Source organism: Bidens hawaiensis, unplaced genomic scaffold, assembly GCF_021521415.1.
Source record: "Bidens hawaiensis isolate Kalapana, Puna unplaced genomic scaffold, B.hawaiensis_p1.1 tig00014824_1, whole genome shotgun sequence".
NCBI classification, from domain to species: domain Eukaryota; kingdom Viridiplantae; phylum Streptophyta; class Magnoliopsida; order Asterales; family Asteraceae; genus Bidens; species Bidens hawaiensis.
Window position 1 is genome coordinate 225,051 of NW_027492307.1, and position 72,089 is coordinate 297,139.

General features: G+C 34.2%; 3 protein-coding genes, 2 long non-coding RNA genes, 3 other non-coding genes and 1 pseudogene across 9 annotated transcripts; 4 read left to right on the forward strand and 5 right to left on the reverse strand.

Moving 5' to 3' along the window:
• Window positions 1–8,530: 8,530 nt before the first annotated feature.
• Window positions 8,531–11,284, reverse strand: LOC143547727 (uncharacterized). 2 transcript variants are annotated; one of them, XM_077039084.1, is made up of 4 exons: window positions 11,157–11,284; window positions 10,757–10,860; window positions 10,291–10,649; window positions 8,531–9,209 (listed from the first exon to the last, which is right to left on the reverse strand). In XM_077039084.1, exons 3-4 carry the CDS (start codon window positions 10,477–10,479, stop codon window positions 8,568–8,570), a joined length of 831 nt encoding a protein of 276 aa, XP_076895199.1. In that variant the 5' UTR covers window positions 10,480–10,649; window positions 10,757–10,860; window positions 11,157–11,284; the 3' UTR covers window positions 8,531–8,567. The 2 variants fall into 2 exon arrangements, with proteins under 2 accessions (XP_076895199.1, XP_076895198.1); XM_077039083.1 differs by lacking the exon at window positions 11,157–11,284 and having other exon boundaries at window positions 10,291–10,882.
• A 2,751-nt stretch (window positions 11,285–14,035) lies between these two features.
• Window positions 14,036–14,116, forward strand: TRNAS-CGA (transfer RNA serine (anticodon CGA)). Its single transcript has one exon. It is a non-coding gene; the product is annotated as a tRNA-Ser (tRNA).
• A 3,257-nt stretch (window positions 14,117–17,373) lies between these two features.
• LOC143547728 (pentatricopeptide repeat-containing protein At4g21065 pseudogene) lies at window positions 17,374–19,378 on the forward strand (annotated as a pseudogene).
• Window positions 19,379–19,510: 132 nt separating this feature from the next.
• Window positions 19,511–22,642, forward strand: LOC143547729 (uncharacterized). The gene is made up of 4 exons (XR_013137827.1): window positions 19,511–20,150; window positions 21,190–21,286; window positions 21,877–21,983; window positions 22,360–22,642. It is a non-coding gene; the product is annotated as an uncharacterized LOC143547729 (long non-coding RNA).
• A 2,743-nt stretch (window positions 22,643–25,385) lies between these two features.
• Window positions 25,386–29,709, forward strand: LOC143547741 (uncharacterized). Its single transcript, XR_013137830.1, has 6 exons — window positions 25,386–25,529; window positions 26,605–26,684; window positions 27,985–28,089; window positions 28,494–28,550; window positions 28,870–28,926; window positions 29,296–29,709. It is a non-coding gene; the product is annotated as an uncharacterized LOC143547741 (long non-coding RNA).
• TRNAS-GCU (transfer RNA serine (anticodon GCU)) lies at window positions 26,940–27,027 on the reverse strand. Its single transcript has one exon. It is a non-coding gene; the product is annotated as a tRNA-Ser (tRNA).
• Window positions 29,710–31,402: 1,693 nt separating the features above from the next.
• LOC143547740 (protein NRT1/ PTR FAMILY 1.2-like) lies at window positions 31,403–36,181 on the reverse strand. Its single transcript, XM_077039092.1, has 4 exons — window positions 36,074–36,181; window positions 35,621–35,838; window positions 32,399–32,949; window positions 31,403–32,288 (listed from the first exon to the last, which is right to left on the reverse strand). Exons 1-4 carry the CDS (start codon window positions 36,156–36,158, stop codon window positions 31,403–31,405), a joined length of 1,740 nt encoding a protein of 579 aa, XP_076895207.1. The 5' UTR covers window positions 36,159–36,181.
• A 1,076-nt stretch (window positions 36,182–37,257) lies between these two features.
• TRNAS-CGA (transfer RNA serine (anticodon CGA)) lies at window positions 37,258–37,339 on the reverse strand. Its single transcript has one exon. It is a non-coding gene; the product is annotated as a tRNA-Ser (tRNA).
• Window positions 37,340–37,838: 499 nt separating this feature from the next.
• LOC143547730 (uncharacterized) lies at window positions 37,839–41,376 on the reverse strand. Its single transcript, XM_077039085.1, has 4 exons — window positions 41,364–41,376; window positions 40,019–40,463; window positions 39,400–39,515; window positions 37,839–38,460 (listed from the first exon to the last, which is right to left on the reverse strand). Exons 2-4 carry the CDS (start codon window positions 40,357–40,359, stop codon window positions 38,039–38,041), a joined length of 879 nt encoding a protein of 292 aa, XP_076895200.1. The 5' UTR covers window positions 40,360–40,463; window positions 41,364–41,376; the 3' UTR covers window positions 37,839–38,038.
• Between the last annotated feature and the right edge of the window lie 30,713 nt (window positions 41,377–72,089).

Sequence of the window (72,089 nt, forward strand, 5' to 3'; positions counted from 1 at the left end):
TTTCGTTTTTAACACGCAACTCTGATTTATTTACAAATGTGGTACCAACTGTTGGTCGCACTCCCAGGCCTAAGATGGGGGTGTGACATGTCAGCTCTCCTTTTTACATTAAATCTTTGGTTCTTGGTCTTATCTGACTCTTTCTTCTTGAAATCATATTTTAAAGAGGAACTACCTTGCTCATACTTTCCCCATCTCTTATTCTTTCCTTTTGAATCCCTTTTCTTGTCCTGCCACTCCGCATATGTCATCGATAACTGATCTTCTTTAGCTATTGACTGCTTCTGTTTCAATCTCACCCGCTCATCAAATGCCTTTAAACGCCCAATTTCCTCTTGAAACATCATTGAATCAAGATCAACGAATTGTGTAATCGAAGCTACTGCCGTCATCTTTCTGGAAAATTCATCAATACTGTCTCCATCCTTCATCACCAGGCATTAATTTATTCTTCACTATTACGAGTCTTGCTCTCTTTACACTATCAATACCGATAAACCGTGATTTCAAAGATGCCCAAATCTCTCTAGCCGATGAGAGATGAGCCACTTGCATCACCATCTCCTCCAGCATCTCCTAAAACAAATAGTCGATAGTGGCGGATTTCTTCTTAACATCAACCACAACCCCAGCAGCCGTTCCAGTCACTGGTGTCTCTATCACCTCCCACAAACCATGGACATTGAAAATTGCCTTCAATTTAATGAACCAGATAGTGTAATTCGTTTCCGAGAGAAGGGGACATAGAAGAGGGATGTTGCTATGAGTTTCACGATTTTGATTCGCTGGTGGAGTCGAATCGTTCGCCATTGTTGGCCTTTGTCGAGTATACTTTCTTGCAAATCGAGAATCAGAATCCAGTCCGAAGGATTACTAATTAGAAATCAGAACATGAGCGATTAGATTCAATTGAGTAAAGAGAATTAATCAAGAAGAAGAAGATATTTATTAAGAACTGATGAATTGTTTTTACAGAACATAAAATTTGAATTACAAGAAATCCCCAAATCTGGCTCTTATAAGCCCTAGCTAATGTCTAACAAACATTTTGCACATTATACCCTAAAGTTTGGAATTAGTACAAGCTAGTCCTCTAACTATCTAACAACCCGATCCTAGTTGCAATTAGAACTACGTGGTGGCATAATTGTAGTTAAAACAAATAAATACTTCTCGCACAACAGATCGTCATTTGCATCAAGCCTTCTAACATAATCAAATCATCCACAAAACTAAAACAAAATCAAAATCGAGAACCCATTATCGCTATAGTAATAATCTTCAATTTGATAAAAATTGATGATTTAATAATGTGTAAGAAGCTTTAGAATCATCAATCGATTATGAAAATTGCAGAATAATACACTTAATTGAGCTATGATTAAGGTTCAAATGTTAAATCTTTAAACGTTCAGCTTTAAAAGTTTAAATCAAGCAAGAATCTCAACCTTTTAGAAGTTCTAAACATTAGAAGTTTTAAACAAAAAGTTTAGAAGTTCAGAACTTTTAAACTTTTAGCACTGAAGTTCTTAGTTTGGAACACCCAGAATCACAAACCTTTAAACGTTCAAGCCAAAATCTTTAAACGCTCAACACAATTAAACGAACAGAGTCATCAATCAAAACCAGAAAATGCCACTAAATTAATATGTTCAAAAATTAGAAGTTCTAGGTGTTTAAAAAGTTTAGAAGTTCTGAACTTCCAAACTTTTTGTAATAAACAAACCTTTGAACGTTTAAACATTCAATGGCTCAAATATGTTAAAATTAGGTTTTAGATGAATTACTCTAAAATAAAATTGAACCTTCATTATTGTTCGTTATGTTTAATTTCTCGATTAGTCCAATTCTCAATCTTCAATTAGTCCGACTCCATGAACTAGAACAAGGATGGAGAACACCATTCCATTTTCAATTTAAATTTGATTATGTTTTTGATCTTGGTATGCAATTTATGAGTCGATGTATGATCATGGTTGATGAGCGAGGGATTTAATTAGGGACGAAATCAGATTTGAATAAATTTACAATCTTGCCACCGCGTGTTTCCACAAATCGACGTTCCGGACACTCGCGTACCTATTATACGATAAGGGAGTATTGTATTGGATCCTTTATCAAATATATATATATATATATATAAAGATTAAAATAAAAATACATAGTTTTGTAGAAAGGACAAAAATTTTATGGTTAGGAAACTATGTTAGCCTATTTAGGGAACTAGGTAGCATAAATCCTATATCCTAGGAAACTATTTGTTATTTTGAAAACTATCAATCTCAACCACTAGATCATGGATCCAATGTCTTAGATTTATTCTTATTTTTCTAAAAAACTATTTCTTTTTACTATAACCCACCCCAATATATATATATATATAGGCTTTGGATCAAATACAAATGAAATTAGCGTGCTAAATATGAGAATCGAGTAGAGTAATTATATATACAAGTAGAGTAGTTATGTAATAACTCTATGATGTAATTACATAATTACTCTACTTGATTCTCACGTTTAGCATGTTAATTTCATTTGTACGTTAACTTTCCCCTATATATATACTACTTTGATTCTCCCGTGTTACGAGGTTTATTTAAGTTTTTTGTTTTTAATCGTTTAGCTATTTAATAATGGTTTATTTTATTTTTTAACGTAGTTTTGTTTTAACCCATGTTACAGGGGTTTATTTAAGTTTTTATATTTAATCGTTTAACTATTTTATGATAATTTATTTTATTTTTTAACGTAGTTTGTTTTGATTTAATGCGTATATATTTGTTTGTTATGTTCATTATATTTTTTAGCAGTTGGGGTTTTTCAGTTGAGATGTGTAGGTTTTTTAGATTTTTAACGAACAAGCATAGACGAACACAATGTTGATTTTTTTAAATGAAAAAAACATGAACACAATATTTGTCTAATGAAAAAGGGGCGGTTGATGTAGTTGACGATAATGGGTGGTATAGGAAATTAACCGGCAATATAGATGATACACCAGCAACGGAGAACATGTAAAAGAGATGAATTAAATTAGGGTTTGATGATGGAAGTGTTTACCAATAAATGAGATGGTATAACCCATTTGAGGGCTATTAGGGTTTGGTAAGACACATAACCCGCGGAAATTATTATTTGATGATTAAGGGGTTATTTCACAAATAAAAGAGATGTTATAACCCGTTTTAGGGTTATCCGGGTTTTGTGAGACTCATGACCCGCGAAAATTATTGTTTGATTATGAAAGACTTTCACAAATAAATGAGATGTTATAACCCATTTAAAGACTATCCGGGTTTGGTGAGACTCATACTCGCGAATTCGGGTCAAATGCATGAGAAACTTCCATTTAGAAATCAAGCAATCTGGTTGCTCAAGAGAATGGGGAACAACCTCAGAGTGACACGTAGGATTTTATGGTAGACAATTATATGGATAGTTATATATATATACATACATATATATGTATGGGGTGGGTCATTGTACAACAATAGCTTATCGTACATTACGGAAGCGACCTTCCAGAGCGTTAGATTACAAATACGCGGTGACAGTTTCGTAAATAACCCAAAACTAGATGGTGATCAAATTCATCGATTATAAATAGCGTCTGATAAAAAATCTGAACTCCTCGCTCTATCTAATCCAATTTCCAAACACTAATCAGAGCTTAAAGTATGAAATCACAAAAATTAAAAACAAAATAAAAGTATGAACATCAAGAATCTTCACATTGATGAAAAATTAATTATTTAATTAATAGGATTGATATGTAGGAGGCTTTAGAATCATCAATCGATTATGAAATACAGAATAACACACTCAATTGAGCTATGATTATGGTTCAAAATATTATGCTTAAACGTTCTGAACAAAACTGAAATGTTCAGTTCAAAACTTAAAGCGTTCAAAGCAGAAATCTAAGAAGTTCACTACAAAAATTTAAGCAGTTTAGAACAAAAAAGGTTTAGAAGAAAAGCTAAAAAGTTCATAACAAAAAAAGTTAGAAGAAAAAACTAAGAAGTTCAGAACAAAAGATGCTTCAACTACTTATATTTGAGTTCGTTTATTCGTTATTTAGTTTGGTCGGTCAAATCGTCATGTAACGCTCATGGGCCGACAAACTCAATTGATTCGTTGATTTTGTTAATTAAGTTGGGTCATTCAAATTACCATATAATGCTCATGGGAGGCCAACTCACACATTTGTTTTGATTTTGGTATGCTAATAAGTTGGAGAAACAAAATGCCATGGAAAGCTCATAGGAAACCCAACACATCAAAGAGCATTCGCTATTTATTTAGTTGTTTGTTTATTTGATTTTATACGAAACGTTTTATGATTTAATTATTTAATTATCTAATTATTATAATATTCAATTATTTAATTACTTATTTACTAAATCACATTTGAATCAAGATCTATTGATTCGATTTAATCATACACTTAAAACATTTTTATTCTCCTGATCGGATACAAATTCTTTCTTCATCAAGACTAGGTTATCACAAGCCAATCAAAACAATTCACATTCTATTACTGAATTAGTTTTCACCTACTCATATTATCACGTTATTATAATATTGCACAATTTAATAATCGCAATGTTTTCTTATACTTATGGTATCATATACATAAACTATTAAACATATTCCATGTATTCAACTTCAAATTTGAATTTGTTAAAACATATCAAACTTCGATAAAACTCATTCACTCATCAAATTAACTCATTGATTTTCAATTTAGATTCTAACTTATCCTTAATTTATGAAAACATCAGCATAACATATCTAAGTTTTGTTTTACACAATAACTCATATGAAACCTACACAACTATCGAATCTTCTCATTAAATCATATCTTTATTAATCATAGAATATTTTCACAACATCAATCATTTATTTCCTATAACCGTCTCATGACCACATACTTAGTCAATGAGATAGCTCATGCGATCTCTAAAATATAAACTCAAATTCCAAAACATAAATACAATCAACTAAATCTTGTTCATTAAACCAATTGTTGGTAATTTTGACTCATTTACCCCTAATTATTCTCGTAACAAAAAAAAGAAAAAAAACCGCAAGTCTAAACATCAAATACATGCTGTAAACCAAATTAACAATCAATCGCAACAAAATCATAGCATCTCAAACAAGAAACTCTACGTCAAAATTCACTCGTGAGGCTTCACTTGCCATTGTCGCTATTCAATTCAATTCTCATATCATTTTGTACCCCAAGTAATCGTTCGGTTTTCTTGTTAATACTTGCCATGTACCACAAGACGTTCCATAACTGTCTATGTCGTCAAATTCTAAAACCCATGCTACGACGTTTTCTCAAATTTTATACCCTGCTTCCTGTAATTGCTACAACTATGAAGATCTTAATCACCTACGCCATGTGTGTTCTCGATTCAAACAACTTCAATTATTCAAATTTTTGTGGATATAGTTAATCAAATTATTTAAAATCAAATAAATCAAATCAGTCATAACTAAGTTTATCAAAGAAGATGTTTTTGTCATTTTTTTTATTTAAACATATTTTATCTTTCTTAATCATACATTATAACAAATCTTTATTCGATTTTTGGATTTAAACAATTTAAATCCTAATAATTTATTAATTTCAAGTAATTATGCTCATACAATAAAATCTATCTTTTCAAAATACAACTTCCTATAATACTCTACTCCTAGTTTATCTATTGACCTCATTCATTCCATTTCGTTTCACTCACAACCCTAAGGAATCCTTTTTCAAACTTCAAAGAATTTATAGCTTTTACCAAGAGGCGCTTTAGAAACTTTTATATTTTATTAACTCAAAAGTTCATTTTATTTTTAATAATATTTTACACAACTACGATCTTCTAGTTTACAACCAAAACGGATTAAGATTCTGGTTTTCTTTAAAAATCATGTCTTTGAAATGTTTTGTAACCCACATGATGTGACGAGTTATGCGGACCATCCGACGATCTAAGTAATTATGGAGGCCTACAAAATTATCGAAGTCCTCGCATGGAAATCATAAAACGTGCAATTGTGTGTTAAAAATGTAGAGATGTAGAGATGTAGAAATGTAGCTGGGATAACGGTACAAATGTAGAGATGATAAGGACATGGTGGATACGCCGCCGGTACATCCTATATATAAGTGCCCTTATCGGATTTTAATTTGAAGCGCTGATTTGACTATTCAAAGCTCTGTATTACGATTAAAAAAAATTATTTACAATTTTCCTTTCCTCAAAATGTAATGGTTTTGTTTTTATAGTATCCTTTAATTTCGGAACGAAATTTCCTAAAGTAGGGGAGACTATAACAACTCAGATTTTTTTTCCATTTTAGATTACTCAACCCGTTATCTTCGTGAAATTTTATCAATAAAAATATATCAGGTTTATCGAGTAAATTAACTATTATTATATTATTATTTTTTTATTATATTTATTTAATATATTACAATAACTTTGAACTATGTACATTTTTAGCCCTAAACAATACTTTAACCCACTTTTGTTTCCATACCAAATCTAGGGGGAATAAAATGCAAATACTATTACTATTACCTCCTATATCCGTGTTAACCCAAGATTCAACCCAAACCCATACCCCTATTACATACCCGTTTATGCAAAACGAAGCCTTGGACCTTAATTCTCGTAGTTTTAGAGAAATTTAATCAATATGTGTTTTATACCTTCCAAAATCGGCCACACCGACGTGTTGAATTAGGAAAACATGATCCATTAATATACAAATTCCTTATATTGCGATCGGACTAAATCGGGTAAAAAAATACATTATTTTGATCACTATAATTCAATTAATGACGGCTGCACAATCCTTATAACCTCAAGATCAGTAACCCTAAACTTAATTTTACATTACAAGCTCTCGGATAGGGTTTTGGATCGTATTCAGGCTGACGGGTCTCCGTTCATCCATATACAATTAATCAGTCACCAAAACTCAATTAAACCTGCAAAAAGAAACCTCTACCCATCGTGAATCTAACCCCTATACTTAATTGTATATTACGATCCTGCACATACGAGATTTAGGATTATGTTTGGCCGGCGACTTGGTTCACAATTCATCATCAATCAATCATCGTTTCAAGTAATTAAAGCATGTATCAGGAATCCTTGTCGGTGTATCCCGAATGGTTCATCTTTCTCACATCATCACTTGTTTTTCGTCACCCGATCAGATGAGTATCTCACTCCCCCTTTTAACTCATTTTTAACTGTTTTGGGGACATGTGCGTTCTATTTATTTTAATACTATATATTACTCAACTTGCAACTGTTGTCACTTGTGCTTAACAATTTATATCTTACTTGTTTATGTGCTTACTTGCTTTATATGCTTCCACATTCGGAGAGCTCCAACATAATATCAGTCTAGTATGATCATACGACCGTCGTAGTGGCCGGCGTCCGACGCATTGACAATGGTTTCACCGACACCTCATTTTTGGTAACCAATGTCCATTCGCATGGCAGTGGTTTAGCCCTTTCTTTATGGTTGATTGATTGTTTATATGCTTGGTTAAATTGCTTACCTCACTTGACACAGTCTGCTCTTTATTTATTATTATATAATCATGAAAATCTGGTGTTTTTACTCACTCAACATTGTGTTAACAAAACTATTTTATTTTCAACACATATGCAGGTTATCGTGTGATGTAGTTGAAGTTAGAAGACCGTTTAAGGACTTATGCTAGAAGAAATTCAATGAGACAATTAATTTTATGATTTTGATTTGTGTTTGTTTTGAGATATTGTAATGAATAATTATTTTATTTGAAATTATTAAATAGATATTGAAACTTTTAATGTTGCATGATAGTAACCTTGTGAGCTGTGACAATCAGTTCGCGCCCCGACATTTCAGCCGTAGGCTGGGGGTGTGACAGCAGGCCTCACCACGCTTCCCTTTTTGGGCGGTATCCCAACACAACCCCAACTCAAAAATCCCCTCCCCCATGTTGCCCCTCGAGGGTGTTTGGGGCTTTGTTACCACCTATGTTGCTTCTTTTTTCGTCCATAAAGGATTGTCTTAAAGAGTTGTTTCTGTTAATAACCGGCTAACCACCAACTCCATCGGTTCAATGTTGTTTGGTAGACCCTTTTTCTCTCTCACGTTTTTTTAATGAAATCATATTTTTATAACCTAAAGTCTAAACTATATTTTATTAATAATAATAATTTATAGTAATAACTTAACTTCAGTAACATTGAGGCTAAGTTAGAAAAACAAAGTTTCTTAAACACTTAAAAGGTTATCAGTTTAAGTCAAGATAACTAAAAAGAAGTTGTCTTTTAAAAAAATATATAATTTGAATAATGTTATTAAAATTATAATTTATAATAACATTTTTAACTTTCAAGAGTCATTAAGAAAAAAAACACTAGTTAAAATTCTAGTTGCCCTGTATTTGTTATATATAATAATACAATACAATAAAATACAATATAAAATGTACACCATATATGTATTTAACAAGAGTGCTAACTTTAATCCAACATGAATCATTAGCATTAAGATTTTGTTCTAAAAGCCATAAACCAAGCTTTAATTTCATCATAATCCGGTAGTTTAGGATGAACATGTCTCATTCGAGGTTTCACCGTTAAATTTGACGGTTCCTCAACCGCTACTGAGCTCACACGTGGCAAAGCACCATTCTTTCTCCGTCGTATGTTCTTAACCCGTTCTGCCACTACAACCTTTTCATCGTCCCGCTTTTCAACATTTGGATGAACCAAAACATCCTTGTTCTCTTTGTTGCCATCATGTTTTTGTTTATTATTGGTTGGGGAATCATAAACAACGTTGGAGTTTGTTTCCTTTTTGTTGGGATCGTTTCTCACGTAAGGCGGCCAAAAGTTGAAGAATGACCTTGATTTGGTTGAATCGTCTAAAGAAGTTGAACTTCCATCGGAACTGGTGCTTGTTTCTCGGCTACTCGTCGAGTGTAGACTTGTGGTTCTTGACAGGTAATTCCAAAGTCGATGACGCATACTTTCTGCTTGCTTTTGGAGATCAGCATCCAATTCATCTTTTTTACGAGCATTGTTGTCATCGTTTATTGTTTCTTGGATGTTGATCATCCACTCGTTTTCATGTTCAGGTCCGCGAGAGTCTTTGTCTTGATCGTCACCGGCTCTTATGGACCAGTCCTACCGGGAAAAAACATCAAATGTTAAAAACTAGATAAATTAAGTTCGTCAGAGTCCAAAATCATATTATCTTTGATTTAGTGTATACTCAGCACTTCTTAGCTCCTAACATAAAATCTAATGTAATATCTTTTTGTCTTATGCAGCTTTGTATTATCTATAATGATTTAATTACTTTATAATTACCATTAATGTTTATCAATATCTAAAATGATTTAAATATACTAAAATCATCATCACAATTGATATACGAGTTGAGGTAGGTTGAGGCATTTGTTTTAAATTACGTTCTAAGACTATCCACATTGCTAGAGCCTTTCCCATTGGCCCTTCTCATATGTCCTATCAACTCTTCTCCCCCTTCTTTGTAGCATGCATCTAACATATGGGTCCCCCGTCTCCCATCAACGACTTCTTCCATCTCATTTTCTATGCCTTTAACTAAGGGCTTCTTTTTCTCTTAATCTAAATGTGTTTTAATAATGAATAATTTAATAATCGTTTTATTTAAGAAATTAGTGTATTGCTAAAAAAAGATTGTGGTATTACGACTCTAAAAATGTTTTGTAGTGTGAAGAATCAGAAACACAAGGTACACAACCCCTTTAATTATGTTTAAATAAGTTCCATTATTGAAATAATACAATTTCTAATTGAAATTTAAAGCAACTAGAAAAGCATGTTAGATGAATACATAACAACAGAAATCATATTTTTCATGTTAATGAGTGAGTATCTCTAGAAAAAGCGTTTTTCTATTTAACTTCAGTTATTTATATTTATTTACTTATCAATGCTAATTCACACACCTCTAGACATACTTGTAAATTTACACCATTTTACCGATAACAGGATTTGAACCCCTCACAACTTTAAATGGGACGACAATTCAACAACTTGGTGCTGTTGGGCCACATGCCCCTTTGATAATTTTTTTATTAATAACCTAGTCTCACCAATTTACAAGTTAAATACAATGTTTTCGTAATCAAAAGAGTAATTGCACCATATGATCTACCGATCTAACTGATTCGTCTTGTCTAGGTTCGAAAACCATGGCAAAAAAACAATTAGAACTTACACGATGAGATGAAAACGGTTTGTATAATCTAGTATCTAATGACTCGGGGTCCCATTCTACACCATGTTCTTGAGCTATCTCTTCCATCAGCCGAATTTTCATATCCTCTGTCGGACGACCAGGATTCAACATATCGATAAACTGAAAGACATGAAGCATTTTTGTTTTTAGATTAACCCTATAAGCCATGTTTTAAATCTTAACCAGAATCGACCTCTTTGTTGACGTGATATTCAAACGATTTCTCATATCTCTCCGAAAATAAGGTTCTAAGTGTAGGTAGTTCTGGCAAATCACCAAATCTTGCAGCCGCATATATCAAAGACGAAACCGCTTCCTTGCAATCTTCCGGACATTCACTGTGTATGAAAAGAATTGGGTTTGCGGTTTTAAAGTGAAAATAAGAGCCAAACTGCCAACAACGTCAATAACCGAGTAATTGATTAACGAATGTGTTTTTTCTTACCTTTGGTCGTTTATTGTTGTTAGTTGGTCTAAGATGAGTGTGCAATATCGCCCAACAAAATCATAGCATAGTGTTCTATTCTGGTCAAGATATAGCCTCCCAGCCTGTTTTCATCAAATGCTAAGGGTTACCAAAGGATACATGGCTAACCATGTTTAGAGTCAAGATTTGCTAATTGCTATAACCGGTCTTTGTCTTGGAGAACAAAAGAAAAGTATTGTATGTAACTAGTCTCGGACTGGACCGGGACCATGTCGCGGTCTACTCCAATTTGATTCACTTTTATTATATGTTTAAATAATTTAGATCGCAGTTTTGATAAACAGTGGTGTTTTTCTAATAAAATATTTAAATTAGAACATATAAATAGAAAAAAGAATATCATTCAAGAAATAAGTACCCTTCTATATGCTTCAGAATCGTGACCAATTCTCAAAAGCTCGGCAATATCACTCCTCAAAAACTTTTGCATTGCATTTCGCCTTCTCTTGATGATCTCGATTCGCATCAACGTATGATCAATGTTTAGTTTGCTAATGTTTAACACAATAAAAATATTCAAAAGAAAAAAATATGTATTATGTTCATGACCTACTTTTGTTATTTTTAATACAAACTAACAATTTTGAACAAAAAAAATTGATTTAAACAATATAAATCAGTCTGGCTGGTTTGGTTTGGTTTGTCATTTCCCGAAACCAAAATCAATTAAACCGGACCGTAAAAATCAAAATCCATCACATAAATATATACTTGCCATTTCGTGTCGAACTTGCGTTTGAACCATGCCTCAAACATGTTTGCGAAGAACTTCATGAGTCTTTAAATCGATGACTTCCAGGTGGGAATGATAGTTTCCGGTGAGAAGGAAAGTTGAAGTTGTTTGAATCGGACTCAAGTTAAAGAAACAAAGGATGTACCATTGCACACGGAGAAGAAAGGAAGCTTTGCAATGAGCGACAAATATCAAATGAAGCAAAGAATATATATATATATATATATATATATATATATATATGTGTGTGTGTGTGTGTGTTACTATAATCGGTAAATTATATGGAATTCCTTAACACATTCGCATATTGCGTCAATATATAATATGGTTTTGTAGAAGTATTTCTTTGTGATAATGAATGAAAAATTAAAATAACGGGAACAAAAGTTATGGCAAACGTAAGTTTGTTTATAAAAATATTTTATGTAAAAAATATCACAAATACTGGCTTATTGAGAATTGTTTTGGTTTAAATCCGTTTTGATCTTAATCAAACATAGAGTTTTTTATAGACCTTTCAGTCCAAATTCATTTTGTCCGGAACCTATTTTAATCCGATCCAAAGTAGGGATCTAAATGAGTAAAGCCGCTCGAGATAAACACGCTAAACATTTGAATCGAGTTGAGTTTTAACGAGCTTGAGCCTCCATTAATGGAGCTTACTTTATAAATGAGTTTGAGTCTAAATTTCACTTATCGAGTTTGATTAGGCTTGCGGGTCTAAACAAACCTGCTATTTATATATATTTTTATATATTTTATATAATAGTTATTATTATATATATAATTATGCTAAAACTAAGTTAATCATAATATATATTATGTTATATATAAAACCTAATAATTATTATAAATCATAAAAACAAATCAATAATTTAACAAAATAATCAAGCTTAATCGAAAAGTTGCTCATAAGCCAAATCAAGTTTTTAAAATTTAAATAATCGACTCATTGAGTCAAGTTCGAGTATAGAAGAGCTCGGAGCTCGTTCATAAAATAGCTTGCCCTTTTTTAGAGCATTATAGAGCTAAAATTTTGTTTTGTCTGGGAGAGTATGAATCTCACAAATATGATGATGAAAAATGTAATCGATATTATTATTTGGTGTTTTGCAATAAGTATAATATTATCATGGTATGCGCTAGCGCTATAAATATGGTCGAAGTGGTAACCATTTCAAGGATAAAAAAGCCAAAATATATTTTATTTTTTTACCGTTAAAGTAACAACTTTTCACATAAAAAATTAACATATTTTCTGTGTTTTTTTTAATCTCTTAACATTATTTTGCATATTAAAAAACAACACATTTTTTTATTTTTGTCATAAAAGTCCCTTAACATGTAAAAAAAACCCTCGGTCGGATGAAATAATGAAAACAATATTTTACAAATTATGATAATAACAATAACAAAAGACATTTGTTTATAACTTCTTAAGGAGCCGAGCATATGTCAAACTCGAGTTTAAAAAAACAAGTGCACTACTCATGAGCCAAGTTCGAGCTTCAAAAAGAAAAGCTTTAAATGAGCCGAGTTTGAGCATTAGAAAAAAAAAGGCGAAACGAGCTATGCTCTAGTTTTAGAAAAAAAAAACTTGAAACAAGTCAAGCTCGAGCTTTAAAAAATAGCTTGAAACAAGCCAAACTCGAGCTCTAGAAAAATTGCTTAAAAGAAGCCTGGTCGAACTCAAGCTCGGCTCATTTACACCCACCTATATGAATAAATAAGATTCATAATTTGTTTGAAATTTAACACGTGGAGGAAATTTAATATGCAAAATACTTTAATGGACTTTTACAAGAGTACAACATCTAAATTATGATTATACCCATCAAACTTGTGAACAATAAGAATTGTAACCCAATGAACCTAAGGGTGTTGAAACTCAGATATCCGGATTTTTGGATATCGGAACTTCGTCTATCAGGACCTTTTGGATAGTGGATTTCACTAACCGAATCCGAAATTCGGATATCCAATCGAATAATGAACCGGATATCCTAAATATGGGGAAAAAATAACAATTATAAAAATATATCCGGAAATTTTCAAAATCACTATCCGAATCCGAATTTCTGGATAATTCAGATTCGGATTTTCGATTATTTCATATACGAATTCGGAATTTTTGAACACCCCTAAATGAACCTAATTTGTAGCTCGCATTAACAAAATAAAAATAAAAAATGCATTGACCAAAAGGAGACAAATAAAAAATTCTCAAGATTAGTTCAAAATTTAATCTTCTTCTTTTATTCAAGCCGGGATCTTTCACTATGGGAAACATCATTCTCTAGCAAAAAAGTCTCTTTATTTTTAATTTGTAGCTGGGCTTGTAATTTTATTTTGTATACGGGTTGATCCTCATTTTGCCTGTTCTTATCATCAATCAACTCAAGTTGAGTGAGAGTATAAAAATGAGCTCCAAATACATAAGCAACTGACTATGTGCAAATGTTACTAGTGATATTAAGGCTTCAGAATGGAGCAAATTGCAACTTGTCGATATGTCCGAGTGGTTAAGGAGACAGACTCGAAATCTGTTGGGCTTTGCCTGCGCGTTTCGAATCCTGCTGTCGACAATAACGCTTTTATTTATATTCATTTTTGTCAATAATGATAATAATATCAACATAATTCCCTTGTATATTAAAATAATAAAGGTCAAATTGAAGTTTACATTGGATATGTTACGTATGCACATACAATTTGGCAAGCCTACTTTAAAGTACCGTATTAAAGATTGATTGTGAAATTTTATACGACAATATGAAAATGATGATATTTTAATACAAAGTAATTGTTTGATTTAGGCAAGTTTATGAAAAATATGTAGCAATTCGGTTCAGATTTGTTGATTGGGGTTCTTTTTTGAGCTAGTAACAAAGTCCGACCACCTGGGTACACCAATTGTTAAAAGGCCGCCCACCCGCAATCTCATAAAGCACTAGACACTAGTGATCCGGTCCGCCATCAACTCCAGGGAAAACGACCGCACGAAGGCCCATCATGACAAAGCATATGGCTCGCGCACGATACGATATTTTGTAATGAACCGATGATCTCTCCCGGAAAAAGGTAACATTGCATATAATAAAGAAAATATAAGTAAGACAATGTAACATCGTAAAAAAGTATAGTAATAATAATTTTATGTTTTAATTTCTGTTTGTAACATGCACCCCACGTTCCCTCCATTCCTCTTCCAACAACCATTTTTTTCAATCTTTCCAAAACACACAAACCAAACCATCATATTATCAATTCCCATTTCACCTTTTTCTCAGTTTTCTTCCATTTTCATACGTTTCATCGTCTTCATTCTGTCAATCTCTCTGCTCGAATTCCAAAACAGTTCGAGCAATTGAATATTAAAAATGGCCGAGGATCATTTAGACGCCAATGCTGAGCTAGACCCTGAATTAGAGTCTATATATGCGGGTGCATTACAATGTTCTTCGACTTCATTTTGATTTCAACGTATTGATATCTATTTATTTATTTATTTATTTATTTATTTTTTTATGAATGTTTGTAGATATGGAAATGATGAAGGAGAGATTTGCAAAGTTGTTATTAGGTGAGGATATGTCAGGTGGAGGAAAAGGTGTTTCCTCCGCTTTAGCATTATCGAATGCCATCACCAATCTTGTCGGTAAGCGGGGGTTTGTTTCGTATTCCTTGGTTTTGTTAGAAATGAGAGCCTTTTAGGTTTTTGTTGTGTAAGAAGTTGGAAGAATAATATGTCCATGTCATGTTTTTTGGTTTTTGTTTTTGGATTTTTGTTTCTCGGTTTTCTTGGAGTCGAGTAAATTGAGCCATGTTTGTTATATAACTAGTCTGGTTGAGTCTATTTGAACCGCCTCCATTTGAATTGATGGGTTTAGCATTTGAATCAGGCTCCATTTAATTGCTTGAGACTCTCTATTTTGTTTATTGCATGCTTTAATTTTGTTAATAGTGCAAATCTATATAAAACAGCTCAATCTGTTTTATTAAATTACTTATATATAAGTCATAATCATCATTTGGTTTTTTCGAATATTTTATACACATGTAACCATCGCCAAATTACAAAACTCGGTTAAAAATAATCTATAATCAAACCATTAGCTTCTCATTTGATTCGTTAATTCCATTTGTTCAACAGCTTCTGTATTTGGAGAACTCTTGCGTTTAGAACCGTTGCCAGCTGAGAGTAAAGCAAGGTGGCAAAAAGAAATTGATTGGATGGTGGCAGTGACCGATCACATTGTTGAATTTGTGCCTTCAAAGCAAAATACGAATGGCGTGATAATGGAGGTCACGATTAATATCTTAATTTTCCTGCATCTGTTATATTTCATAATTTTAATTCAAAACTACAAGTCTAACCATGTAATTCAAAGCTACATTGTTTCATTTCATTGTTAAAAGTTGTGATGACTTTTATAAATGCATTTGTTCATACCTCTCAACATATATGTATTATCATTGGTCTAACCTAATATGCAATACAAAAATTAAATATAATATATGTAACTCACAAAATTACATATACATCTTTCATACGAGGTATATATATATATATATATATATATATATATATATATATATATATATATATTATAGCTTATACGTTAAGTAGATGTAACTTCATAAGCTACGTATTTATTTTATTATTAATTTGTCTATGTTCTTTTTTTTTTCTATTTCTAAGCTCATAATAATTTTTTTTAAAGAAATTGATTGATTAGTCGTAATTTTATCCGGTTTCTCAAATCTATTTAGTTTTCTCATGATTCATTCACTATAATAGTATTTATATAAATATAGATATAACTACTTACACTCATGATAAAAACTCAATATAAATGTTATATTATATATGTAACTATAAAAAGATAAAATACCCAATCAACATAGGCATATCTAATAAGATTTGCCTACAAACGCTCATTGGACACCAAATGAGCCCAACATGTCTTCCTTTAAAATGACCTCACACATCTATAATGATACATGTGCCTCAACTAGGGTAACTGATTGCCTATACTATAATAAGTAGGCTACATAGTTATCTTGATTGACAAAGCTACAGAGCCTGATTGGGTATGGCGAAACACCTTCTTGAGCCTGACAGACTCTAGGCTAGGAAGGTGCCTTGTCATGGCCCGTCGAGTTCCATTATAGCCCTGTTAGTCGAGACATTTGTCTAGCCTACTTATCTAAGTTAAGGTAACCGGTCAGCCTAACTATGACACATATCATCAACATGTGCAAAGTCAATTTTGAAAGGAAGATATGTTTTGGTGTCTAAGGAGCTGATGTCAGCAAATGCTATTTGATATGCCTATATTGATTAGATAATTTTTTCAATGTCTTATTTATAAAATTTTGGTTAAAGTTGTCTGTTTTGGTAATTTTTGCATATAAAACCTCGAATATGCATTAATCAGATTTGGAGCTAGGGTGAGCAATATATAAACCGTTAATCACACTGAACCAAAAACTAATGAAAACGAATCAAAATTAACAAAAAAAAATCGAACCGAACCATTATTTGAACCAAACCATTCATATTTTCATATACTTCAAACTTTTATACCTTCATTTTATGTATTTCACGTTTTTCATCTATTTATATCTTCATTTCATGTACTTTTAAATAAAATTTTTAGTCCAAATTTGATTTTGGTTATCAACCGAACAAAACTAAACCGAATGAAAATCATTAACCGATTAAAACGAACCAACTAACCGACCGATTAATTTGATTGAGACCAATAAACAAAACAAACCGAACAGAACCGAAGTATACACACCCCTGCTTAAATCAGTCCGCTAGGTTACACCTGTATTCAAATGCTGTTTCGAATTCATGCCACACCAAAACTAATCACCACCACCATCATTAATTTGATTTCTCATATCCAATGTCGATTATTACATCACTCACGCCTCCACCTCACCAATCGCTCACCATTAGACTACCAATCAATCCTCAAAACCTTCATTGCCCGAAGAGCTATTCAACCAGGCAGACAGCTTCACGCACATCTTTTCATTACTGGGTTAGCTTACAACACCATTTTAGCCACTAAACTCGTTGATTTATACTGCTCGTGTAATTATTTATCCAATGCCCACCAACTGTTTGATAAAATTCCCAAACGAAATGTCTTTCTTTGGAACGTCTTAATCCGCGCGTATGCGTGGAATGGCCCATATAATGCTGCCGTTTCGTTGTATTATAGTATGATTGATCATGGGATTGTGCCGGATAATTTTACTTTCCCGTTTGTTCTCAAAGCGTGTTCGAATTTGAGCGCGATTGATGTCGGTAGGGATGTTCATGAACATGTGGTGAGGACCGGGTGGGAGAGGGATGTGTTTGTGGGGGCTGCGTTGATTGATATGTATGCGAAATGTGGTGATGTCGGTAGTGCACGCCAGGTGTTTGATAAAATACCTGAACGAGATGTTGTTATGTGGAACTCTATGTTGGCTGCATACGCGCAAAATGGGCATCCGGAGGATTGCTTGCGTTTATGTGGTGAGATGGCTAAATGCTTGGTGAGACCGACTGTTGCGACTCTTGTTACTGCTATCTCATCGGCTGCTGACATGGCGGCACCGTTTCAAGGCAGGGAGCTTCATGGGTATAGCTGGAGACAAGGGTTTGTGGTTCAAGATAAAGTCAAAACCGCGTTAGTTGACATGTATGCAAAAAGTGGGTCGGTCAAAGTAGCAAGGAGCCTTTTCGACATGTTATTGGAAAAGCGGGTGGTTTCTTGGAATGCTATGATCACGGGTTATGCAATGCACGGGTATGCGATGGAAGCACTCGAGTTGTTTGATAAGATGACTTGTGAAACACACCCGGATCATATAACTTTTGTGGGTGTTCTCTCGGCTTGTAATCATGGTGGTTTACTTAATAAAGGGAAGGAATTGTTTAACTTAATGATACATGAATACAAGATAACACCTACTGTTCAACATTATTCATCTATGGTTGATCTAATTGGACATTATGGTCGTTTAGAAGAAGCTTATAATATGATAAAAAGCATGACCATTAAACCCGATTCTGGCATATGGGGTGCATTGTTAAACTCATGTAAAATACATGGAAATGTGGAGTTAGGGGAACTTGCATTAGAGAAACTTATAGAACTTGAACCCGGTGAAGCTGGAAATTATGTGATTATGTCGAATATTTATGCTCAAGCAGGAAAATGGGAGGGGGTCGCAAAGATTCGCGAATTAATGACTAATAAAAAACTTAAAAAAGAAGTTGCGTGTAGTTGGATTGAGGTGAACAACAAAGTGCACGCCTTTCTTTCGAGTGACACGTCTCATCCGATGTGTGATGAGATAGACGACGAGTTGAAACGAATTGAAAAGTTGATGATTGAAGCGGGATATGTCCCGAATGTTACACCTGTGTTTCATGATGTTGATGATGATGAAAAGATGAAAATGGTGTGTAGACATAGTGAACGATTGGCGATTGCGTTTGGGCTTATTACTACACGCCCGAAGAGTAAACTTTTGATAACGAAGAATCTTCGGGTTTGTGAGGATTGTCACGTGGCGATAAAGTTTATATCGAAGATTACTGAGAGGGAGATTGTGTTTAGAGATGTTAATCGGTACCATCATTTTAAAGATGGTTTCTGTTCTTGTGGGGATTATTGGTAAGTAATTATTTTTACCATTATTATTAGTTTCTTTTTTTGCATTTTTGATATATACATTTGGAACCAAGTGGTAAGTACTTGTTTTGCTAGATCATTTTTGAAGACGAATGTAACGTATAATTCGACAGTTATTTAATTAAAGAAGATGTTTGATTGTTAGTTGGTGCCTCCTTTCTATAAAGGTAAATACAAGAACATTTTATGAGAAATTTTTGCAACAGCATCTTATAATTATTTTTACCATTATTATTAGTTTCTTTTTTTGCATTTTTGATATATACATTTGGAACCAAGTGGTAAGTACTTGTTTTGCTAGATCATTTTTGAAGACGAATGTAACGTATAATTCGACAGTTATTTAATTAAAGAAGATGTTTGATTGTTAGTTGGTGCCTCCTTTCTATAAAGGTAAATACAAGAACATTTTATGAGAAATTTTTGCAACAGCATCTTACTTATATCTATGTTTGAGATGACACTTACAAAGGTAAATATACAAGTCGAGCCCGAGCAGAGCTTGAGCGCAAAACTCTATTAATGGGTTGTGCTCGAGTTTTAGACATAGAACTTGAAACAAGCTTGAGCTCAAACTCTTGTAATGAAACGGGCCGGACTCAGAGTATAGGTTGGCTCATTTAAACCCCTATGTTTGAGATGACATTTACAAAGGTAAGTATACTAGGATTTGGGACGATATTTTCAATGAATATATATTTGTAAAATAAGCAAATTATTGCCCTGCAACAACCATCCCTGAACTTTAACAGGGGTTTTGGCACATCTCAAGTTCCATTCCAATGGAGGTTTCCCTCACTACAATTACACAATTTCTCAATTTGGCCCAGAAAATTCAAAAATCTGAGCAAATTCATCAAGGTTATTTGCATTGCTTTTCGACCCTCATGAGCCTCAACCAAAATCCAACATATGGGTGAGTTTTCCTCTTTCATCTCTTTTTATTGCATATAACTATGATGAACTAAAGCATATATTTTGTATGATTGTATCGACTGGAAGCTGAATTCATGTGCATAAATGGTTAATTATGTAAGATAGATATGATCATGTGTTTTGTGAGTGGTGAATCTTATTGATTTGTGCAAATGTAACTAATTGGCTGCTATAAATAGTTATTTAGCTTTGGCAAATGTTAGGGTTTGTTTGGGATTTTACCAATTTAAACAACTTGATGAGCCAAATGTTTGAAGATCGAGTCTACATGGAAATGCATAAACACGCGGGTTCATTATATGCGTAAACATGTAACTTATTTCACCTAATTAAACATAAGCACTTTTGCTTGTCTAAACACTCAAAGTGTTGCTAGTTGATATTTAGGTTTTGCATTTTTCACTGTTTCTTTTGTCTTTCATTTGCAAAAGTTGAATGCCCTTGTTTGTAAGCGGTATACGAGCTAAGACTTATGCAAACATGATACCCTTTATCAGATACACCCCCCTCGTGTATGTGTGTGTTGGTGGGTGGGTGGGGGGGGGGGGGTTGTGTGTGACTAGAGGTCTTTTAACAAATATTGTGAAGGTAAAAGAGAAATTACTGATATTGATTATATAAGTACACGTATGCAGACTATTAACCAAGGACCCTAACAGGCTTAGTTAACAGGCCTAGCGGCTAACCCTAGTTAACATTTGTGCATATATATGTTTCGCCATTTACATTGGTGATACCTAAATCTTCAGTTCCTCTTGTGAGAAAAGGTAAATTTAGATCTCTCCGATCTGGTCATCGTTTAGTGATCTTTAGTTTAATTAAGGTACTTATCATTAATTAATCGATCTGGTCATCGTTTAGTGATCTTTAGTTTAATTAAGGTACTTATCGTTAATTAATCGATTAAGTTGATCAAGAATGGAAGGTTGATCAATGAAGTCCTTTGTATAAAGAATTATGCGCGCAGGAATCGATTCGTTAGTTTTATACAATTACTTTTTTCCCCATTTACACTCTAGGGCTTTCAAGCTTCTAATTGTTCAGGTGAGCTGTTGTGTATTTGTTGCATCAGATGGTTTCTCTTGATATGGTTAAAGGTGACAAATTTAGCTTACGGTATGTGTGGATTAAAATTAGCATCTTTAGCATGTTTTAGTTTATATTTGCTTATATATAAACTTGTAGATTTGGTACTAGTTTAACATTTCTTGGTATCCCTTGAAACCCTAGCTTGAAAATTATGACTATCTTAAATCATATATGATTTCATGGATCCAACTTGTTAAGTCTTTATTAGTGGTTTATACTTATGGATATGGGTCAATTTGGGCTGTTATTATCGGCCAAACCAAAACGGGTGGGTCGAACGGGTTAAAAAGGTCAAAATGCATATGTTCAAATGGTTATTTTGTCCTAAATTATTCTATTTAAAAAAGAATATATACTATTATTTTAGTAATATAGTTTTGTAATTATATTTAATACAATCAAAACTATATACAAAATTGAAAGTACCTGTTTTGATCCGAATCCATTTTGACTCGATTATTTTGCCACATATACTGATAAGGGAATATAAATAACAAGGGACCTTTGTATCAAATACAAGAAAGCTTGCAATTCTTTGTAATTTCGTATGTTCCAAGAAAAACGTAAATTGCAATTATATATTTTTTACAGATTCTAATTTTTAATTGAAAATACAGGAGCTATGTTGCTAGCATTTGCAAGGATGACCCGAGAAAATGTTGGGCCTTTCAAGAATTAATTGACTATCACAAATTCAGGCTTCTGGAAGGAAGCACTCCTAGAGGTAAGTTTTTTAAAAGTCAGTTTTGAATTGAACATTATATATGTGTGTGTATATATATAATAACTTCAAGAACACTTAACAATCAATCATTTTATTTATCTATCTATTTATTTTATACATATAATATTATTTGAGGTTTGTTTTGTCATTTATTATATGTAATTTTTTTACCTATATATTACCTGTATGTAATCACAAAGCTACATATAATAAGTGGCAGAACTATCCTCTAATAATATTATATATATAAAATAAATAAATAAACTGATTGGTTGTTGGGAGTTCTTGAAGTTCTTAAATTTTTAGTAGTTCCAAAGAGATCCAACCCCTATATTTCTTGATGCTGATTTTCAGTTTCAATGTGGTTTTTTGACAGCTACGGAAGTACAAAGCAATCCGAAGGGAAAAGAGGTTGTTTCTGAAAATCCAGCAGGTATATGAATTGATTTTGGGATATGGGGTCTAATCGTAAATAATGGGATTGTTGAATCATGGGTCAAAACATGTAACTTATATGTACTTTTTGTTCATTTCCTTTAGAGCTGTAGCCTGGAGGTAGCTAATGTATCAAATATGACAGTGAACACTGAATTACTAAAATAAAACGAGTTAGGACATTTTTAACTTTAAGCATTGGAATACACTTTAGGCGTCTTTTGACCTGCTTGAACTGTTTGATATGTTTTACATATAGTTAATAACTTAATATTCTTTTTTTTTTCTTGTTTTGTTAATACGTTAGGTAGTAATCATGATATCTGTATTACCAAAGTTTATGATATAATTTCTTTGAAATAAAACAATTTGGGACATTGGAAGCAGCAGTACACTAGGTGGCATTTGACATGTTTGACCCGTTGCTGTTTTACCTATTTCATTGTTAGCTAGTTTTTTTCTCTTCGTATTTACCTTTTTTAACCATTAAATATAATCTGAATTGCAATACTGTTCTGTTCATCTTTTGTAGTTTAAGTAACTACTGTATTAAATACAATTATGAAACCAATATTACTTGATTTAGGACAACTGTTGGCCCCTTTGACCTGTTTGACCTGTTTTGATGGTAGCCATCTCTCTCTTTTTGTATATGTTTTATGTGCTTGACCCATTGACCTGAAATTGACCTGTTTGCAGCCCCTAATGTTGAATCTTGTGGAGCAGGAGGAAACGTCAATGATATTGATGCTGAAGAGGATTCAGATTATCATCTCACCGTTGGAGTGTTTGCCAGTAAAGTAAAGGCCCTTGACATTAAAAAGAATAAGAAGAAACGAAAAGCACTGGAAGTTGAAGGGCCAAAACTTTTTGTGGGTGAACCACGGACTACTGTTTCATTTGGCGATCTTGAGCTGCTTAGTTCAGTGGCCGTGAGCATGATGCTTGAGCCTGTGGCAGAATTTGGTGGGGCCAGTGTTCAGGCTCCTGAAGATCCACATCCTGATGTTTCTTCTGGCGGACTCCAGCCGCTTCGTTTAAGGTCCAGAATGCGTGAGCCTGGGGTGGGAGCTGGCGGGGCCAGAGTTCAGGCTCCCGTAACGGCCTCGGCTGGGCCACGTGAACATGAGGTGATGGTATGTAGGGTGAGCAGGAACCCTGCTGAATTTAGCACAGAAATTGCTAAATTGTTTTTGAGAAGCTTGTGAAGTTTGATGAAGTTAGCACACAAGATGCAGTTTGTGAAGTCCTAATAACTTAGGTATTGTGGCTTGATATACATTGAATATTGCTTATTTGCTTTTGTGACTGGTGGTTTGGATTATGTGATGCAAATCTGGTTATTTTCTTTTTATCTTTTAATCTTGTTTTATCTGTTACTGTAGTTTATGTCACAACTACTACTATTTAAAGCACCATTTGTTCTGCTGTTTTTTATCCATTTGACCGGTGTGACATCCCTCATTCCAAGCTCAAATTGACCTGTTTCTGTACAAATGGGTTGCAATTGGTTTCTGTCAAACTAAGAAATCTCCTTTATAAGGGGCTTAATTGCAATGGTTTGACAATCCGGAAATCAGTAAAAACTTATTCAATTTTAAGAATTGTGTCTGTAATTTTTATTGCTTTTGCTCTGCATCACCTAATCCGTTTAAAACAAACATTTAGCCTACCAGTTGATGTTTAGTAATTCGATTAGGGTTTTGTATAAATGTTGTTTGACTACTACTTCAGGGACCAAAAAATAGTTGTTTTTTGTTCAGGGCGATTATGAGACAGTATAAACCAAAAGGATTAAACGTGTTATTTCCATCTTTTTATAACTTTATACATACAATCAAAGTTAAAAATTTAACAAGTAAATGTCATCCATTACAAAATACAATCATGCTGAAGATTTAACAGTCAATACCTCAAATTTGCATCTTTATATATGTGTCATACATGACTTGTGAGACTTTACCATACCATACATATGTGCTAAATAATAAGACAATTAATAAATGAGCCGAGCCCGGGACAGACCGATCAAAAAATCTATTAACAAGTCATGTCTGAGTTTTGGACATGTAGATAGAAATGAACTCGAACTAGCACTCACACTCCCGTAAATTAAACGGTCGAACTTGATCTTAGACCCTAATTAACACTTTCAAAGAAAGGTTGTTGACTTCACTAAGAGATTTATGGTCACCCTATGTATAGAACTATAGATGATCATATATTGATTAATGAGAGATAATTAATTAGGATATTTTAAAGCTAGAACCGCTTGTATATTATTATCAGCCTTAATAATATTAAAATAGAAAAAAGTCCATCTATTATTATATAATATATTATAACAAAGTCCGGTCACCCCGGCTACACCTACATATGATCATCCACTCCCGCAATCATGCAATCGCACACAACATTGATGACTCGGCTTCTCACCGGTTTAAAGGGAAATCCGTTAATCGAAGTCCCAAAATCTTTATATTCACGCACATGAACAATCTACCGTATATATTTGTAAAATTCACAAAATAATAATAATAATAATAATAATAATAATAAACAATCCCCTTTGAAGAACTACCGTGGATGGAGGTTTATCTATTAACACAGTTTTCATTAACATTCAAATTCTGTATAAACATCTTCAACCAAGATCCGACATATACATATGGGCCGGTGAGTTTTCCTTTTTTCATCTCGTTTCATTGTATTATAATATTACTATAATGATGAAATTAAGCCTATATTCTGTGTGATTTCATGCTCAATCATGTGCATACATGCTTAATTATCAAGACAACATCTCGTCTTTCGGGTTCTGATTTGTTGAATCATCAATTTACACTGTGTTTTTTTTCTTCATTTGGGACAAAAAGTTTACTTTACGATTATTTAGACCTGTAACATAGATATGATCATGTGTTTTATGTAGAATGAATCTCATGGCTTTTATAAACATTTCTTTACTTTTGGTATATGTTAGGGTTTGTTTGGGATTTTGCCAATTTAATCAAGCCAAGCGTTTGAAGACAGAGTCCACATGGAAATGTGTAAACGCGCGGCTTCATCGTCAATTACGCGTATTAAGAGTGCCTCGACGAATAAGGAAAGGTGTGTGCCATAAGAAATTTTACTTTCTCGTTGCGAGTCTGTGACGTTATGCTTGTATTAAACATCTATCTTACTTGAAACAACTTATTTCATTATATTATGCGTAAGGTTGTAATTTTGAATCCACCAAAAGTAATTTCTTTGAAATGAGTAATATTTGAAAACAACTTATTTCACATGATGATAAGAAGCAGATATGCATAAGCACTTTTGCTCGTCTAGATACTCAAAAAAGTGTTTATTGGTTAATATTTAGGTTTTGAAAATTTTCACCGATTCGGTGTTTTTCATTTGCAAGATTTGAGATCCCTTGTTGTATTAGTAGGCTGTAAATGAGTCGAGCCAGCGTGGGTTTGAGCTCGAGCTCGAAGTTAGACGAGGCATCTCGGCTCAGCTTGAGCTCGAAGTTAAACGAGCCTAAGAGGGAGCCGAGCTTGCCCAAGTCGGTTTCATATCAAGTTTTTTTAGCTAGCTTTATTCGAGCTTTTATTGAGCGAGCTACAAGCCACGACCATTTTGAACCGCTCTTTAGTGGTTCATGAACAGGACTTAGGACTTATGCAAACATGAAACATATGATATTGATTGCAATGCAGAGGTGCACACATGCATTGATAGTAAAACCAAGGACCCTAACAGGCTTAGTTAATGGGCCTAGCGGCTAACCCTAATTAACATTTGTGCATTTATATGCTTTCACCATTCGCATTGGTGATATCTGAGTCTTCTAAATATCCTCTTGTGAGTAACGCTGAACTTAGATCTCTCCGATCCGGTCTTCGTTTAGTGATCTTCGTTACAATTAAGGTATTTATCGTTAATCAATCGTTTAAGTTGATCAATATTGGAAGGTTGATCAATGAAGTCTTTTGTATAACGGATTATGCGCGCAGTAATCGATTCGTTAGTTTTATACAATCTATGATCCTATTATTATGCTGTGTTGTTGGATACAATGGTTTTGATATATAAGTTTGTGTGATCGTATAGCTCAATGATGTTTTGAAAATCACCCAAATGCATTTGATTTTGCTCATATCTAATATTGATCTCTTTTTTTCCCCAATTCCACTAGGGTTTTCAAGCTTCGAATCGTTAAGCCGAATCTTTGTAGTTTTTGTTGCATCAAATGGCACACGGCAACTTTACTCTGCGGTACGTGTGTATTTAAATTAGCATCGTTACCATGTTTAGTTTGTCTTTGTTTACATATAAACTTGTAGATTTTATACTAATTGCACATTTCTTGGTGTTCCTTGGAACCCTAGCTTGAGATCCAGGACGTAATCCTGGACGTGAAGAATAAATTGTTTTTCTTGCTTTATTTTACAATTTTCTTCATATTTTATTTTCTTTTAGCTATTCCACACACTTAACTCACTTAACTAGAAAAAAATAGAAAGTCGTCAACGGAAAGAGAGGGATTCGAACCCTCGGTACGAATAACTCGTACAACGGATTAGCAATCCGCCGCTTTCGTCCACTCAGCCATCTCTCCCAATTGACAAAGATAATTACTATGTTACATTACACATCAAGTAAGGATTAAATTAAGTATTTCTTTCACATTCTTTATCGTTATTATAGAATTAGCAATTCCATTTAGATGCTCGAAAGATCAAAATAGAAAGATAAAAAAAGAAGACCTTCTTGCTTTTATTTTATTCGAAGTGCCTTTTTGGCCTGGCCCGGTCAATACCCAGCCGGGCCTTTTTTTGTTACAAAAAATTCCCTTCATTTTTTTATTTATAGGCAACATACTCTAAATAGCCAATTTAGTATCCGTGTAACAATTTCCGTTCTGGGGTTTACATATACTTATCATTTTTGTTATAATGGAAATTGAGAAGGATTTTTGATTCAAAAGAATAAATCAAGAAAAGGATAAATCAAGTGTGTATCAATTTGTATTTTCTTATGTCGTTTGGCAAACCAAATTTTAGATTCAAATCCAAGAAGACAACCTCATCTTGGGTAGTGGGTGTGGGGGTGGATAATTATCTAAATATTCCAAGTTGTATCTTAAATCATATATGTTTTCATGGATCCAAATTCTTAAGATTTTGTTAATGGGGTTAAACAGGTTAAAAGGGTTATTATTGGTCAATGCCAAAACAGGTCAAACGGGTTAAAAAGGTCATAATTCATGTGTTCAAATGGTTACTATGTTTTAATTTTTTCTCTTTAAAATATATATATATATACTATTGTTTTAGTAATATAGTTTTCTGACTATATTTAATACAATAACTATTTACAAGTTCAAACTACCCGTTTTGATCTGAACTCATTTTGATTTGATTATTTTGCCACATGTACTGATAAGGGAAGATAAATAACAATGGGCCTTTATATCAGATATAGGAAAGCTTGCAATTCTTCATATGATCCAAGAGAAACCTAAATCACAATTGTACAATTTTATAAAGATTCTCATGTTTAATTGAAAATACAGTGGCTTTCTTGCTGACATGCGGGAGGAGGATCCAAGACGCTGTTGGCCCTTCCAGTCAATAGTAGACTACCATGAGTTCAGACGTATCTGAAAGCGCTCCTGCACGTAAGTGTTAAAAGTCAGTTATATATTGAGCATTATGCTTACATAAGAATTTTAAGATAAAGAACTCTTTAACAATCAACCGTTTTATATTTAATATTATTTGAGGGTAGTTTTGTCATTTGTTATGTGTAGTTTTATGGTTACATATATGTGATTGGTTGTTACACATATGTGTAATTTGGTTATTGCGCATGTAAACTTATGTAATCAGAAAATTACATGTAATAAATGGCAAAACTCCCTCAAGTAATATTATATGTATGAATTAAATAAATGCAATGATTGGTTGTTGGGAGTTCTTGTTAATCTTAAATTTTCTGGAGTTCTAAAGAGATCCAAACCCTATATATATGTGTGTGTGTTTGTTGATGCTAATTTTCAGCTTCTCTGTGTTTTTATGACAGCATCAAATGCTCAGATAAATCAACAGGGAAGTGTGGTTGGATCTACAAGTTTTGCAGGTATATAAATACATTTCGTGTATCCGCCGTGTAGCTCAGTTGGTTAAGGGGGCATAAGACTTGGAACAATAAATGCATTTCGTATATGGAGTCTAATCTGTTAAAAAATAGGACGGTTGAATAACGGGTCAAACATGAAATTTTAATACTATAAGTAGCTAATGCATCAAACATGTTGTGAACACTACATTACTAATAGAAAACCAAGTTAGGACATTTAAGCATTTGATATGTTTCACTTTTTAATTTGTTTAACATGTTACCCATTGTATAATGTTTGCTGGTCCTGATTTTTAGTTTCCCTGTGGTTTTTTGACAGCGTCAGAGATGCGAAGAAATCAACAGGGAACAGTGGTCGGACCTGAAAATCCTGAAGGTGAATACATTATATGAATACATTTGGGATATGCGGTCTAATCTGTAAAATGGGGGACGGTTGCATAACGGGTCAAAACATGCATTTTATTGTGCAGGTCAAAACGGTCAGTCTGAACTGACCCTCCCAAAGCTTTTTTGTTCATTTTTTTAAGTAGTATAAGTAGCTAATGTATCAAATATGATTGTGAACTCACATGAAAAAGTAAAACGAGTTAGGTCGTTTTAAGCATTGTAATACACTTAAGGCGGCTTTTGACCTGTTTGACCCATGTGATATGTTTTACCTTTTTACTTTGTTTAACATGCTACCGTTATATATATGTTTCTTGATGCTGATTTTCAGTTTCCCTGTGTGGTTCTTTGACAGCATCAAAGAGAAAAGAGGTTGGATCTGAAAATCCTGCAGGTATATGAATAGCTAATGTATTAAATATGATTATAAACACTGCATTGCTAAAATAAAACGAATTAAGCAGCTTTTGACTTTTTTGACCATTGACCCATTTCATGCGTTTCACTTTTTACTTTGTTTAACATGTTACCCATTATATATATGTTTGTCGATGCTGATTTACAGTTTCCTTGTGTGGTTTTTTTACAGCATCCGACGTAGAAAGAAAGAAAAAGCGAAAGGGCAAAGAGGTTATGCCTGCAGGTATATGAATAAATTGGGATATGGGGTCTAATCTTTTAAAAAAAAATGGGGCAGTTGAATAATGGGTCAATGCGGGTCGGTCTGAACCAACCCTTCCAACATGTTTTTTTTCTTCATTTTTTTAAGAGTAAATTGCAGTTTTCATCCATATGGTTTGTCCAAACCTGCAATTTTAGTCCAATAGTTTCAAATTTGCGATTTTCGACCTGTGGTTTCATTTCACTTGCAATTAAACCCGAATTTATTAATCCCATTAAGTCTGGTTGTTACACCCATCTGCGTGCCCCTCATGTGAGGGGCAGTTTTGTCCTTTTTTCTCCCCAAATAAACCCTAGTCCTAATTCGCAAGCCCCCTCACGTGAGGGGCTGGGGTGTATTTGGGGGAAAAGGAAAAAAAAAGGGACAAACTACCCCTCATGTGAAGGGCACGCTGATGGGCTTAACGACCAGGCTTAATGAGATTACTGAATTCGGGTTTAATTGCAAGTGAAATGAATCCACAGGGACGAAAATCGCAAATTTGAAACTATTGGACTAAAACCACAGATTTGGACAAATCACAAAGACGAAAACCACAGTTCACTCTTTTTTAATACTATTAATAGCTAATGTAATCGAATATGATTGTGAACGCTACATTATGAAAATAAAACGAGCTAATACAATTTAAGCATTGGAATGCACATTAGGCGGCTTTTGACCATTTTGATAAATTTTGGCCCCTTTGACCTGTTTCATTGGGAGCTATTACTCTCTTTTTTTTAGATGTTTTATGTGATTGACCTAATGTTGAATCTTTTGATGTTGATGAAGATTCAGATGATGATGATATCCCTCTTGGAGAATGGTTAAAACGAAAGGGCCTTAAAGTCCAGGCCTCGAATGTGGCCTTGGCTAAGCCACAGCTGGCGGATTCATCTAGCGGACTTGTGATGATTGAGGTGATGGTTGGAGTTTCTGGGGCCGGAGTTCAGGCTCCCACAATGGCCCTGGCTGAGCCACGGCCTGCGAGTTTATTCAGCGGGCTTGAGCTGCTTAGTTCGGTGGCCTTGAGGCCTGAGCCTTCGGCAGGAGTTGGTGGGGCCAGTGTTCAGGCTCCTGAAGAGCCACGCCCTGATGTTTCTTCTGGCAGGCTCCAGCCGCTTGGTTTAAGGTCCAGAATGCATGTGCCTGGGCTGGGAACTAATGGGGCCAGAGTTCAGGCTCCTGTAACGGGCCCGGCGGGGCCACGTGAACATGAGGTGATGGTGTGTAGGGTGAGCAGGAACCCAGCTGAATTTAGCACAGAAGTTGCTAAATTTTATTTGAGAGGTTTGTGAAGTTTTATGAATTACAACATGAAAACTTTGTGACTTAAATTTCATGGTTCTTAACAATTTTAATAACTTTGGTATTGTGGCTTGAAATATACATTGAATATTGCTTTTGTGAGTGGTGGTTTGGAATATGTGATGTAGATCTGTTTTTTTTTGGGTATCATGTTGTATGTAGCCGGGCTTACGGTCCGTCCATGTGTAGATCAAACGGTTGTAACAAGTGAGGAGGTTACTAATTCGGGTGAAAACAGAGCCTCAAGAAGCTAAACAAATGACGTGTATTTTTTAAAATTTGGTTTTTCTGTTCTTGATTTTTTTTTTTTTGCAAAAAATGATGGTATTTTTACGGTCAAACTTTGACTTTTTGGTTTAAATTATTGGTTTATACATGATTAATTGCAGCCTTATATATACAATCAAAGTTAAGATTTAACAAGTAAATGTCATCAATAACAAAATATAGTCAATGTTGAAGATTACAGTCAGTAGCTCAAATTTGCATTTTAGCTTCTTGAGGCTTCGTTTTCGCCCGAATTAGTAACTTCCTCACTCGTTACAACCGTTTGATCTACACACGGACCGTAAGCCCTACTACATACAACATGATACAAGAAGTTTATGAAACTCATTATAGCAAGAAGCCAATAATAGTTATCATAATGACCCTTATTAATATTAGTAGAAATCCAACCCTCTTCCTCTTCTCCTTTTGTTAAACTATCCACAGTGCTTAGTAAAACACTAGCCAACAAGCTCGCGATAGCCAACCCGAGCAAGTAAAGAGCCGATGCAATACTCGACATACTTTTAGGAAACTCAGAATAATAAAACTCAGTTTGACCGATTATGTTCAATGCGTCTGCCAACCCGTTTAGCACATTCTGTGGAATGAGCCACAAAGCCGACATGTTTATAACCGCTCGAGAATCATTTAAAAACCCGTTTTCAATCGCTTTATTTTTCCTTACGTGTTCCACAAGTCCAGCAGTCACCATCGAGACTATTGAAAAACAAAGGCCCGCCCCGATTCTTAACTTTGCACTTATATATACGGGTTCTCCCTTCATTTTTGATAATAACGGGAGGATAACGCGGTCGTATAGAATAACCCAAACCATGATTGTTATGATTAGGAAGAAGCCGAATGAGGCAGCCGGGATTTCAAACTTTGACGTGATGTGTCGGTCCATGGTTTGAGCTTGGAGAACAGGAAATGTGCTTTGGTTCATGGCCACTGATAACATGATATTTGAAGACCATAATGGGATTACTTTGATAAGTGTTTTCAGCTCTTGGACTTGATCTACCGTGCATATGCTCCACGGGCCGTTAGCGGCCTCTTCGCTCATATCTTCGGGTTTTGGAGGGATGCATGCTTTATTCAAAAACCTGAAGGGTAAAAAGGATATGGTGGTTACTACACAAGTAATAAAATACATCCCAAAATGACCCGGCGCGTTAGAAAACGGGTCAAAATGATTTTAGATCAAACATAGTACCTCAAGGTATTTGTAGGCGTAGTAACCTTTGCATTATCTCCATTATACCACAACCCATCACTTGAATCCGGTACAGTAAGCCTTCTATGATTCCAAGCCACAAATATCACTTGACAAAAGCTAGTAAACACGCTTTTTTCGACCTTTACTTTGTAATAAAGCGGATAAGCTGCCACAAAAAAGATAGTAGCCAAGAACATGAGAACAACGGGGACCCCAAACCCGATTCTCCATCCATGATGATCTTGAATATAAACAATGCCCGTAAATGCAACCATGACTGCCATAATGGCGGTCGCATAGTACCACCCAAAGAAGCTCCCCAACGCCCTCTCGCTCTTTGGATTGGCCTTGCGGTGTACTTGGTCCGCCCCAAATGCTAAGGAACATGGGTGGACCCCGGCTCCTCCAATGGAGATCAAAGCAAAAGCCGAAAAAAGGAGTGTGTATTGAATGGGGGTCGGTGGCTCACACAAAAGAGGCACCCGAGCATTGCAAGGGGGAGGTCTTGCACCTCGGATCATCGTTGTTAACCATAGAAGGACCATCCCCTACAAACAATAGAAACCACTCGTGAGCTAGTCGAGATGGGCTCTTTAAAAGATCAAATGAAGCATAAATGAGCTTGTACCTAAGCCTATAAATAAGTTTGTTCGATATCGATAAATGAGCCAAGCTTCGTATATTGTGCTTGGCTAGGAATGCGAATCTAAACGAATCAGTTATTTATGTGATTTTAATAACTTTTATTTAATATAGTAGTAACAAAACAAACGTACATAGTAGAATCCTACCAGCCATCTGTGTTTGGAAAGGATGGGACAAGACATTAATAAAACTAATATATATTACATAATAAAAATTACTAAATAGCATATATTATCTTAGGGGATGGATCTTGCGAGAAGTGACATTACAACGAGAAGTAGATCTAAGACACACATCAATGGTTTAAAATACAAAATGGTATTTTTGTAATTATGTGAATGTTTAGGGCTGTTGTTTTGTGATAAAAGTGTGCAGACCTAAAAAGGTAACCTGCTAATAATTCCTTTTTTTAAGCCCTAAATCGTTCATCATCATTCCTCCAGCGAAATTCGTCTTGCCAGAAGAATTTGATACAAACAATCGTCAACTTTAACGATATTGTATCAAAATCAATCGGTTGTTGTGGCTAGCGTATGTATTTTCTCAAGCATAATTAGGGGTTTTTATTTGCTATGGTGATCGAACCAGACCCAACGAATTAAGGTATGTCGGTCAATTTGTGTCGTTTCGTTTCAATTAAACTATCATATAAGCTAATACATGCATACATTATGAATTTTTATGACAAAATTTCGTAAACAAGGTAACAAAAGTGTTACACAGAATCAAGGTTATGTAGTTTTTTATTTTATTATTTTTAGTTAAACTCATGTTTGCTTTTGTTTTTTTTTTTTCTTTTTTTTATTGCATTGATCAATAAGGTATAACGTTTCAAAAATAATTAGGATTCTTTTGTTGGTCAATACAGTTTTAGTTGTATTAGTATATTAGTTTGCAGACTCCTACACTCTAAAACATAAAGTTGTGCACCATGAATTCTGATTTGGGCTGAATATGTGCTAGTATTTTATTTATTTATTTATAGTTTATGGTGCTGGTGCATTTTTTGTAAATGGATATTGTGTAGGGTGCGTGGCTCATGTTTTTATGTTAGTAGAATGTCATGTTATAGATTTAACAAGGGATGTGTAAATATGATAATCCTGTGTAGTTATTTATGATTGTTAAGTTTTCAAATGTGCTTGTAAAAGATATCATATTGATACATAGTTAATGGTGCTTGCTTGTGTAGGAGTTTAATTACCGTGCATTAGTTTTAATTTTGTCCGAACAACCTACTAGATTTTGATTGTTACTACATTAAGAAGCAACAAAATTATCAAGTAATCGCTAGTCAGTGTATAAAGCTAGTTGACATAGGATTGTTGAGTTATATGTGTAGGTTTTTTATATGTTTTTTATATTGTTGTTGGTTGTGCAGATATGTTATGCTCGGTGTAGGTGTATAATAACCTATGTAGGTGTACGTTGATCAGTGTAGGTGTGTGATGATCTGTGTAGGTGCATGTTGATCTGTGTAGGTGTGTGTTGAGCTGTGTAGGTGTATGTTAGATGTGTTTGTTATGTGTAAGTGCATGATAATATGTGCAGGTGTTTCATACATGTTAAACCCATACACTTTACACACATAACTCATTTATATGTTTAATGTGTTAGCATTTTAGTCACTTAATGCAATTTTACTTTATGCAGAAGGAATATTTTTGTCATTTCTTGCTTGTCGTTAGACATTCGAGGGCAGATGCCATGGATTCTTTGACACCATTTGGTTAAATAAAATATGGCTACATCCGAAAACTACTGGAATTTTTACAATGAGATATATAATGTTGGATTGTTGAGTTTAAGGATAAATTATGTGACAAAAAGTTTAGAAGGTTTTAAAGTTCGGTTGACTATTTAATACAAAGAATGACTAGACTACTTATTGGTTTTAACCCAATCATGGGATGTAATGTTTTGTTTAAAATAAGTTGTAGGAACCAATGTTTTGGTAACTGGTTTGAACTTTGTACGGGGTTTGTAAAGTTTAAAGTCACTGATGAAACTTTTGATCTAATATTATGTTTAATAATATTACAAACTGTGTAGGAAACCAATACAGGTAACACTACACAATATAACAATATTATTAAACAACTTATTAGTTTCTTTTTTAACCAATAACTCAAAAAACGAACAAAAGCAACATATTCCACATGGTTCATGCCCATGAATAATGCAACGGATTATGGAATGAAAAATGATCATTGAAATAAATATATTTACCAAAGAAATAAAAAATCATTGAAACCTCCAAAAATTAATTGTTACCAAATATAAGATAATGATAGATTACCAGTATACCCCTATACATATTTTAAAGGTAAATTAAAAAAAAAAATTATGATTGGTTGTAATGACTTCTCGCACTTCTTGCACTAAAAAACCTTCTGAAATGAACCTAATCCTATTATCTTATAGGTATAAAACTATATTATAACTATTTATGAAAAATAGTTACATATTGTCTCACGGGACGTGTAAGTTTTGGATACATAACTCAAAATGAGTCGAGCTAATGATAGACTTGTTTAGAAATATTGTTTATGAAAACAAAAAGAAGAATGATACCATAAGACTGAAGATTGAACCGACAAAAATGGTGAGGAAGCGGCCGAGAAGGGAATCAGAGAGAAACGCGCCAATGACTGGTAGGAAATTTGTGGCAGCAGACCATTTTAACAGGACATTTGTACCCTCAACGAAACCCATGTGGTAATCGTTCATCAGGTATTTGATCATGTTTGGATGTATCCCATAGCTTGCCACCTTCTCAAATGATTCATTTGCTGTTTCCGTAAATAGTAACAAAAAGACACGTTTAATACAAAATCAATATTAGGCACATTATCATAAGAGTCACATAATGTATTTGTATGTGGAAATTGCATCGGGAATTAGAAAAAGAGTTGATTAAACGGTTACATAATCGTCATATATCACTATTAAAGCAGTAGGAAGACTTTTCATTTTAAAATTGGTTCTGTAATGAACATGAGTGTGCATGTTGTAAGTAACTTGTACCTAAGATGAATGGCATGGTTCTTATTCCACCCTTTTGCATTCCTGAAGACTCTTCTTCTTGCTTCATTTCACCTTCTTCTTCCATTTCTCTTTCTCTAATTATGAACAACTCTCATATATGATATATGTATTTTTCTTTCTTCTATCAAAAACCAACTTCTTTTTAAAGTATCTAAATCCACTCGATGAGTAATGCTTTAACGGCCGTTGATCGATCTTACATAAAACAGCACCAACAATTTATGAGTAGGTATTTGCTTGATAAGTGATGTTTAAATGTGTATTTATTAGCTCATTAATCATAAGAATAGTTGGGTCGGTATTTATAGATAAGCTTATGATGTTGCATTTTCATTTGAATTGTACACGAAACATAAACTTCATCTTTCGTGTCATATATAGTTGACATGGACGGCAAACGGTATAAATTATGTTTTGTAATGTGACAAAAGTAAAAAAGATTGGTGTTAGCTTGGATTTGCTAAAAACAGAATCATACTTTTGTAGCATTTGTTTTCCAATATGACCGACCACGTGGTAGTGTTTTCAAATTTAGAACCACCAAAAGTGATTGCATCAATAGATCTGATAACATAACATTTTTTTTATCAAACCAAGTCTTTAAACAATTTATAAATTTGTTCGGAGCAAGCAGGCTTGTGTGTAATTTACTAATTTAGACAAAGGGTTGGACACATTATTTGACTTGCAAGCATAATATATAATTTCGATATATGAAGCCTTGACTCGAGCCAATTAATCAAATAAGCTTAAGTTAGTTTTATCTCGAGTGGCGTCTCTTTGGTGGTGGGGAGAAGTGACAGAGCCATAGAGACGAAGTGAGGATGCCATATATAGTAAAAAGGACGAAGATTGTTTGTGAGTAACGAGATAAAACGGGTATTAGGGTTGTTCAAAAAGCTCAGGCTCGTTTGAAAGAGGCATGCTTGCTTTGCATTGGTGTGTTTGTAAACGAGTTAAATCAACTCGGTATCTAACGAACTGAACCTGACCAAGGTTAACTCGCTCGTTTAACTTCGAGCATGAACCCTACGTGCCTCTACCCAAGCTTTACAGGCCTACATGAAACTATGATTTTACGTATGTTTTTAAAAGTGATAATATAAGTAAAAAAAATAACCTTAAAAATAAAGAGAGAGAGAAAAAAGAAAAAAAGAAGAAGTCGTCGACAGCAGGATTCGAACCTGCGCAGGCAAAGCCCAACAGATTTCGAGTCTGTCTCCTTAACCACTCGGACATATCGACTTTTGATTGTATTACAGAAACTAACATTGTAATACATATCTGGCACGATTTAGGTTATATATCTCTTTTTACACATTGAGCATTAACACAATAACACATGCCAAAATACTCTGAACTATTCGAATTAGCCTTGTCAAATGCTCAAATTAATACGAGCTTAAAAAAGGTCTACAGCTTCACCTCCCGAACTTAATTCAAAACAAGCCTATAACTTATATAAATCTGATCGTTTTTATTTTATGATTCTACAATGTATTATACTATTATGTATATGAATATGATCATTTTTATTTTGTATGAATATAAACACGTCATTATGTAATTAACAAACAAGTTCGAGCTTAAACTAGCTTTAAGCTCATAAGCTGGATTTGTTTACACATTTACTCATTTATATACGTTTAAGATGATTTTAATTTCATTGTCAAATCTTTTAGTTTTTCCAACCTTACCAATTAAATTAAAATAAAAGATAATCCAGATCACCACGTTTATAACTAAATGGGTCTAATCTTGCAACTCTAAACAACAAATCATATCGGCTACACAAAATGAATTTAAAATCATCCTAAGAATATATGATATAAAAAACTAATAAAAAAATCCATAGAACAAGCAAGCGTATAATATCAACACAGCACGTGTATATCATCAAGAAAATGGCCTAAAAACAACTTAAAAGTCCACAAATCCACATAACTATGACTTTTTCTCAGATATCTGAACATATACCATTTGAGTATACCCATTAAACACAGAAGGCTCAAGTCTAGATAACCCAACCCTTTGAAACAACCGAAACTTTCCATCTTCCACAATCGGGCTAGGTGCACGGGCCGGGTCGTACCTCGTTTGATGAGTGAGTGACGGGCCCGCAACAGGTGGCAGTTCCCAGTAAACATCAAGTATTGATTCTACAAACCGACTGTTTTGGAAATGCTGCGTGTATGATATTGGTTTATTTGTGTGATTAAAATTATCACGCATGTAACCTCTAACTCCCCACCATGATTCTCCAGGCCCGCATAGTTCTGGAGTGTCTACCGCTTTTTCCCAGAACTTTTTTCTTACTGATCTTACCCTTGCTTCATCGCTGTCTTCAAAGCAGCTGTGCCCGCCTCCTGGAGAAAATGATAATGTTAATAGGGGCAATCTAGGGATTTCGTAAGTCTTCTAAAGCTCTTCTTCTCTGTTTTTTTTTAAATCTAAATAATTAGAAAATAGTTAAATCTGCCTATGAAAACTCTAATATCAAAAATACACTCAAAACTTGCATAATATCTTATTTACCAAACCACAAAATTAATATAAAAAATTCCATTATACCCAAAATCTAAATACTTGAAATTGCAGTAAATACAACTTCTGATATGACCAGTATACCCTTCTCTTTCAGTTTTTCCCTTGGACTGCAAACTCTCATATCCTAATGTAAGTTTTAAGGGAAGGATATAAATGTCATAAATTTGAAAATGGGTATGACTTTTGTTAGGTAAATATGATATTATACCAAGTTTTAGGGAATATATGAAACTGCCCCACGTAATAATCTGACCCTTTGGAATTAACTATGTACAAGAATTTATAAGTTTATTTTTTCACAGATACTTACAAGAACTTTATATGTTAAGAAAAACTATATTGTTTAAATAGTAATCTAATTTGTTGAAATTAAAATATGTTGGAGATGTCAATCTGTCATTAACAGTTATTACTGTGACCCGTTGCATACATTACCATTGTAATTAGTAAAATACTTATGACTTGCAAATTAAAACTTTGGGTAAGTAAAAAATTGAGTTTTAAACCTGCATCTAATATTGGTTATTATGAAATCGGAAACTCCAAACAAAATTTCAAAAACTAGTGGGCCCAAACCGCCTCGACCTAACCCAGACCCCTTCATTCGTTTTAATACTGGTCCATTTTCATCCAAGCCCTCCATATAACAAAGAATCGACGATTGAGCAAAATCATAAATATCTTAAAAAATGGAATTGCAATGCAAAATGAGTAATCAAGAATGCAAAAACCGAGAGAAAGTAGAGTTGTTGACTAACCTTGAATGTAAAACTGATCACATATCTGTCTCAAGGAATAATGATCTCCAGTTCCTGTATCATAGTTATCTTCAAAAACAAGGTTTGAGAAGCCAGCTTTCAATGCCTGCTTTAATCTGTAAGGAAAACATGAACCAAAAGAAACAAACATACATTAGCACAAAACTATGATATTACAGCAATCAGTAAATATATAGCTTTTTGAACAAAATAATTTAGAAGGTGCAATGCATTAAATGTTCACTTTGACAAATTTCGACCCGTTTGACCCATTCATAGGTAAATGGACCAAAATTTCCCATTTGTCCGTTAGAGATATAAAACAACCCGAATCAATCTTTTCATAAGTACATGGGCCGAAATTTGCCATGTCTAACATAAACCAAAACAAAAACTAAGAGGTTTCAAAATTACCAAATTAGTCCATTTCATATTGTGACATCGGTACATCACCGGGTATAATTGTTAAAAAATGACAGCCAACCTCAGTGCATTGTTATTCTGTTATTAAGCCCACTAATAATCTATAAAGAAGTTTCAGAAATTTGGACAAAAGTTGTTTCAAGTCAACCTAATTCAACCTATCTCTAGGTTTACTGGTTGACGATATCATCATTACCTTTTCAATTCGCTTTGATGATCATCAAAAAATATAAGAACTCGACTCAAATCAGTAACACCGTGTTTCTTCATCACAGTCCCCCAATCAATACTCCCAAAATCAATAAAATCTTTCCCAGCAAAATATGTGCAGTTCCCATCAACATATGCTGCCCCCTTTTTAAGATACTTTTCAGGATGACGTGGCGTGACTGAGATAATCCAGGTATTTGGCATTGCTTGTCTCAATACCCACGTGGAATGCCCCTTGAAAGCCCCACTTTCAATCATTAAGTCTGGTTTCAGCCATTGAGTGATAAACCAGAGCCCAAAACTGTGATCAAAACCCATCCCATACATGTTATTCTTAATGGGTCGGGTTTCATATATTGGTACAAATTCTTCAAGACCTTGGAGCAAATCTTTAGATGTCCACTCGACGTTTTTTCCGTGTTTCGATCTGCCTTTTAAAAAGGATGTAAAATTAAAAGCATGCAGATTATGAGAACTTAATCAGTTTTGCAGTCAAATCTAGTCTTCAAAACAATGCCTTAAAATAATCAACTAAAGAACATAATCGTATAACTACGCTTGTGTCCACTGTTTAGTGTTTACTACAGAATAATCTAGAATAAAACTCAAAAAGAAACAAGCGGTACCAAAACCTAAACATACACAAGGAGACAAGAAATACAAGTAGAATCAATAGATTTTAAGAATATCAACATATGATTATCTACATTGATCCTTTATGATGTTGATATGCAGCAGATTCCAGTGAGACACTTGAAATGCTACAATGAACACAGAAGATGGCATATTACTTAACAAAGTTTGAGCTTACAGGATAACTGCATTTTAGAACCGTTTTGATAACAACTCCCATATAAACTAGTGACATCACCTTTTAGCTAAAATTCAAGTTGAATTGATAATGAACATCGTGCATGACACACCATTATAGGTCTAAATCAACCCTAAACCTTACTTACTTTCCATACTCCTAATAAGCTCATGAATCAACCTTCCATTCTTCCACACCATTATAAATTTCCAACCAACTTGAATCAGTTCATCTCAAACCGATAATACATTTCTATCATTTGCCTTTTAAACTTACTTCACACTTTCAACTTAACTTGACAGAGATCAAATGAGATGTAATCACAGACACATTACATTCAAATTTCACACTCTGCAATACAAGCAGATAAAGACTAAATCCTCCTAATCATACGCATATTAGTACACCAAAATTACTTAAACTAATGACATAATCATATTAATGAGGCAAATTGTGACTGACATCAATCCAGATCTAATAAAATGACATTAAGAAACCACCCTAGGATGTGAGATCTTACACCAGGGGACACCTAGGGCGATCGAAGGAAGAGATGGAGGAAACGCAGAGGAGGTGACGAGAGCGGATGAAGTAGGAGGATATTATTATTATTATTATAATAGGGAGGATGATGGTGATGATAGGGCACAGGTAGCCGGTCCGAGTGAAGTAGTTGGTGACTCGTGTGGCGATTGAGAGCTGCTTTTTGGTTTTCGATTCGTCGTCTTCGTGTTCGTTTTCTTCGTCGGTGTGAGCATTGACAGCACTCTGTCCAGCATCTTTCTCTCTTACTCACTGTGGTTGTCAGCTCTTATGAAATCAAACTAGCAACTGATATATTGAAATTCGGTCGCTATTTCTTTGTTTTGTTACGCCGTAGAGGTGTACAAAATACCGGTTTCGGATCTGATTCAGTGTACTTGATTAGGAGCCGAAACCAACCCAAACTTGACAGAATCGGAATCGAAAATACCCGACTATACTTGGAACCGGTTCCTACCCGGCTCGGTTTTTTACTTTTGTTGACCATACACCGGTTCCGGTTCCTGAAAATACTCGGTTTGTGCACCTCATGTTACAGTATAGTATCAGTATTAATTGTAAGAGAAAGCCTAAAGATTAAAGTTGTGATATGCTCAAAAGGATGTCAACATGTGTTTTATATCGATTGGAAAAACTATAAAATGAATGCTTGTACATGTTACGAAAATACCGTTACCGATACTGATGCTATTTTGATGGAATTTGTTTGGTTTAGTTCGTCACGATGTCGGCGCTCAAATAGCTTAGGTTTTAAGCAAATACCATATTGGACAACATTTTTTTCAACAAATACTATATTGGAATTTGTTTGGTATATTCATTTTTTTCCCTTTTAAGTTAACGATTATTGGTAAAAATCAAATTGAGTGATATAAATGGGTAAAAAGCGTAAATTATTTATAGTTTAGAGGGTGAAAATGAAACTTAAAAAAAAAACAATATTCCTGTTAGGGCTGTGTATGATGTGGTTTAGTGCGGTTTTGGGCTAAAACCGAACCAAAAAACCAAAGTTTCGGTTTTTAGTTTTCAAAATCATTCGTATTCGGTTTTTTATGTTTTGGATTTTCATGTTCAATTCGGTTTTGTCGGTTTTGCTAATCAGGCTAGTATTTTTTGGGTGGAAGAAACTTGACCCACGATATTTTGAAATTGGGCTTAATATTTTTAAAAAAAATATTAGTATAATCGTTTACATTAAGAGCTAATAAAAAAAAATACTTACATTCAAAATGATTTAATCTTTTCCAAATCAACAAAACATAAGCAGTTAACGTTAAAAATAAAAACTAATATCCAAGTTTATAAAACATAAACGATTCATAATCGTTTTTTTCCGGTTTTTCACAAAACACAAATTCGAACCAAAACCAGTATGTTTTTTCGGTTTGGTACTTTTAGTTTTTTTCGACTTTGAGTTGGGTTTTTTTCGTGCACATCCCTAATTTTCCAGTATTCCTACCTACATTTGAAATTAATTGTGGAACACCTCAACCCGGATAGGCTGGCGTGCCACTATAACCGTGGTTCATAAACAAAAGAAATTCCGAACAATAACTGTATATAGTAATCTTATATCATTATATCCAATACCAGAACATGCAATTATGAGTACAACTAACCATAATCTTATCGCATGGCATCAAAGTCAAAAATAATTTAGAACAGGAATGAACAGTTTGTCCGACGAATCGATATTCCAAACACGTTATGTCACACTCCAATCTACGACGAAATATGTCGAGACACGACTAATTGTACGGTAGCTCGCAAGACACAGTTAAAATTAGTGGCAATAACTAATCATTTAATACCATAAAAATCCAAGTACATCAAAAAATTTAAATTAAACCAGCATTCCATAACTTCAAACAAAACAAATCAAAATAAATTTTTTATTTGTGGATAACCTAAAGTCTTAGAATTAGTCACTTTATCTTCAATCATCCCATATATGTAACTGCAACATATATAAAAATAGACATATTTAGTCAATAAAAAAGTTGGTGAGCAAAAACACAATTTGATACATATAATAGCAATGATCCAATTCTTATGCGGATGTGTTGTCACATCCCGACCAAAAGCGGCAGAACATGTTGGGGCACGGCGTGATTGTTTCAATGCACACGACACTTTAAAATGACAATATTTAAACAACTCGTTCATTTCATTTAACATCAAAACACAACATAACTTTTTCATTACAAATAAAACAAAGTACAAGAAAGTAAATAGTTCATTTCACTAGTAACCTAACGGTCCAAAATAAAAATAACTTCTTCAAATCTTCAATCAACCAATAATCAAACCTGTAATGTTGCATAAAATATATGTTGTCAACACGAATGTTGATGGCCAATTCCATGATTTTGTATATATAATATAAGGCAAAAATCAACAACTCTTATGTGAAACTATAAATAATGACAATTGCAATACATAAATCATAAATAAATGAAACTCTTTTCTAATAGATAAAACTACCAAATTACAAGGATGAGCGTATGATCATACTTATTGAGGATGATGATGAGGCCAACCAACAAAACACAATAAACATTTAGCAATTAATTATATGAGACATATAACACACAATCGGACAATTATTCTAAGTAACACATAAACTAGAGTTTGTGGTTTGAGGATCCAAGTCTTAAATTATTTTTATTTGAGTAAGTATACAAGCTACCCCCAAAATATAAAATAGAAAACATGGATGATATTACTCATCTAGACAAAGTGACGTTGATGAAGAAGTACTTAGAATAAAACTTCAAGAAAAGGGAGCCCAACGGTTTAACATGTGTGTCCTAGATTGAAAGATCTTGAGTTAATATTAAGTCTTGAAAATGGAATATAAATGGTATAATAGTTCATAAAACAAGGCATGGGTTTTCGAGAGTTTAAGTTATATTTTACGAAATGTTGTTTAATAAAGTATGCATAAAATAAAATGAGTTTTACATGAAACCGGGTCTTTTATGCTTATTTTATTCAACCTTTGTTAAGTTTTACATAGGGGAGTTGGTTTAGCGCTAGTGTTCACGATCCCGGTAATGTACGCATCAAGATCCGACGTTTAAATATTTCTTCAGTTTAGCCGGTTTGGGACTTTATAAAGTTTCAAATCCACATCCAGCTAACCAAAATGTTTAAATATATGAATGACTTCAATAAAATCAGTAGCTTAAACAAGTTTGAGAATTTTTATTAATTAAAGTCTCAAACCCGTGTTTATGAGAGTGTAAGTCAGCCCGGTCTTAGTATAAGACCAAGTTTGGTTTTGACATACCATAATCTAAGAAATATAAATAATTTAAAGTGAAACATAAGTTAAAAAGGTTAGGAAAGATTTTTGACGGTTTGAACGTGACTAGCTCGTTAAGACGAGTAGTTCGACTTTTACTCGGTTTTTACCAGAAACTTGGTTTAAGCCAAGATTTGTTCCAACACTTCCAAAATCTTAAGTAATATGATAAATATAAAATAAAACATAACTAAAAAGATAGGTTGAACTTTTGGAGGTTTGAACATTGACTAACTTATTAAAACAAGTGTTCAGTTTTACTTGGTTTCTACCCGAAACTTGGTTTCAAGCCAAGATTTGTTCTACATTTCTATATTAAGCATATAATAACTAAAATATAAAGACAAACTCAACTCTAAAGTCATACAATATGTTTGTTCAAAAGTTAAATAAAATGCGTTAACGAGTGTTCAGTTTTTGTTCGATCCTTGACTCGCTATGAGACCGAGGATGGTTACTACATGTCCAAAACCAAATAAGTAAATTAAAGTAAAACTTCCAGATCCAAACTCAAATAAGAAAGTTAAGCGAGTAAACTTTCTAAAAACGACCAAACGGACCTAAAATGCATAAATATCTGTTTGAATGTCCAAAAGCATTAAATAAAGATTAAAATGGTTTTCTTAACATAAAATAACTTAGAACAACTGATAATATAAAAAACATATACCCGAAATGGTTTGAAATGCAAGATTCGGTTCCGTTTAATTTTAAAGTCAAACTTAAGCAAAACTAGCTAGAACAACTTGCAAGTTCAAACACTTTGGGATGAGAAGGTGAAGATGAGTAGGTGAAATGGCTGCGATTAGGTGAGTATTTATGGGGAAGGATTGAGGCAAGGGGCATGAATGTGTCCATTGGATAAACCGATTCACCTTGATTCCTTTATTTAAAATGATTTCTGAATTAAATAAATTATGACCAAGGATAAAAAATGTTTGGAGGGTTCTAGAATAATTATGAGTTGAGTCTTGGTTGGTTTGATTGGTTGAAACACAAGTTAGGACCTTAAACGAGCAAAAACGAACCAAAATAGCAAACTTGTCTGCTGTTGCAGCTTGGTCGCGCTACGCCACAAGGTTTGAGCATGCTCGTCGCAATACACGATGCGTGGGCTTGGCATATATTTTATGTTTTGGCAAAAGTGGTCCCTAGACTTTTTTAAAACTTGATTTTTAGCGTAATTTAAGCGAGTTAAAGACCGTTAAGGATGATATAACAACAAGACAAGTGTGGGATGAGATCATAACATAAAATCCATCATTTTATTAATATCCAAAGATCCGAAAATCAAAACGGGTCGGGTTTACAATACAAAAACGAATAAAAATCGAACCGAAAATGACAAGTGTCATATGTGCAAATAATTAAAATCAGTTCCTAATCACCTAAGAAAGCTAGGGTAAGTAGGGTGTCGAACCACGAGGAGTATGTGGTCAGTGTAACGTGCAAGCAATTTATAATATTACGAAGTAATAAAGTGTAGTGCTGATCACACAAGCAAATAAGTTTGGTTTTAATATTAATTAAGCAATTTAACAAATTCAAGCAATTAACAAAAGCAAATCACACCCGGGGTTCAAGAATGCAAACAAATAGTAATCTCATGCAACGTAACATATTAAGTATTACTAATTAACACAGATTGATTAACGAGCTAAACCTTAGGCATCAACAATCGCTAACACATGACACTGGTTATCAAACAGTCACTGCCAATGTGACTCAACTAAGGGCAATTGTATGCTTCTTTGTATTCAACTAATCAAAACAATCCCATGAACAATTATTATAGCAACCGACAAACTAATTGTTCTGATCAACGTAAACCTTAATCGACTGAATGCACAACAATACTAAACATCAATACTCATAGATTAATCATCAATAGTTTCAAAGTATGTGTTCTTAATACATGAGAACACTGAAAGTAATACAAGCTTTACATCTCGAATATGATTCGAGAAGACTAGCCGAGCATCGTCATCGATAGATCTTCAATTATGATGATCAAGGCCATTAGGATTGATCAAGAGATGATTTGTAGTCCTGGAATTCACCCAAAATCGCCTAACAGCTGTTGGAAGTCATCAATAATGATTAGGGTTCGTAAAATAGAAGATATAGGTCAAAACCCAGTTTTTCCCGTCTTTTATGTCCATCGCGATACGCGATGGACATATGCCTATCTCATCGCGTATCTCTACCTAATAAAACTTCATATTTGGATTCCTCTCATTGAGAAACCCAAAATTCATAAATTATAGGTCCCGTAACTCATTTTCTAGTCCAGGATATGCTCGTTTTACTTCTTGGTCGCGTCTTGTCGACCCATCTTGTTCAATTTTAGCATCGGCTTATGATTTCTCATCCATACTCTTCCCCAATACTTCTAACACTTCCTAAGACTTCAAATCATGCTCCGGTATTCTAGAGATATCATTCCATGCTCGTATAGGTCTCCTATTTAGCATCTTTAATGATCAATGACCTGAAATACAAAAACACTTATGAAGTACCAAAGTTCTAACAATATACTCAATAAAACTACATAATTAATACAATAATATATATACAAAATACCCGACCGTCAACAACTAATTGAAACAACAACAAATGAAATACGTTCCTCATGACTCTAAGTCAAGCTACTAAGACGGACGTAAGATCTTACCTATGAGGATGAGGCCACCAACAATAAGAAATAAACACTTATTCATATAACATGTAACAACTAATCAAGCAATACACATAAGCGCGTAGATTAGAATTGCGGTTGAGGATAATAATAATAATAATAATAATAATAATAATAATAATAATAATAATAATAATAATAATGTTTGTGTTATACATGTTTCCCCTAAAACAATAAAAATAAAATGGGTGTGAATTACTCACTTTAAATAAGTCGGTGAGCGAGAGATAACAATTAAATAAAAGAGATTGACTTAAGCGAGCTGGTCAAACCGAACTTGAAATTACCGTAAAAATCAAATAAGTAAAGTAAAGTCAAAATCACTATAAACCTAACAAGAATCTTTAACAAATCTTAGATTTAACATAAACATCAAGAAATCAAAACTTAAGGAGTGTTCGGTTCGTAGTAGGTCCGGGTGTCGATATGAGATCAGATTCGATCCTATCATGTCCAAAACATAGTTACACAGATAAAACATAAAAGAATCAGAAGATCATTAGGGTCAATTCATGGTTTAATTGAAAAGCCCCAAAATTGTTTTAACATATACCCTAAATTGAAATCGATTCAGTTGAATATGAAAATCCCTAATCTATTGAAAGTTTCATTCAAGGGCTCATAACCAACAATAAAAATACCAAATTACCGATAATTGATTGAAGAACTAGGAGAAATGGAATGGAAGCACCTGTTTGACTTTTGATAGTCAAACCACGAAGAACACCTTGATTTAGCTCGAATTCGTGAGAGAAAGTGAAAATGAGAGGTGAGTGGCGATTATGTAAAGGTTAATGAGGGTTTATATAAAGATGGTTAAGCTTATTGATCATGAATTCGTTTAATAAAAGATTGAGTTTATCACTAAGTTTGAGCTTATTACAAAAGTTTGAACAAATTAATGGATAATAAACAAGTTTGGAGATGATGCACAAGTTTAGAATCATGGATACATTCATGTTTATCATCTAATCAAGAAGATTCAAGAAACAATTTCAAAAATCGAATTAAACGAGTCAAAAACGAACCAAATACGATTTTGCTAATATGCTTGTTGGTAGTGCGCCGCTATGGCTGTGGGAGCACCACAACGCGGCAGGTGTCTTACTCTGCACTATCATTTTTTGTCAATTTCAGCCCCTGTACTTTCAAATGCGATTTTAGCCCAAAAGAAACAATTTTAAGGATTGTTTAGTATGTATAAATGACATAACAATATAAACTGGATTAAACACAAACAAATAGTAATAAATACGTGCTTTTACTTTATGAAATATCCGAATTACATACCCAAATTGGGTAAACAGATACAACTAAAACCGGAAATTGACGAATGTCACACGTTACGAGTTTAGAAAGTACATGAAGTACGTCGGGGTCATATAAATAGAATATGAGATCAATAAGTGGTGGGAGAGTTTCTCGTCGTTTGTTTGTCTTATGGTGATCGTTCGTTTGTTCGTCTTATGGTGATCGTCGGTGTTCATTGCAGAGTTTCTCGTCGCTTCATGAGAAGTTTAATATTTTGTTGGAGAGGTTTTATTTTAAAGAGAAGGTTAGAGAGCTTAATGTAACTCCCTTTTCTAGTAATTGGAATTAACTTTCGAATCCTCCTAAATGCGGTTTGTCCTACTGAGAAATTAAATTATATACTTTTATGTATGTGTAAATATATGAAAGAGACACAAAAGTGTTTAATAAATAAAGGAATTGACAATAAGAACTCATATTTAATTAAATGAAGTAAGTGCTTCGCTTAGTAATTTAGCATATGTGTTGGGGCTGTTGTGTATGTAAACGAAATGGGAGGGTAATTATTGAACTAGTTATAGACTTTGATCTATTTGGAAAAATTGTAAAAGAAAAAAAAATACTAGATTCTGTTTTTACCCATAGAGGTAGGGTAGTGAAAAGACTTAAGGACCCATGGAATAACATCCGCGGGTTAAAGAGCCTACCTTGTAACTAGGCTTCCAAGGTAGCCCACAAATGAGTAAATAAGGAATGAGACTACCTTTTAAAGATGTGTTTGTACGTCTGTCAAACTAGAACATTGAAAATTAACAAGGCTTGTAACTTTGAATTTACTTCTGTGTCTATTTTATTCATGTGTGATATAGTGTGTATGACAAAGGGAGAAGTAACAAAGTAATACCTTTTTACCAACTTCTCTCTATTTTTTTATTATATTATAATAGTACATTTCCTTCATACGATGGTCAAAACACAAATATGATAAGACTTCACATAAAAATGAATAGATAATAAAATATGAGATATAAGTTTTATTTCATATTATATTACTCACATTGCATTTGTGTTTTGACTTTTTAAAAGAAAAGATCTGTCATTCACATGGAAACTAGCAACTAATGCCTTAACATTATATTCCAACTTGAATAGTACAATTAAACAAAGCTCACAAAAGTAAAAAAGATAGTTATCATACCTACAATATAGGCTAAATGTGTTTCTAAAGATTTAATTGCTTTAACATCACATCATAATTAATCTATGTGTAAAATCACACCAACATAATTCTAAAATAAAAAGAAGCAATGCACATGACTCATGATTTAAAAACAAGCAACTTGATTATTTTATAGGTTTCTTTATATAACATATGTATTTACGCATCGGAAACCTCACAATTTGATTATTTCGACTTTTGCTAAATGTTTAACTTTTTAAATTTGTCTGTACATAACTCTCTAGTTTGTATTTTCTTGAGACAAACCATGCAAATACATTGATATAATTGATCCATGATGTCCAAAGAAAATAAAACCATAATAATAAAATAATCATCTAAAAGAATTGTATCTTTGCATTTTAAACTAATGTTGGCCTATGCTACACTGTAACTCGAAATAATGGTTAATTAGCAATCATGTTAATTTAAAAGTTGTGAAATAAAGTTGTACAAATTTGCATATTATACATCTTATAGTGTATATTTACACCTACCATGTGCGAGGGAATTCTTAAGTTTGTTGCGCAGAAAACCTTGAGACGAATTTGAGAAACAACTTATTAAATATTCGTGAATATTTTTCAAGAAGGAAGAATCCCATCTAAGGGGCTACGATTTTTCTCCTAAAGGGGGAATAATCTCCATCCAAGGGACTAAGAGTCTGAAAAGGCCATTCCCTGAAGAGGGAGGCCGTATCATTATCCACCATCGAGGAAGTACCACCAACTCTGGTTATGCAAGATCGACTCCAATAAACCACATCCAACCTTGAGCGGACAGTTTTCGATACATGATCTTTGAAGAATCAAGATAACTTCGTTTTGAGAGTTCGATCAAACAAGACAAGAACCAAATTATTTTCCATAATATAAGACCGATAAGCAATGATGGAAGATTTGGATATGGGAAGGAACTTTAAGAAATGTTATTTTATTAGCGTCACCTCAAAGAAATAAAGCCAACGTTAAAATAAAGCTTCACAAATATCACTTATTATAGCAAAATTCCACCTGCCAAGAGCCCCCCTTCCAAGGGATGAGATGTGTAACATCCCGAAATTTCAAAGTAATATTAATTATATTACTTAATAATAGAGGGAAAGTTTACTCGGGTTATCAGGAAATAAATAAAAGAGTAGGAGTTGGTATGGGTCGGGCTAGTGTCGGGTAATGGACGTTGGTTATGGATTTGGATTAATTGAGATGGGTTAAATGAGAATGGGATTTCAGGGATATAAATACCCCCAAAACCCCAAAAATATCTTTCATTTCCACCTTCTTTCTTCACACACTCAAAACACACACATTCTAGCCGATCAAGATTCGAAGCCGAGACCCGAGATTTTGTTGATAGATCTGAGTTGGTAAGGTAAGAACAATCCAACAAAGCTAATATTACTGAAAATGGTTAGGATTGGATGTGTTAACCGGACCCGAAACCCAACTGCCCAAATCGGACCCCTAAAACGTCGATTTTAGGCCGATTTGATGGTTGGGCTTTGTAGGCGCCGATCATACGATTCCGTGGGTACCAAAATCGAGTTATTTGGCTAAGAAACGAAGGAGTTATGGGCAAACAGATCTGCAGCGCGATAACTTCGCCTGCAAGATTAAGTTCGCCTGATGAACTTCGCCTTCAAGCGTAACTTCGCCTTCAAGCGTAAGTTCGCCTAAGGATAACTTCGCCTGAAGCCAAGTTCGCCTAAGGATAACTTCGCCTAAAGCTAAGTTCGCCTAAGGTTTAACTTCGCCTGAAGCCAAGTTCGCCTAAGGTTTAACTTTGCCTGAAGCCAAGTTCGCCTAAGGTTTAACTTCGCCTGAAGCCAAGTTCGCCTAAGGTTTAACTTCGCCTGAAGCTAAGTTCGCCCGAAGGTTAACTTCGCCTAAAGCCAAGTTTGATTAGAAAATAAATTATAAAGCGATAAGTTAAAGTAAGCTAATACTAGGCCACCAGATTAGATCAGACGAGTATTGATACGTGTAACTTGTACAGTCAGCCGAGCTCAGTTAGAGAAGGGATTTACAGCTATCAGAAAAAGAAGCAGAATTCAGGTGAGTTTCTAGCCCCATTCCTTGTTATGTTTTCGGGGCTGTGTGCATACTCGATGTGTTGTTAATACATTTATCCTAAGTGATAAGTGTATGTCATATGTGATATGTGTGATAGATATGAATGATTGTTTGTCGGTACGCGAACGATCTTCGGATATTGCGCGTACTGTCAGGTTAAAAATAAAGGTATGAATATTATATATCGTAGATGTATGAATATTTCAAATGAATACTTGTCGGGGCGTGAACGATCTTCGGATATTGCACGTAACGACAAGGGGTATGGTTGTTAAATGAATGAGGTAAAGAATGCCTAGAGTGTTCTTATGTTATAATGTAAGTATGTGTGTATAGGTACACGAATGGCATGTGAGTTCTACGTGTGATATGTATGAGTGATTGCTTGATGGTACGTGAACGATCTTCGGATATTGCACGTACTGTCAGGTTGTAACGTTATAAATATGGTAAGTATGATATGTATGTTTATGTGTATGAACGTAATAAAGTTAATAAAAGAAGGAAATGACGGTTGTATGGTTGTATGGTTACGAAAAGGGTACCGAGCCCTAATAATACTCGAGGTATGATGTATGGTTGTATGGTAACGAAGAGGGAATCGAACCCTACTAATATTCGAAAACAAGGGACCAGACCCTTATAATATCTGTGATGTTAGGGACCAGACCCTTATAATATCTGTGATGTTAGGGACCAGACCCTTATAATATCTGTGATGTTAGGGACCAGACCCTTATAATATCTGTGATGTTAGGGACCAGACCCTTATAATATATGTGATGTTAGGGACCAGACCCTTATAATATCTGTGATGTTAGGGACCAGACCCTTATAATATCTGTGATGTTAGGGACCAGACCCTTATAATATCTGTGATGTTAGGGACCAGACCCTTATAATATCTGTGATGTTAGGGACCAGACCCTTACAATATCTGTGAGGATAGGGACCAGACCCTCATAATATCTGTGATGTTAGGGACCAGACCCTTATAATATCTGTGATGTTAGGGACCAGACCCTTATAATATCTGTGAGGTTATAGGGCGAAAGGCTCTTTAAAACGTATGATTATGAATGTAAAGAAAGTATGTAGGTAAGAAAGAAAGTATGTAAGTAAGAATGAAGGTATGAGTACTTATGTGTGTATGAAAGAAAGTTATGAGGTTAAGTACTTATGTATGTAATAAGGTATTGTATGGTATTGTATGATTAACTAGAACTCACTCAGCGTAGCTGACTTTTAGTATGCACGCAGGTGAGTAGGATGAGACAGCTGGCTTGAGTGGAGGACATATGGCAGAAGACTAAAGTCTGGCATCTGAAGATCTGATATGTTTTATAAGTTATGTTTGATTTTGAAAGACAAGAGGAATGTTTTAAGTCACGATTATGAATTGATATGTAATGTTTTATGAAAGTTTTATATTCCGCGAAAAGTTTTAATAAACTCTGATTTGAAGAACTGTGTTTATGAGTAAATCCGACGCTAAAGTAGGGCTACCGGGTTCGGGGCCTTACAATATGTTTAAAAAGTTTCTTCAGTACAACAGCATTCGACCTTCCAAAGGTTTTCTCTAAAGAAAAAGAATTTCCTTCCAAAGGATGAGGTGTTTAAGGAATCTCATTTCATACTTCAAGAGTTTTACCAAAGAAGAAAAACCCCCTTCCCAGGGAGTTCCTTCCTTGCAGATCCATTAATACTGACTCCCTTATTGACGAATCACTTTCCAGAGACCCCCCTCTTAAATAATACCTCCCTAACGAGGCCCAACAATCCCTTCATAATGAAGTCCTTTCCAATGCAATCCATTCATAACAAGCCCCCTTCACTAGACTTCACAAGGATGCAACTATATTATACCTATATGAAGGGAATGGGACCCTTCCATTAGCCTCATTTCATCAATCTTCATGCTAAGAAGCATATCTACACTATTTCAATATGGAAGACAGAAAAAGGGTGTACCTAGTGCACTCATGTTTTGAAGACATGCTTTCATAATGAATTGATCCAGGGGACTTTTGAGATTCATTATTCAAGTAGCCGTGATGAAAGAGAATGGTAATCATGGAGTAAATGAAGGCATTCTCATATAATGTGATTATTTTGAAGACTTCTATCATAAATCAAAACTAATCATGCTTTTTTATTTGTGACTAACAAATATAACTGGTCGGCCATTATTTATAATTTCCCCAAGTGGGACTAAACCCTCTTTATGAGGCACATTACTTATAATTCCCACGGGTGGGATAAAGCCCTCTTTAAGAGGCACATTACTTATAATTCTCCCAGGTGGGACAAAACTCTCTTTAAGAGGCATATTACTTATAATTCTCCTAGATTGGATAAAGCCCTCTTTAAGAGACAAAATACTTATAATTCCCCCAGGTGAAATAAAGCCCTCTTTAAGAGGCACAATACTTATAACTCTCGTAGATGGGATAAAAACCCTCTTTAAAAGGCACAATACTTATAATTCCCCCTAATGGGAAATGCCTTCAATTTTCTTTCACAAGTGTGAAAGGAAAGCCCTGCTGAGGGGCTTGGATCCATATGCAAAAATAGCCACATCTTTGAGGCTCAATACTTATAATTTCTCATAGGAAGATATCCCCATCATGAGGCTCATACTTAAAATATCCCCAGAGGAAAATAGCCACTTCTAAAAGGCTCAAAACTTACATTCCCCGAATGGGATATGACCCCTTATAGGAAGCTTACGACTTATATATATCCCATTAAATGGGACACCGTATGCCCTCCCCTAATGTGGAAAGGAAATCAAATCTTCTACATAATAAGTTAAAGGAAAGCCCGACTAAAAATTGAGAGTTATCCTACTACATCCACATACAAATTGAAAACATCATGATACCCGCGCAAGCAGGAGGTGAACCTTGTTGTAACAACTCGGTTTTTCTAGTTAATATTCTTATCCGTTACCCGACCCGTTTTTATGTTCGGGAAATTTAAACGATAAAATATCGCATTATTCGAGTCATTATTATTTTATTATTATTTGTTATAATGTTTATTTAATATATATAAAACAACTTTGATAAATATACAATTATCACCCTAAACTACACTTTAACCCATTTGTGTTTCCCTCTTCATACTCCAGGGACCATTTTGAAATTTCTGCATATTATAACCAAATAACCCAATTACCCATTATCCAAACCCATACCCGTGACCCATTTTGCCAACCCGTATACTCAATCTCTTGCTTGGACCTCAAATCTTGTCACCAACAAGGATATTGAATCATTATCTATGTAATTCTTGCCAAAACGAGCCCACCGAAGTAAGGAATTGGGAAGCCAGAATCTTAACGATACGTATTAGCATATTAACATGAACCGACCTTAACCTAGAAATTCGTTTATACTTAATTCGTCTATAATAATTCAATTAATCATACCCACACAACCCTCTACCCAGCGATATCAAGAACCCTAAGTCTAATTTGATTATAGTAGCCCTCTTATGCCCATTCTTGACTACCCGTCGCCGTCCACTATATCGAGCAATCAACCCGCCAATCTGCGTTGTTAGAGGATTTCTCGTCGGTATTTTCCCGAAGAGCGTGATTTATAGCATTATTGTCGTATTCATTCCCTCTTTGTTCAGGTTATCGTGTGATGTGATTCTCAAATTGTTTGAAGAGACTTAGGATTGCATGCTAGAGAGAAGAAACAAGAATTTAGATTTTATTTTGTCTTTACTTATTTTATTAATAGACTATGCATTGTTGGATTATTAAATTTGAAATAATAGATATTATAACTTTAATTATTTCATGATAATAGCTTGAGAGCTATGAGCAATAAGCTCACGCCTCGACATTTCCGCCATAGGTTGGGGCATTACAGATTGGTATCAGAGCCGAAGGTTTATGATAGGTCATTAGTGGTGCCTTAATAACATGCTTAGGAGTCCCATACGTGCTTATATGTCTGCCTTTATGTGTTCAAAATTTAATTGTTTATAGCTTTCCTTAGTTAAATTATTGCTTATTAGTATATTGTCATGCACACATACATAAACTCCGAGGCTATGCCTCAACCTTCAAAGAAAATTTTTCCTAATTAAATCAAATCAAATTAGATTGATTTTTATTTTTGGGAAATTCCTTAAGAATTTCCTAGTTTTGTTTTTTACTCTTCACCTTAAGGCTATGTAGTATGACAAGTTCCTGTAGTAACTGGAATGGGGGGAGTACTGTGAGTTGGGCCTTGGCAAATCGGTTCCGAGAACCCAAGGTAAGACGCTATTACTTACCTAGAGGATAACCTGGACACAGTACTCGAGCTTATAGGCCAAAGCGGGAACACAACTGTCATATGACCGACACCTTAGGTTGTTTTTAAACCGAATTCACGGTAGTTCGTGGCTACATTCGGTTTTTTCGATGATTGTGTTTTGTTATTTAAATAGTTAGTTGGGTGAAAAATCCATGGAACCCATAGGCACTCCTACTATCCATTTCTCAGTTTGTTTTATGTTGTTGTTGGAGTTAATCATACATGGTGGTTCACGGATGCTCCAACTACCCACATTTTGTTTCGTTAGTTCGTTATTTAAGTTGGTACATTTAAAATGCCATGGAACGCTCATGGGCTGTCCAACTTCATTTGTACTGATAATTCGTTAATTAGTTGGGGCAACTAAAATGCCATATAACGCTTATGAGTCGTCCAACTCACTTGTTTTAAATCGTTATTTAGTTGGGATAGTTAAAATGTCATGTAACGCTCATGGGCCTTCCAACTCCATTACCTTTGTTCGTTAGTTTTGTTGGGCCATTCAAATTGCTATGGAAAGCTCATGGGAGGCCAACAGCCACAAATATATTTCGTTAGTTTATTGTAAAGTTAACTTAATCATTAAAACTTTAACTTTTAAACTGACTTTCTCATGTAGTTATCACACATTAATCATATTAACTACATCATCTAATAACTATTTACACAATGTACCACTTATCTTGTAATCTTTTACTTTTATTCCTCATGATACGACACAAATTCCCCACTCCTAAAAGCAATATTTTTATAAGTTATCTAAGAAATTAACGAATTATTAGTAAATGATTTTCCCCAACTTATTCCTATAAATCTTTATTCTTGATCTTCGTAGAATGTCTTTCCTAAGACACCACCGTCATCCTCGACGTCAATCGACTGATTCTCATCACCACCGTATAGCTGCTTGTATAGCCAAAGAGTTAACTGTTGTGATCCCTAGGTTAGTTACCCAAATTAAAAACATCAACGCAACCGGTCCAACTTTTACCACTAACCTCTCTGCTGGTAACGACAAATCATCTACCACCACTCATCCTCACAACAAGAAACGTAAGAACCCGACTGCAACCAATCCTACTCAACTGCGAGCCTCTTCAATTTGTCCGGGAAATAGACCTTACAAAGGAGCGCACCCCATCTGCAATACTTGCAACCGTCATCACCCAGTCAACCCCAGTTGTCGTCCTTGCACCAATTGTAATCCTTATGGCCACCTTGGTGATTACTGCCGCCAACTCCGTAGTGCACCAGCTCCTCCACACCAATTTGAGACACCCATTTCTTGAAACGGTACCATTCCATCTACTCAACCCGGTGTTCCTAATACCCGTGCTTGCTACCATTGTGGAGACCCAAATCACCTCCGTAATTCGTGTCCTCATCGTATCCATGCTCATCAAGCTCAAACTCTGACTACACCCTACTACTTGACCTATGCTTACCAAGCTCAAACCCATCAACCTCATGTCCTTCAAGCTCCTCCCATCAACCAAGGTCAACCTTATCTAACCCAAACTTGCCAAGTTCCGCACTCACAAGTTCAAGGTTACCGAACATATTTCAACCAAACAACCCTCTTACAAACGGTTCAAGTTCAAGTCATTCAAGCTAGACCAAGCCAATCTACCTCGACTACTCCAACTCCTATGTATGCAACTCCTCATGGTGCTTCAAATCATGTCAATTAAGCTACTCAAGGACCCCGAAGACTGTTGCTGATTTCCTTATCTTAATCTATTTTGTCTTTTTCCTAATTATGAACTGTAACGCCTTTTTATGGCATTGAATTATTTCAGTTTGAACTATTTATATTTCGCGTATTGTACCTTATGAATAAAGTTTGTTTTGATTAAATAGACTGTTTATGAAAGCATGCTTCTTATTAATTCCTTACCTTCATTTATCACAACCCATTCACCTCAACTAGTAATAAGTTACCTCTTTTTTCAACTTTAAATACTAATACTTTTACGTTTAAAAGATGTCTTAAAAATTTCTTTGCTTTTAAAAAGAATTTTTCACTACAGATTTTGAAATGTTTTATACGCTAGTGATTTTCTAGTTTTATAGTTAAAAACTCTTTGAAACTTTTGTTTCCTCAAGGTCAGGTATTTTCAAGCATTGTAAACCCACACAATTAGACGAATCATGTGGACCATCCAACGATAACAGTAATTATGGTCCGGAACATAATTATTGAAGTCCTCGCATGGAAAGCATAATGCGTACAATGGTGTGTCACAATATAGAATCACAAGTAGTTGAGATAACGGAACAAATGTAAAGATGATAAGGACATGGTGGATACGCCGCTGGTACATCCTATATATAAGTGCCCTTATCGGATTTTCATTTGGAGCGTTGTTTCAACTATTCATAGTTATGTATTATGATTAATTTTGAATCATATTTAAAATTTTTATTTCTTAAAAAATTTAACGGTGTTGTTATAGTATTCTTTAATTTCGGGACACCATTCCTTAAAGTATGGGAGACTGTAACAACTCGGTTTTTCTAATTAATATTTTTATCCGTTACCTGACCCGTTTTTATGTTCAGGAATTTAAACGATAAAATATCACGTTTTCGAGTCATTATTATTTTATTATTATTTGTTATAATTGATAAATATACAATTATCACCCTAAACTACACTTTAACCCATTTGTGTTTCCCTCTTATACTCTAGGGACCATTTTGAAATTTCTGTGCATATTATAACCAAATAACCCAATTACCCATTATCCAAAGCCATACTCGTTACCCGTTTTGCCAACCCGTGTACTCAATCTCTTGCTTGGACCTCAAATCCAGTCACCAACAAGGAAATTGAATCATTATCTAAGTAATTCTTGCCAAAACGAGCCCACCGGCGTAAGGAATTGGGAAGCCAGAATCTTAACGATACGTATTAGCATATTAACATGAACCGACCTTAACCTAGAAATTGGTTTATACTTAATTCGTCTCTAATAATTCAATTAATCATACCCACACAACCCTCTACCCAGTGACGTCAAGAACCCTAAGTTTAATTTGATTATAGCAGCCCTATTATGCCCATTATTGACTACCCGTCGCCGTCCACTATATCGAGCAACAACCTGTCAATCTGCGTTGTTAGAGAATTTCTCGTCGGTAATTTCCCAAAGAGCATGATTTATAGCTTTATTGTCGTATTCATCCCTCTTTGTTCAAGTTATCGTGTGATGTGATTCTCAAGTTGTTTGAAGACACTTAGGATTGCATGCTAGAGAGAAGAAACAAGATTTTAGATTTTATTTTGTCTTTACTTATTTTATTAATAAACAATGTGTTGTTGGATTAATAAATTTGAAATAATAGATATTATAACTTTAAATATTGCATGATAGTACCTTGAGAGCTGTGAGCAATCAGCTCACGCCTCAGCATTTCCGCCTTAGGTTGGGGTGTGATACTTATAGCCCAAAATGTGCTTGAGTGCACCCTTGAGTCAAAACACAATATCCATTAACATCTTTAGCTTGATTTGCTCATCTTAGCCGATAAGACCTTGTAGAAGAAAATATAGAATGAATTCAAATCATCATGATTAATATTGGTGGTTTGATATATTTTCAACAGATATATCACTCTGAAATTATTTGTCCAACACTAATAAAGCAAGAATAGCATGATAATTATTAGAGCCTGTTAATTGACTACTAACATCTTTTGTAGGGTCATTCAACAAGAAGAATGGGATTACGTAAAGACAACATGGTTACCCAAGAAAGAGACTTAACCTTGTCTTGGTTATGTAAAGAAGCTTAGCTTAAAGTCCCTTATCCCAATCATAAATAATTAGCATAAGGGGCTGGGGGGGACTTGAAGAGATAGTTCCAAGACTTGGCACACTGTATGGGGATGAGTTTAGATACGCTTGGCCCTTATCTCATCCCATAAATTTGCCATCTCAACCTTACTGGGTCCAAATTTGATAGGTCCAAATGAAGTCAACCCAATTAGGGTTGGGGCTCACTCATCCTTTATTATATAGAAGATGGACCGCGTATTTCTATCATGGTAGATTTAAACTATCAAGAGAATTGGGTCAAGATCATGGGAACTAAATATCTTCTACCTAAGCCTAAACATCAAAAGAGGATCTCCTCTGAAACTAGCTCAATGAATGGACCTAAAAAGCAGAGAGGATGGACCTATCCGGTGTAACAACTTGGTTTGTCCATTTATATTAACCCAACCCGAGAATCAGATCCAAACCCGTTAACCCGATTCATACTTGTAAACCGTAACCCATATGAATTCTTGGGCCATAATCTTTGAACTATCATCGAAATTGATCTTATAAAATCGCTTATCAATCAAAAACGAATTTATATCCCGGTTTAATTGGAAAAACAATCTTGTCTTTAATCTTGATCTTGATTTCGGCCCAACTATAATAAACCGACATACAAATTGATATATATACATCATAATAATGCAATTAAACGCTCCTACATCTTCTTTATGCAATCACGATTCGAAACCCTAACCCTAATCGCATTCAGATTGTCTTTGGGGTCATGCTCGCCATCATCATTAGCCGCCGCAATGTAATGGTTGTTCACCATCAATACGCGATCAGATCTGGTAATTTAGATATGCTTATAGTTCGTTTAAATAAGTAATACATTAACCCTATGCTTAATAAAATAAACAATAGTAGATTGATCGATTTTGGGAATTAGGGTTCATAGTTAATTTGGGGGTTTTCTGGGCTGCTGTATTTAATATAATTTTATGAACTTTAAACGAACAGACATCCCAGCGCAGTTGGTTAATGTTATGTATGTCTAACTCACTGAACCGGCCAGGGGCGCGGGTTCGAGTCCCCCTGGACGCGGTTTGTTATTTTATTATTTTTTTAATGGGTTTTAAATGTTTTGTGACTAATATTAATCATTATTAAATAATAAGTAAACCTTATTTTATAAAACCGACAGTTTTTATTCACGTTTTTTTCAATTAATCTCGGTAAGTGTTCGTGTGTATATATATATATATATGTATGTATGTATGTATGTATGTATATCTATATAATTATATATGTGTGAAGTATTGCAAACATATATTAATAGTACACTTTAACTTATTTAAATCCGACATTATCATTGGGGATTCTTGTCGTTGGACGTCTTTATAAACTTATTTTTATTTTATATATTATATGTATTCTTGTTAAACGAAAATATAATAAAACATATTAAACGTATTAGACTAATTGACTATATTTAACCATTGGGTTTCCTTGAAGATTCTAAAATATAAATCTTATTATAATCAACTATTTAAACACTATTATTATATATCATAATTAAATATTCAAACGTTTATTATTATAGTATATCGTAACCGTATTTATTTAAATTAATTATTCATAACTTAGATTATGATAAGCAAATAATTCTTTTAATTTAAATAATGACTAATAATATTGTTTTCATAATAACAAGTAATCCTTAAATATCAATCGTACAATCAATAACGTATTAAATCACGAACATAACTTAAATCACATCAAAATCCTAAATTCATTATATGCGTTATCTCATTATTAATTAATTCATAATATTATATTATCTAATTAGGAATCAATGTCGGTGAATCCCGAAGGGGTTTAACTGCCCTCATCCTCACATCCTTACTTTTACTTCGTTCATTTGATCAGGTGAGTAATCACTCCCTTTTTTACTTATTTTTAAACATTTTTGGGGACATGTGCGTATCTATCATATTTAACTATAATATAGTATTCAAAACCGAAACTGTTAATTCTTGTGTGTAGATCGGTTTATGCTTAACTTGCTATTTGCTTACTTGCTTTATTTGAACGTTGTTGCTTACTTCGGCAACCGATGTCCATTTTTATGGCAACGGTTTAGTCCTTTCTTGGTAACCAATGTCCATTTATATGGATTGGTTGAGCCCTTTCTTTATGGTTTCTTTCTTTATGGTTTGCTTTCTTTATGGTTGATTATTTGTGTATGTGCTATGGCTTAACTGTTTATTCTCACAGGAACAGTTTGCATCTTTCTTTATTTATTATATATTATTATTGTTGTGTCTTAAACTGGTGCTTTACTCACTCAACATGTGTTGTTGACAAATATTTTATTTTATACGCATATGCAGGTTATCGTAGAATTTAATGCAGGTTGGTGAAGACTTAGTGAAGAATTTAGTTAGAAGAATATTTTAATCAAGAAATATAAAAATTTGTATTGTTGTATGAATTATGTACTTTTTTGTCATTTAAATATTGCATGATAGTACCTTGAGAGCTGTGACAATCAGTTCGCGCCCCGACATTTCCGCCTTAGGTTGGGGTGTGACAGATTGGTATCAGAGCCAAAGGTTTAAGATAGGTCGTTATTGGTGCCTTAGTAACATGCTTAGGACCCCATACGTGCTTATTTGTTTACCTGATGTGTTCTATTTGATTGTTTACAGCTTACGCTATTGCCTTGCTAGATTATGTACTAGTATAACTGCTTAGTTAATTGTTTATTTTATTGTCATGCACACACACACAACTCTGAAGCTATGCTTCACTCTCAAAATATTTTATTACTCCGAGACTATGTCTCATTTTCAAAATATTTTTTTTAACTCTGAGGCTACGCCTCAACCTCAAAATATTTTTATTTAATTTTATTTGATTGTCTTTTATTGTCGGAAATTTCCTTGGGATTTTCCTAGCTTTGTTTTTGCTATTTTTCACTTAAAACTAGGGAGTGTGACAAAATTTCCCGCCATAGTGGAAATTGTCATGCGACCGACACTTTAAGCGTTTAACGTAATCGGCTAAACGGTTACACCATTTATTGTGTTTTATTGTTTTTAAAATGTCTAGTCGGGTGTAAAACCCATGGGACGCCATGGACACGCCAACTGTACATTTGTACAATTTGTTATATTTGCGATATTTTGTTGGAACATTATCATCCGTGGTGATACACGAGATGTTTCAACTACTTATGCTTGAGTTCGTTCATTCGTTATTTAGTTTGGTCGGTCAAATCGCCATGTAACGCTCATGGGCCGACAAACTCAATTGATTCGTTGATTCGTTAATTAAGTTGGGCCATTCAAATTGCCATGTAATGCTCATGGGAGGTCAACTCACACATTTGTTTTGGTTTTGGTATGCTAATAACTTGGGGAAACAAAATGCCATGGAAAGCTCATGGGAAACCCAACACATCGAAGAACATTTATTATTTGTTTATTTATTTTTTATTTGATTTTATACGAAATGATTTATGATTTGATTTAATTATTTAATTATTCTATTATTCAGTTAATCAATTATTTACTTACTAAATCATTTTTGAATCAAGATCTATTGATTCGATCTATTTATACACTCAAAACATTTTTATCCTCTTGATCGGATACAAATTCTTCATTTAAAAGACTTGGTTATCACGAACCAATCAAAACAATTTACACTCTATTATTGATTTGGTTTTCACCTACTCATGTTACCACGTTATTATTGCACAATCTAATAATCAAATAACTTTCTTATACTCATGGTATCATATACATCAACTATTTAACGTATTTCAAGTATTCAACCTCAAAATTTCAATTTGTTAAAACATGCCAGACTTTGATAAAACTCTTTCACTCGTCAAAGTAGCTCATTGATTTTCAATTTAGATTCTAACTTATCCTTAAGTTATGAATAAACATCAGCATAACCTACTTAAGTTTCGTTTTACACAATCACTCATATGAAATCTACACAACTATCCAATCTTCTCATTAAATTACATCTTTATTAATCATAGAATGTCTTTCTCAACATCAAACCACATTAATCATTTATTTTCAATAAACACCACATGGCTACATGATAGTCAAGGAGATAGCTCCTGCAATCTCTAAAATACCAACTCTATTTCCAAAACATAAATGCAATCTCGTTCATTAACTTCTTCGCTAATAAATTCAATTCATTCACCCCTACTCATTCTCATACAGAACAACAATAACAAACGCAAGTCTAAACATCAACTATACGTTGTTAATCAAATTAACCATCAATCTCAACAAAACCTTAGCGTCTCAAACAAGAAACATTACGTCAAAATTTACTCGTTATGCTTCATTTGCCACAACTATGGAAATCCTAATCACCTACACCATGTGTGCTCCCGATTCAATCATATTCATCAAGCTCAAAATTTCCAAACTTACTCTATTAAACCTACTTTGCGACCTAATCAAAATATTTTAGTTCAATCAACTTTAATTATTCAGAATGTTTATAGAACTACTTAATCAAGTTGTTCATCACTAAGTTTATTAAAGAATTTGTTTTTGTCACTTTTATCTAAACATACTTTACTTTTCTCAATCGTATATTATGTGACAATCGTCAATTTCAGGTTAACTCCGTTAACTCCGTTAACTCAACCCCGTCAATTCAAACTTAAAGATCACTAAATCTATAACGCACACCTCATTACATTTAAACTAGGGTTTAAATGACGCTTGACACTTACTACATGTGTAGTCTTTCGGGAATTGCACCGAAACGCAAACGAGTTGACGCAAACAATTGGTGAATAAACGAAAAACGTCAAAACAATAATTATGTGATAATTATGTGTTAGGCTTATGTGTTATGTGATTACATTGTTTAAGAAGTTAACTCAAGATGCAAACTAATTACTTTGGGCTAGTAAACTAATAAATTGAAGTGGAGGGACCTAGATGTAACATGATTATTATTAATAATATTATAAACCCTAGCCTCTCTTTCTCTCCTCTCCCTCTACCCCGATCGGACCCCCCTCCCCCTTGCTCACGGCTGCCGCCATTCACACACACACATACAAGCAATTTTTCAAGCTTTTGATTGAAGATTAAGGTGCTAGGAAGGTATAAACGACTATCCCTTGCATCCTTTATACTTAATTTTGATTTTTAATGGGTTAATTAAAAACCCTAGGGCCGATTTTTGTATATAAGTTGTGTTCATATGTCTTGTTTGATTTGATGATGTATTGATGATGATTTGATAACTAGAATGGATATTATTACATGTTAATTGTTGTGTCTTTGATTTTGAGATCAAATAAAACCCTAACCATGTAGGTATGGTGTAATTGATATGCATGGATAGTGGTTATGGTGTCTAGAGTGTTATATGAATGAATTGTGGTCTATAGATGGTTAATATGTTGAGTTTTGTTGCAAACAGTTTCTGGACAGATTGTGTTGTTGATGTTCAATTGACTGTATTAGGGTGTAAATGTGAAAATTGGTTGAGATTATTGGTACTACAGTAAACTAGGTTGAGTCTAGTTTCTAAAGAATATAAATTTGCAATTTTTGGACGTGTAAAAGTTAACCTTTATGATTTTACAAAAACGTTGTGCAAAGCTGAGTTGTTAGACCTGCTGTTAGGTTGTTTTGTAAATATTATATCTCATGAACTACGAGACCAATTGGGTTGGTTCCACTTCAGGAAGTTGACTTGTTGAGTTAGGAACCTAACCCAAGTGGTCTTCCATTTGTTGGATTTTTAGTTTAACGGGAATTTCAAATAACATTCTGTTGCGCATGAATTTGACTGTTATGAGTTTGCTGTAATGTTTTGTCCATTATGAGAAATCTATGTGGACTAAAAATAAAATAAAATATGTTCTGGAAACCTAACACATGCATGCTTTTGTGATGATATTTGGTAAATTAATTGAGATGCTATGATCGGTGGAATAGTACAATCTTTCAAGTAGAATTTCTGTCTCGGTGAAAGTAGCTGCTGAATTTTGTGAAAATGCATGAAACATGATAATTGCTAGTTAATTGTTATGTTTTGACCAAATTGCCCTTGCGGGGAATAATTGCTATATAATTGTTGTGTTTTGACCAAATTGCCCTTACGGGGAGTAATTGCTAGTGATGTACATTATTAATACATGACACGTAAATAATTGCTCACACATGTAATGTATCACAAATGTACTTGTTAAAGTCACACACGATTCACAAACGAAACACGAAACATATTGTGTGCATAGGTATTATGTGCCGAGTCTAGAGACTCGATAATAGTTCCGACACTTAGAAAAATCTCTTTGTTGTTTTAGAACGCTAGAGAGAGTTTTTCTGTGACGCGCATCCTTTGGTGATTTATTTTGGGAATTCTTCGCAAACAGTGAGTTCACTTACCTCTTTTAAACTGTTTTCAAACGCTTTTCACTTGGGGAGATAACATACTCCGAAAACGCATTTAAGATTTTGTTAATATAGATTATATATCACTTGTAAAGACTAAGTGGCAAACGCAATAACTAAAGTCCTTCATTCACATCGAACCGTTTAATATTGGATAATAGCGAGTCATTGTTGAGTAGTACTACTGGGTTTGACAAACCCCACCCAACGCTAAACTCGACTGGAGGTCGAGTGGGTGTAATCTTGGCTAAACACATACCATGGTCGGGATAGACCTGGTGGCAAGGCAAATGATAAACAGTCAGCTTCGGTGTCGAACACTTAGTAATACTTGTTTTATAGGCTAGCTACCTATAGATATATAATTGATTTAACACTATCTGGTAACGCAAAACGCTGAACGCAAAACGCTGAACGCAAAACGCTGAACGCAAAACGCTAAACGCTTTATTTTATATAAATTTGTGACTTCACCAACCTCGTGTTGACACTTTTAGTATGTTATTCTCAGGTAGCCGAGGCGGGCGCGCGGTATAGGATCATGCATGGTTTTTGAACATTCTGATATGCAAACATGTTTTTAACTATTATTACTTGGGTTTTTAAGTCGTCCTGCGTGACGCAACTTTTGTCTTTTGGTTTTTACGCTTCCGCACTTAATTTCATTTAAACGTTTTTATGGTTTGATTATAACTAATGATTCCGATCCTGTTAGTTCACACCCTCTGACGGTAAAACTCCGTTAGTGAATTTTGAGGGTGTGACATATTATAACAAATCTTTATTCGATTTTTGGGTTTAAACAATTTTAATACTTATAGCTTATTTATTTTAAGTGATTATGTACATACAGTAAAATCTATCTTTTCAAAGACAACTATTACAATACTACACTTTCAAAAGATGTTTTGAAATTTTAATATTTTATTAAAACAACTAAAAAAATAATAAATAAATAAAAAATATTCTTTTTAGCAATATTTTACACAATGACTATATTTAACTTATAACCAAAACATATTAAAGATTTTTGTTTTCTCTAAAATCATGTCATTCAAATGCTTTGTAACCCACATGATGGGACGAGTTATGTGGACCATCCGACGATCTAAGTAATTATGGAGGCCTACATAATTATCCAAATCCTCGCATGGAAATCATAAGACGTACAATTGTGTGTCATAATATAGAATCAAAAGTAGTTAAGATAACGGTACAAATGTAGAGATGAAAAAGGATATGGTGGATACGACGCCGGTACATCCTATATATAAGTGTCTTTATCGGATTTTCATTTTTAGCGTTGTTTTAGCTATTCAAAGTTCTATATTATAATAAGTTTTTAAATTATACTTTAAAAACTTTCTATTCCTCAGAATTTAAGGGTGTGGTTATAGTTTTCTCTAATTTTGGGACGAAATTCTCTAAAGTAGGGGAGACTGTAACAACTCGGTTTGTCCATTCATATTAACCGAACCCGAGAATCAGATCCAAACCCGTTAACCCGATTCATACTTGTAAACCGTAACCCATATGAATTCTTGGGACATAATCTTTGAACTAACATCGAAATTGATCTTATAAAATCGCTTATCAATCAAAAAGAATTTATATCCTGGTTTAATTGGAAAAACAATCTTGTCTTTAATTTTGATCTTGATTTCGGCCCAAATATAATAAACCGACATACTAATTGATATATATACATCATAATAATGCAATTAAACGCTCCTACATCTTCTTTATGCAATCACGGTTCGAAACCCTAACCCTAATCGCATTCAGATTGTCTTTGGGGTCCTGCTCGTCATCGTCATTAGCCGCTGCAATGTAATGGTTGTTCACCATCAATACGCGATCAAATCTGGTAATTTAGACATGCTTATAGTTCGTTTAAATCAGTAGTACATTAACCCTATGCTTAATTGAATAAACAATAGCAGATTGTTCGATTTTGGGAATTAGGGTTCATAGTTAATTTGGGGGTTTTCTGGGCTGCTGTATTTAATATAATTTTATGAACTTTAAACAAACAGACATCCCAGCGCAGTTGGTTAATGTTGTGTATGTCTAACTCACTGAACCGGCCAGGGGCGCGGGTTCCAGTCCCCCTGGACGTGGTTTGTTATTTTATTATTTTTTAATGGGTTTTAAATGTTTTGTGACTAATATTAATCATTATTAAATAATAAGTAAACCTTATTTTATAAAACCGACAGTTTTGATTTACGTTTTTATCAATTAATCTCGGTAAGTGTTCGTGTGTGTGTATATATATATGTATGTATGTATGTATGTATGTTTGTATATCTATATAATTATATATGTGTGAAGTACTGTAAACATATATTAATAGTACACTTTAACTTATTTAAATCCGACATTATCACTGGGGATTCTTGCCGTCGGACGTCTTTATAAACTTATTTTTATTTTATATATTATATGTATTCTTGTTATCATAAATCATAAGAACAATAGACTGGGAGACTTGAAGAGCCTACCTCGTAACTAGGATTCCATGGTATCCCACAAATGAGTAAATAAGGGATAGAACAAGCCTAACAAAGGCCCAAGGAAAGTCCCAAGTAGATATTGAAGGTAAGGATAAAGAGTTCATGTCAAAGAGGAAGAGTGAAAGGGAGGGAAATGTGCCTCCAAAGTACTGTTCTGCTGATTTATGGGAGAGGCTCGAGAGAAGTATGTCTCCCAAGTACCAGTCAACGTAAACGGGATAAAGGCATGAAGGATGAAGACCCTATGGGAAAATGGAAGGAACTAGAAGATATTAACCAATAGATAGAATATATGAAAACCTTTCATGTAATAGTTGTCACACCCCAACCTACGGTGAAAATGTAGGGGCGTGAGCTGATTGTCCACAACTCTCATGATACTATCATGCAAATTGATAAATGACAATATCTATTTAATTTATTTAAATAAAACAATTACAGTTATGTAACATCCCCAAAATTTCGATCCAAATTTGACAACTTAAGAAAGTTGAGGGATTAAAAATAATATCAAGACAAGTCATGAGAAAATATTAAATAAGGAAATATAAGAAAAATAAGGAAATAAAAATATTTCCTAAGTTAAGTATTTCCATAAATAAAGAAATAAGGAAACTCCATCCCACATGGAAAGATGTAAGAAAGTGGAAGCACTTTACTTAGGTTTAAATAAGGAATGTAAATCCCATCCCACATGGAAAGTGGTAAAGAAATGGAAGCTCTTTATAAGGAAGATATTTTCCATAGTAATATTCTTTTATGGATATCATGCACCAAGTGGTCCTAGCGGAGGGTGCGTAGCACCTGACGTGCTCGGGCTCGGGCTCAGGCGAGGACGAGGCCGATGGCGATGGCGAATGGCGTTGAGCGCAATGTGGCGCTTTGATGGTGCACTTTGCACTTCGCACGCTCGCATCGCCGCGAGCCACTTTAAGAGCTGCCTTAGTATTTTTGGACAACGAGAGTTAGACCTAGATGTGACAAGCTACAAAAGATAAAGGACTAAAAACGAAAAATAATATTCAGGGACCCATCGCGCTACGCGATGAGACCAAGAACACAGCCATCGCGTACCGCGATGACCCGTGATGACTCAGGGACACGTGTCACTTCCGGGTGACACGTGGCAGCAGGTCATGACACGTGGCAGACGTGTCAGGCCACGTGGCGACACGTGGCGTGAGCTCAAAAAGGTGGGCGTCGCGCTACGCGACGCTGGAAAAAGTAGGACCCATCGCGTACCGCGATGGGATCCAAAAACAGCTATAAAAGGGGAGGCCACGGGCTCATTTCCACACACACCAAAACACTCTCTTCTAGAAACTACTCTCTACCTCGTTTTACGTGTCGAGTATCGTTTGGCGTGCCACCGACACGTCAATCATAACCTCATAATCCGTGCCAAACACACGACGTTTTCTCGAAGTGCGTTCCACTCAAGAAACCCGACATTCCGTCTCGAAGTACGTGCACGACCCGACGACAACTTAACATCACCTCGATTTGTGTGCCACGAATGGTTGATCAAGAACGCCTCGATAGACGTGCATAGAGTAGAAGTGCTGCCCGTATAAACTTAGGAATATCTAACTTCGAATACCGTGCGAGGTAGGGGTTCTGCCTAACTTATTATTTTATTATTATAAATGGCTTAGACCATAGTCGGAGGTATAGCCCGAACCTTGATTACAATTAAGTATTATATAACTATTCTTAAGCAAAGGTTATAGTCAAAATATAGTTTCTTCTTGATTAAGAAACATAAGCAATTATATACAAAGGGTATAGTCAAAATAATATTTCTTTATTATTAAGAAATGTAATATTCAAAGAATATAGTTTAATGTTTCTTCTTGAAGAAGAAACTCAGTATAGACGTTTCTTCCTGAAAAAGAAACGTAGCATATAATTGGTAAATAAACAAGATGACTAAAGGTCCAAATGCTTTATATAAACAAAGTTATTATCAAGGTTAAAGCTATACAAAACGGACTAAAGGTCTGAAGCTAGATCGATAATCTAGATATTTATACAAACGGTTATTCTCGTACTATAGGTCCGAGGTAACAAAACAAGAAGAAGGAAACAGAAAACATGAATCAGTAACAGAAACTGATTATAAACTGAAAAGGTGAATACGCCCCAAACCTTTTATATTGAGTCAGAATGTTTGCATAGGATTTACGAATCCTTAAAACTTTGTGTTTTAAGAAACGGACACTCTGATTAAGAGTATACATGTGTCTGGATCCATTCATACATGGTGACTTGGCATTTCCCCGAGGCCATGCATATCATCAACATGCCTCTGAAGGTCTACGGGACTGTTCAGAGAAATGATATTGTGTATATAATTAATTGTACATGGTACTTAGGGTAATTTGATCTCAATTTAGTTTGGTGCCTAATGAGTAGTTACAAAGGTATTATTGTTGGTTTCACAAAGGTATCGAAAGATATTTTTAGAGTCAGCGTCATTCACCAGCTGTGTGCTGACGTATTTTCCAACCCATTTTACAGGAAAATAAGAAAGGTTAGAACAGACAATCAAGAAGGAATAAAAAATTGGAGTTATAGTCATTAGATGCTATCTGATGGCTCAGATATTTTATTTCAAAAAATTATAAAGAGTTATATTTTATAAAGAAATGTATTTGAAATATCAAACAGGTATTTAAACCCTAGTTTTTAATAAGTTTTCAATATAATAATATTTTATTAAAGACTTCCGCTAAAATGAAACCTGCAACTCTGATGTATTTACAAAACAGGTACCAACTATTGGACACTGTCCTAGGCCCTAAGTCGGTGTGTGACAAGTTAAGTACATCAGGTATAAAAAAAATTACAACAATGATCAATTAAGTTTGTATCCTAAAAGGGCATCTCTACGTGATCTTCATCTTGCTAAACAACCAAGATGATAACCTGCAAATGCGTATAAAACATATTTTTGTCAACAACACATGTTGAGTGAGTAAAACACATGTTTAAGACACAACAATAATACTATATATTAAATAAAGATGCAAACTGTTCTTGTGAGAATAAATAGTTAAACCATAACATATAAACAATCAACCAAACCATAAAGAAAGGA

Coding starts and splice junctions, on each gene's coding strand:
- LOC143547730 (XM_077039085.1), bottom strand. CDS start 40,359: ATGTATGGGATGGGTTTTGATCACAGTTTTGGGCTCTGGTTTATCACT. Junction 39,516..40,018: donor CATCAAAGCGAATTGAAAAG/GTAATGATGATA, acceptor TTTTCCTTACAG/ATTAAAGCAGGCATTGAAAG. Junction 38,461..39,399: donor TGATCAGTTTTACATTCAAG/GTTAGTCAACAA, acceptor CATTTTCTCCAG/GAGGCGGGCACAGCTGCTTT.
- LOC143547727 (XM_077039084.1), bottom strand. CDS start 10,479: ATGGCTTATAGGGTTAATCTAAAAACAAAAATGCTTCATGTCTTTCAG. Junction 9,210..10,290: donor AACCGTTTTCATCTCATCGT/GTAAGTTCTAAT, acceptor TTTTCCCGGTAG/GACTGGTCCATAAGAGCCGG.
- LOC143547740 (XM_077039092.1), bottom strand. CDS start 36,158: ATGGAAGAAGAAGGTGAAATGAAGCAAGAAGAAGAGTCTTCAGGAATG. Junction 32,950..35,620: donor GTTCAATCTTCAGTCTTATG/GTATCATTCTTC, acceptor TATTGTTTGTAG/GGGATGGTCCTTCTATGGTT. Junction 32,289..32,398: donor ACGCCTACAAATACCTTGAG/GTACTATGTTTG, acceptor TTTACCCTTCAG/GTTTTTGAATAAAGCATGCA.